The 72,089-nt window shown below is 38.4% G+C and overlaps 1 long non-coding RNA gene across 3 annotated transcripts; it reads right to left on the reverse strand.

The window, feature by feature from the left end:
• Positions 1-7,695: 7,695 nt before the first annotated feature.
• Positions 7,696-30,788, reverse strand: LOC127486614 (uncharacterized). Of its 3 annotated transcripts, none has more exons than XR_011386792.1 (3): positions 30,581-30,788; positions 29,929-30,015; positions 7,696-7,887 (listed from the first exon to the last, which is right to left on the reverse strand). It is a non-coding gene; the product is annotated as an uncharacterized lncRNA (long non-coding RNA). The 3 variants fall into 3 exon arrangements; XR_007913252.2 differs by lacking the exon at positions 7,696-7,887 and adding an exon at positions 26,007-27,257; XR_007913255.2 differs by lacking the exon at positions 7,696-7,887 and adding an exon at positions 27,273-29,276.
• Between the last annotated feature and the right edge of the window lie 41,301 nt (positions 30,789-72,089).

Consider the following 72,089-nt stretch of genomic DNA (forward strand, 5'->3'; position numbering starts at 1 on the left):
AAATATATTTGTCAGGATACTGTTTATTATAAAAATGAATAATTAAGGAAGTTAATATATGCACATATTTTATGAACTATGTAGAGCCTATGTAACTTGATCTTTAATGGGAAATAAAAACTTCCTCTTGGATTTCTGTGCTATGATTCTGTGGATTTTATTTAATTTAGAGATTTTTTTTTTAATTTCTGGAGTCATAGTTGACATCTGGAGATATATTTAGTGTGAATAATTCAATCAATTGTTAAAATTAATTTACTCTTCAGCTAGTAGTCAGAGACACTTGCTATGGGATATTTAATATCTTTACTTCTTAAAATATCACTAACCTTTGAGGACAAATTATCATGTACCTAACTTGCTTCCAGGAAGTAGTTTACTTACAGGAAAAAATTTGTCTCTCTGAGTTGTAATTTCAGCTCTCTATTTAGTGAAATAGGTTCACACAATTAAAAGTATGTGAAAATACATGTTTTCTTATCCAAAATATGAAATACAATATAAGTTAGAGCTGGAAAGGATTTTAGGGGTCAATGTGATATGATATCTTCATGTTGTATGTGCAAATATTCAAGTTCAGAGTGCTTACATAAATTTTTGATGTTGAGACACCTAATTAGTGATAAAGCAGGGGCACTATCCAAGTTTCCCAATACTCAGTCAATTTTCCCCAAGCACAGTAAAATTTCCCATAATCTGATATTTATAATATTGGTTGTAAACAGGATGATTCCAGATGGAAAGTATGCCTATTAAAATGTTATTACATATTCATTTAAAAATATACCAGGCATTTCTGGCTTCTGCTTAGGAAATGAAAACTGTAAAAAGATTGCTTACATGATACCAGTCAGAAAAACAAGATAATTTCCAAAACCATAAATTTTCTGTAATCTATCATACAAGTGAGGTCACGGATTCACCAACCAAGTAAAGTTGAAGAAAGACAGGTACTTTGAAGGAGAGAGCTATTAACCACACTCCAGGACTAACCTGAGAGCTGACAGATGGAAAATGGGGCTTTTGTTCAAGTTTGTAAAAATAATTCAGCCAAAAATTTTGAAGAAAAACTGTTCAAATTGGAATGTGGGCAAATGTAAGAATGTGGAACCTCCAGGAGCTGGAGACACAAGGGGAACTTGGACCACTTGTAGGCTATGTTTTTTTAGTATACGTGCTGCCGAATCGAGCATGGTAGGCTGTTCTTTACAGCTCGCCACAAGGACCTAGCTGGGAGATTAGGGGCAGGTGGAAAAGAGCTTTCCTCACGGTTCGGGTCTGGAGAAGGCTAGGGGTCGTTACTGGGAGAAAGACAGCAAGTCCATCTGGCCGCTTCTCTCTGTGAAAAAATGGCTGATGTCACAGGGGCAGCAAATCCTACCACACCCAGGTCACAGGTCAAGGCCCACTGGGGCTGGGCAGAAGAAAAAATCTCCTTTCTATCTATTTTGAAAGAAGCAAGAAATCTCCTGAGCCAGACCACAAGAGATCTACCAGTGCTGGAGAAGGGCCACTGAGAAAGCTCTGAGATACAGTGATACAGGGCTGGACTGGTGCAATGGCAACCCTACTAACCACCACCATTTGGCTGGTGAGAATCAAATAACCAAACAGCCATGGTCTTCTGCTGGGGAGGAGCAAATGCTTACAGAGAAAACCTCCCTAAGTGCAGGAGCACAGGCAACATCTAAAGCTGAGAGTAGAGCAGGAACATGACAAATAACCCTGCAGCAAATCAGTTCCCACCCTAACCACAATTAACACAGTAGGAAATTGAAACTGAAGCACTTAAGGTAGCATAGCAACAACTCTACTCCAATGCAACTTAACCTCTTGACTACAATGATCAACTCTCTCCCCTATCCTGGACAGACTAAAAGCCTGGCTGAAGAGCAGACATGCCCATTTCCAGGCAGACATACTTCTTACTTCAGTCTCCACTGTTCTACACACAATGTTAAACTTTCAACAGAATCATGAGATACACAAAGAAGTAAGCAAAACACAACACTTTGTTGATAGGCAAAGTATGAAAAAAGCAATACTCAGATATGATCCAGATATGGGAACTACCACACAGCATTTATGTGTGGTCATAATTAACATGCTAAAGGTTCTAGTGGAAGTTGAAGAATATGGATATAATTAGTGGAATGTAAGCACTCTGGACATGAATCTTAGCAGATGCAACATGACTGTATCATAGCATGTTGACCTCTGAGATCTTCTCCAGCTCAAGTTTCCATTCTATTTCATATTTGGGGTATGAATATGAAATGTATCCACCATTCCAGTAGAGATACGGAAACTATAGAACCAACACAAATGGAAATGCTCAAAATAAAAGTACAGTGACAGATATGAAGAGTATCTTCCATGGGCTCATAGTGGACTTGACACATTGGAGAGAAAATCAGTGAACTTGAAGACAGAAGCACAAAGATAAAAAAAAAATGAGTGAAATGTATTAAAAATACAAGTAGCCCCTCAAAACTATGATCTGAACTCTATTACTTAGATGAGCCTGTATAAATTGTAAAGTTAACATTGATACAGATAAGAACACTTAGTGATGTGTAATACTAATACCCTATGATGAGAACATACTCTGCTCTTATTTGCAAAACCTATAACCCCAGCATAATCATAAGAAAGCCATCAATCAAATCTCAGTTAAGAGATACTTTACAAAATTACTGATCTCTGCTCCTCCAAACAGTCTAGGTCTTCACAACTAAGGTCTGAGAAATGGGGAACCTAGGGAGACATGATGAATAGATGTAATGTGTGTTCTGAATGGGGCTGTGGAACGTGGAAAGAACAGTAAGAGGAAAATAAGGAATTGTAAATAAACTAGAAGCATTAGTTTATAATAACATACCTTTTCTTGGATCATTAATAGCAACAAATGCACCCAACAATGTGATATGCTGCTAATCAAGGAAATCTCATGTGTGGTATGTTGAAACTCTTGGTAGTATTTTCACAATTTTTCTTGTAAATCTAAAACTACTCCAAAATCAAAACTTCATTTAAACAGTTGATTTTAAATCTCATTTAAGTAATAAGTTAGTATGCAGAAATAGTAAATTAAAAAATCCTGTGAAAGCTGTTTGAGAATAATTGAAACTTCAAGAAAATCGTTCAAATTGTTATTATGCAGTGACATGATGTTTTCCAATTTATCTTTCTTAAACAAAGTCCCAATTCTCTGACCTTTTATGCAATCCCCTAACTCAGTAAAACTCTCTGTTTGGGAGCATCACAAGAGCACAGTCTATGCCTACTTATTTTTCTTGGCATCCTGTATAATAATGTTCAAAATGGAATGGATTCAAAATTTACCAAATCAGTGAGTATGAAGATGAAGGCTTCCGAGTGCATTTCTTTGATTTTATGTCACCCATTGCTCACAGGTGGTGAGAAGCCCAGATGGTCATCTTTTCCTTTAGAGTCATTCTAACATTTTGATTGTTGATAGTCACAAAATTGTCACAGGGATTTTGTGTGTGTGTGTGTGTGTGGTTACTTGCATTTCCTTGTATCGAGGTAAAGATCGGTGAACCTCTTCTCAGTGAACCTCTTCCTGCTTAAAACCAGGCCAGTTCCAATCCCGCTGTGGTGGCCGCCTGGAAACCTGTCCCGAGGATTCTGCGGCTGTGAGTGCTGTCATCAGTGTAAGAGTGAAGGGAAGGGGCCAGCACTGTGGGGTATGGGTAAAGCCACTACCTGTGGTGCCGGTATCCCATAGGGGCGCTGGTTCGAGTCTCGGCTGCTCTACTTCTGGCCCAGCTCTCTGCTATGGCCTGGGAAAGCAGTAGAAGATGGCCCAAGTCTTTGGGCCCCTGCACCCAGATGGGAGACCAGGAAGAAGCTCCTGGTTCCTGGCTTCGGATTGGCTCAGCTCTGGCTGTTGCAGCAATCTGGGGAGTGAACCAGCGGATGGAAGATCTCTCTGCCTCTGCCTCTCTGTAAATCTGCCTTGAAGATAAATAACTAAATATTTAAAAAAAAAAAAAAAAGAGTGAAGGAAAGGCTAAGATGATGCCGGAATGACTCATGAGTCACTTACAAGACAACCTCAACTTGAAGACTGCTTGACACTGATAAGTGTTGTCAGTCTCATGAGAGAACTCTGAAATCTTGAAACGTTGGATATTAAATGTATTTTTCATTTTTTCTTAAACATTATCTTAACGTGAGACCGAGACAAATAGAAAAATAAACCCTCCACTTGCTGATTTGCTCCCTAAATGCCCACAAGAGCCAAAGCCCCGAACAAGAGCTGAATCCAGGTCTCTCACAAAGGTGGCAGGAACTTGAACCTTCACCTGCTGCCTCCTGGGTGCATTTCAGCAGGAAGGAGGAGTCAAAAGCAGAGCTGGGGGGCCAGCATTGTGCTGGAGAAGGTTCAGCCTCTGCCTAAAGTGCCAGTATCCCAGTTCAGAGCGCTGCTCCTGGTCCCAGATGCTGCACTTCTGATCCAGCTCCCTGCTAATGTGCTTGGGAAAGCAATAGAAAATGCCCCAGCCAGGCTCAGACTGGCACGATATGAGGAGTGAACTAATGGATGGAAGATTCTCTCTCTCTCTCTCTCTCTCTCCTCCTCCTCCTCCTCCTCCTCCTCCTCCTCCCCCTTATCTTTGTATCTCTGCCTTTCAAATAAATACATCTTTAAAAAAAAGCAAAGCTTGGACTTGAACCTAGGCATTCTGAAAGGGCATAAAGGCATCCAAAGTATTGTCTTATTTGCTGTGCCAAGTGCCCGCCCACAAATGTATAGATTTCTATGTGTAAAATGAGACATTTTGGCAGGTGGCTCATGAAGGGCTGGGTAAGGGACCTTCCTGGCCTCTCTCAGTTCTAGCCACAGTGGAGGTTACCAAGTTTGCCTATTTGTGAGGCTGCTTTGGGGGGGCAGTTATTTTTTAATATATTTCCACCAAAATCTTTATGAAACCATGTAAAAATCAGTTTTTAGATAAACATTGCAAGTAAAAGATTTATCGCAGCATCACTACTGACAGGCAAGGAAAATAAATTTAAGTAAACATAGAGGGTGAAACATTCCGTTTTGTAGCTTAAGATATTTTTTATTAGATGGAAAGAGGCCAATAGCAATCTTTCACATTTGAAAAGCGCTTGCCAGTTAGCCTGGCAATGATCCCAGGACTGATTTCTGGGAAAGCTCTAAATTACCTTTGACTTATCACAGATGCAGATTTAAATCATCCCAACTGAGTTCATCTCAGCTGAGACCGAGTGAGAGAATCAATGCCCTCCCCACTTGCCTCATCTGCCACCCACTCACAGCTGACTGAGAAAGGGGTTGCTGTGATCACCAGCCAGGTGAAGCTTCCCAAGGGGTCAGCAGCATTTCTATTTATAGAAACTTCTAGAATGCTGTTGAGTGGGAAAACTTCACACTGCATCATTTATCAGATAGATTGTAAACTCCTAAGGACAGGAGAGTTCTTTTACATATCTCTGCATTTTGGGGGCCTAGGGAAAGCAACTGAGATTGCATTTACTGTCAGTTTTCTTACTGATGGTTACTTGTCTGTGGTATATGCAGCTCGAAGCCAGTTGTCCATCTCTCCCTCCATCCTCCATCCATCATACCAGTCAACAAACATTTGGCTAGGCATCTACTATTATTAAGCATGAAGCAATGAATAAGTCAGTCTTGGGCCTTCAGAAGATCCTTGTTGGTGTGAGAGAATTAGAATTCTCCAAATGTTAAGTGCTAAGATAGAGATAGACATAAGGTATGATAGGGTAGAAATAAAAGGAGTGTTTGCACCAAGTAGATCACATATAGGGAACAAACATGAATCAAGAACAATGAGTTTGCCAAGAAGACAAGGTGTGCCAGAGCCTCCCTTCTGCACTGATGATCTGATACAAAGGCACGGAGGCATGGGCAGCATGACATTGCAGCAGGATGTCACAGTTCCCCAATCTTCAAAAGGTGACTAGGGGGAGCATAGCTCTTCTACCTTGGTTTTCTGAGGATGGATCAGAAGTACAATTGTTGTGGGCTAGGTTGGGCCTAAATTTCTACTCCAGCCTCTTGCCTCTTACTTACAGAAGCATTGTAAGTACAGACACAAACATGACGTGCATAGTGATAATGTTGATTAACAAAGTGAGGAAAACACACACACACACACACACACACACACACATGTAGGCTTTGTTTAGGGAGAGTAGGCCAGGAAAGGTAAAGAGTCTCACATACCCTGCTCACTCCAGTCCATGTGCACATGTGCAGAGGTAGAGCATGCATACCTTTGCTTTACTTGGATTTTTTTTTTTTTTTACAGGCTGAGTTAGACAGTGAGAGAGAGAGAGAGAGGTCTTCCTTCCGTTAGTTCACCCCCCCCCCTCAAATGGCCATGTACCAGGTACTTCCTCCTGGTCTCCCATGGGGTGCAGGGCCCAAGCACTTGGGCCATCCTCCACTGCCCTCCCGGGCCACAGCAGAGAGCTGGACTGGAAGAGGAGCAGCCGGGACTAGAACCCGGGGTGCTGGCACCACAGGTGGAGGATTAGCCAGTTGAGCCCCTTGGCTCTTTATGAGCTTAGAAACAGAATTGTACTGGCCCCAGGTCAGAGGTAATGGGAAGTACTTCCTTGGGATGGATCATCTGATTGACAGGAGAGCAGATAAGATTACAGGGACTCTGTTTGGCGGGAGGGGAGGGTGGATTTCAGCTTGTGAACTTAATCTAGCTACCTGATTATCCCACATCACCGTTAGTGTCTGTGCATTTGTTCAGAGAAAAAAAATGAAGAATAAAAATAATGTATTTAAATACTTTAAAGGAAATATTATTTTTCCTACAAATTAGGAGTTAAACTACAGGAATTTATGACTGACTATAAAGGACATTGCAACTGAATGATGACTTCTTTTCAAAGGGACGCACCTGGATCAACGCTGAAACCAGTAAGTCAGAACAGGTGAGCAGCCTCTCCTGCAGCTCTGGCAGAAGTGTGACTGTTGAATTGTAGTTCTTGCATTGGAGAAGGACATCCACTCCATCATTTTTTTTTCTTTGAGTTGAAATATCTGTTTTGTTCATTAATCTGACAGTTGAACACAGAGAAGTGTTTGAAAATACGTCCGGCTCTCCCTGAGCTCTGCAGGTACTCCCCTTGGCAGCTGAGAAGTCAGGAGCCTAGCTGCGAGGAGCAGCAGTAACAGGTGCAGATCCTAACCTGCAAGGCACTGTTGCAAGCACCAGTGGGAACGCATGTTCTCATTCATTACTTTGAAGTAGTCTGCTCACTAGGCAAACTGCAAATGTGTTCATTTGGGTCTATTAGCAATAAAGAGTTAGCAGATAGATTGGAATTTTGGATAGCTGTTCAATTAGAGTGAACATCAGAGGAACATATAAGATTGTATCTATCCTTTGGAAAATTGTATATTTTTTCAGTGGAGATAATTTCTTTCATTCATTCAATTTAAAATTGTTACATCATTTAACTAATTATTGGATAACATCCAGTTTCTAGTCAGTTTTTATGCTCGTATGACTTCAATGACTTGAAAAGTTCCTTCTCCTTAAGAAGCATTCTTTGATTATTGATTTTTATTCATCATATATTATTTGAATGTGTATTATGTACCATACATTGGCTAGTTTCTGAGAATATACAAAGTAAACAAAACCAGACACAACCAGGTTGCTGCCTTTATTGTTTTGACATTTTCTTTTTAATTCTTTACTGAGAATCTACTGGATTTTCTGTGGTTGGTGGTTGGGAAAGCAAACTACATGTTCCCAGTAGGGTTCTTTTACAACCATAGAATCAGGGAGAGAAAGAAGCATAAGAAGATGCTTTTCTTCTCTTCAGGGAAGGAGTCACAGCCTTTGCCTAAATAATAGAAATTGTTAAATAAATTGACTACTCTGACACATGTGTATATACTATATACAATGCTGAAACAGGCATTATAGAGTCAATGTAAAATGAATTCCAGAAAGTATAGATACTAAAAAACTTGGAGAAATAATAAGAAATATCCAACCTTGGTTTTAAAATATTCAGTAGGGTTTTTTTTTATCATTGCTTCAAGGACATTTTGCTTTTCACATTGATAAGACATAAACCAGTACAAGAGCCTAAAAGGAGATAGAACAATAGCACAGTTGGGGTTTTGATGTGGCCCCTCCCTCTACCAGAATGTTCTCTGACATTTGGCATCCCTAAAAATCTAGCCAGGATGTTAGAATTTTGGTTTCCTTTATTATTTACCAATTTGTAAGGAATAGAGGCATTTTTTAAAAGTAAGAAAATAGGTAAGTTTTAAGTAGAGGCCACACCAAGAAAGTGATGTAAAGAAAAATGAAAAAATAATCTACACACGAATACATCTGGCTTTTGTGGCTTTTTCTGACTCTTTTCACAAGAAAAACTGGAAATTTCACATGAGATGGCTGAAGAAATTCTAAATAATGGGAGAGAAGGGACGGATTGCTGTGTTCACTGTACCACAGACAGCATCACAGACAAGAACAGTGCTAGCCTGTTGCACCTGCTAATTACCTCTACCCAGAACATACTCTTCCCTTCAGTCCTTTAGCCAGTTGATAAACTCGCTGAATATTCTTCTTTATTGGGGGGTTTTTCAGCTCACAGTGATCTCTGACTTGTCTTTGTCTCCCTTTTCCTGTTTAGACATATGCTTCTTGGCGATTTTTTAGATTCCTTTGTTATTGCTTAGCTCTTACAGGCATACATATCTCATTCACTCCCACCTCACCTACTTCAGTCACAAACCTTTTTAGATCAGGGGTGAGTCCTTAGGTATTTCTATATCTTTTACATGGGCAAGTCAGAAAATCAGTACCTGAAGCACGTCATGATTTTAGGTAACTCAGGAACTACTTTCTACATTTGGAACAAGTAGATTTAGGAGCCTGCTGGAGCAGCAAGCAAACTTTCAGATCACATCTGAGCCACATGCATCTTTCATCTAATGTGGGCTTCTTTTAGGAACTTCCAGATTTTCACAAATGAAACAATTAAATAAAGAATGAATGAGTTGTATCTCATCTGGCAGTCTTACAGTGGTCACAAAAATATGGAATATTTTGGATTCTTATAAGAAAAATCTTTGAGGAACCTTTATTTGATCAGAGGTTTATGAGGGACATAGGATAGGGGCCTGGTGTTGTGGCATAGTGGATAAAGCTGCTGCCTGCATGGCAAGCTCCCCATATGGGCATCGGTTCAAGTCTCAGCTGCTCCACTTCTGATCCAGCTCTCTTCTATGGCCTGGGAAAGCAGTGGAAGATGACCCAAGTCCTTGGGCCCCTGCACCCACGTGGAGACCTGGAAGAAGCTCCTGGCTCCTGGTTCCAGTCTTCGCAACAGCCCAGCTCCAGCTGTTGTGGCCATTTGGGGAATGAACCAGTGGATGGAAGACCTCTCTCTCTTTCTACCTCTCTACCTCTGTTTCTCTGTAACTCTGCCTTTCAAATAAATAAATAAAATCTTTTATAAAAGAAGAGGGACACAGGATAATCTCTCCAATGCCTTGTGTCAAATACACAAGATGTTGTAACTTACGCTCTATTCAGGAAAATGCCAGAATTCTGTACAGCCTAGAAGAGCATTTGCCCTGGCTCTTTTCACCCCTCCCTAGTGTTTAATCAATGTCTTATTAAGAAGAATGTATGCATTACCAACAAACCTTATTTCTTGCTTCTGAGGCTACTCTGAATGTTCTACTTCAGTTCTATTGCACTATTGACATCTGGCTTGCCTAGAGTCCCCTTTGCTGACAGAGTAATGAATTACAGTTCAGAGAGACAAAAATAGTGGTGGTAAAGTGAAACTTATAAAAGTGCAGTGCAAGAGAGGATTGGGTCAGTTGACAGAGAGCATGGCAAACTTTCTTTCTGGTTTGGGACATTTATTCCTTAGGATGAGGGTCACTGACTGGTGATTTGGTGATGATGCTATGATTGGTGTTTATGATTGACATATGGGAGCTGCATACTATGGGGCTCTCTAGACATGCGGCTATAAACTAGACTTTGCTGGTTTGACTGAATCCCATTTTTTTTTTTCACTTTTGACAGGCAGAGTGGACAGTGAGAGAGAGAGAGACAGAGAGAAAGGTCTTCCTTTTGCCGTTGGTTCACCCCCCAATGGCTGCTGCGGCCGGTGTGCTGCAGCCGGCACACCGCGCTGATCTGAAGGCAGGAGCCAGGTGCTTCTCCTGGTCTCCCATGGGGTGCAGGGCCCAAGCACTTGGGCCACTCTCCACTGCACTCCCTGGCCACAGCAGAGAGCTGGCCTAGAAGAGGGGCAACCGGGACAGAATCCGGCGCCCCGGCCGGGACTAGAACCCGGTGTGCCGGCGCCGCTAGGTGGAGGATTAGCCTATTGAGCCACGGCGCCGGCCTGAACTCCATTTTTATCAGGATACCTGAACCACAAGTTAATCTGCCAAGTGGGTAGTCTTGAGTGGTTCCCTACAGAGAGCGGCAACCTTCGCTTCGCCTCCTAAGGAGGGTTTTGTGGTCCTTCCTCAGTTGCTCATGTCAATTACCATCCACTTTAAGGTTTTTTTTTTTATCATAACTACCTTAAAATGATGCTTACTGGCAAGTTTTAAAACCAGAATCTAAGAACTTAGCAAGTCAAAAGTAAAAGAAACACTAATAGGATCAAATTGACTGAATTTCCACCAGCTGCTGGATACATTCTAGAATAATAATTATGAACATCAGTTACACCTGCCCTAGGAAGAAAACAGATGCTTGTATCTTTCTAATTATTTGATCACCATATGAATGGAGATGCAGCATTTTAGTTGTATAAGGAATATTTGTTCTCCTAAGATCAAATGTAAAAATGTGTAAAAAGATGATACAAACTTAAAAAATAACAATTATATCAAGTAATTGCATTTTCTAGTATCACCTCTGTCCTCAATTCTTATAAACACTCATTGATGTAATACTACTTATATTGCCAATGGCACAAAGATTGAGATATGGGGAATTCAAGCTCTCACTCAAATTCACAGTACATTGCTGAGCAGAGATTCACATCTGTCATTCTTACTCTGGCACTCAGAATTCTGATAGTAGGAGCTGGTTCCTTCTGTTTCATAAAAGCTGATTGTTTAATTTTCAAGAATCTGTGAACCCAATAATGTCATATTAATAGCATACTGTTGTTTATTGGGGGTTTGTTAGCGAGAATAGTGTTCCTCAAGAACAAAGTGATCTATTCCCAAATGCCTGGAACTTGTGGATGTGTTACTTTACATGCAAAATGGACTTAGTAGATGTGATTAATGTTAAGGACTTTGAGATACGAGAAATGCCTAGTTTATCCAGGTGGATTCAGTCTAAACACACGAATCCTTAATGCAAGGAATGTTTGCCAACCGTGGTCAAATAAAGTGATGTGAAAACAGGATCAGAGAGAGTCAGCAGCAGAAGTAATAGAATGCCATGCATTTAATAGGATTATTTACACTACAGAATCCATCTAATGGCATAAATTGGCCCTTGCATTTCTTCCTACATAGTTGTCAAATATTTATTAACATATAAATACTATTTCTTCTTTAAAGTATTTATTTGTTTATTTGAAAGGCAGAGTTAAAGAGAGACAGAAGAAGAGACAGAGTGAGATCTTCCATCTGCTGGTTCTCTACCCAAATGGCTATAAAGGCCAGGTCTGGGCCAGGCCAAAGCCAGGAGCCAGGAGCTTCTTCTGGGTCTCCCACATGGGTGCAGGACCCAAGCACTCGAACCATTCCCTGCTGCTTTCTTAGGCTGTTTGCAGGGAGCTGGATTGGAAATGGAGCGTCCAGGACTCAAATCAGCACCTGTATGGGATGCGGGCATTGCGGGCATCACAGGTATCCAACCTGCTGCGCCATAGTGTCCGCCTCTACATCACTACTTCTAACCATCGTATTATGCTTTATCCTATTAGTCAGTGACTATTGACCCCTTACTTTGTACATTCAAACAATGATCTAGTGACTTCTTAATTTTAACAAATCCTTATTAAGGAACTTAGTTGTAGGTACTTTGTCATTGGTGGACAAAAGAGGCAAATGTAGTAACAGACAAACAAATACTACCATGCTTTTACAAAGCTTAGATTCCAATGAAGCAATACACAAAAATCATCAGGTATTCATTTGGGAGGTAGAGACTTTCACATAACTAAGTGTATCATTTGCGGAAAGTCCTTGAGCAAGTAAGACTGCATGAGGTTCACACTAGGAGCTTCCTGACCTCTCAGTGTTCTTCCTACTTAGACTACCCATTCTCTTCCTTTGATTCTTCCCCTTTACATAAATTGGATCTCATCTAGAAAGATATCATGAAAGGTCCTGTAAAATTAAGAGGTGGTTCAAATAAAGAATTCATGATGTGAAAGAGGCATGGATAAAGCTATGAAAACAAACAATGGTGGGTCATTTAGAAACTGACAGTAGAAGAAAAGAAGGAAGCAAGGAGGGAGGGAGGAAGGAAGGAGGAATGGAGGGAGAGAGGAAGGGAGGAAAGAAGGAAGGAAATGATGAAGAAAGAAAAAAGAAACTAACAATAGCAAGGAAGAGCTCCTGGACAGGATCTGTGCTTGGGGAAAATGCAGCCCCTGTGAAGGCACACATGAGCACGCAGAGGAGTGAGGAAAACCACGAGGCTGTCTCACTCCTCCTGCACAGCATTTCCTGCTGCTGCCTCCCATGCCCCCATCAAGCAGTCAGTCAGTAACGGACCTGGTGATTCCAGCTGCTGTGATCAACATCTGGGACACAGATGGATCTGGGTAGGAGGCAAATAAGGATTATCAGTACAAAATTAATTCTCCTTTGCTGCAAGTGGGTAATGCCATTATTTTAATGTTAATGATGGGATATATACATGCAACTAAAGATAAAATCTTCTAATAGTGAAATTTAATGTAATGTTAAGATATATTTTTGTCCAACTTCCCTCCATTCCTTTCCCCTAAACCTTCTCAGCCTCTAGTAATCAGTATTCTCCATTCACATGGACTTTATTTTTTACCTTCAATATATGAAAAACAATATTACGTATCAGTCTTTCTGAGCCTGACTTATTTTACTTAGATAATGTTCTCCAATTCCATTCTTTTAGATAAGAAGACCAGATATTCTTTTTTTCTGGCTGAATACTCTCATATATTATATACATATATCAAATTAACATGCTGTACTCCATAAATATATATGGTTAAAATAATAATTTAAACAGCTTTTAAGAAGAAAAAATTTTAGTTGATGAAGGCTTTTTCTTGACCCTCATGCCACTACTGATGTATTACAAAGCAGCCCCCAACCCACCCCACAGACCTTTTGTCTCCCTAGAACTTGCTGCTGCTTCTGGATAGTCACAATTTCAAAGGCAGTTCCATTTGATGGTTAACTAAGTAAATGTATTTTGGATAGGAAAACCTTATCAGATATGGGAGATATGGCTGTTCATATATTCTAACCAAACTATCCTTTATTCTCTAATTTATTAATGTTTATATAAAATGAAATCTTGGAAGCTAAATAATGAGACACTGGGTGAAAGGAAGACTTCCAGCCCTGTGGGTGTTGCCCTCACACCTGCTAGGTAGTTTTGAGGGAAGTTATTGAGTGATACACTGGAGAAATAAAAAAAATGAGCTTTTGCATCATTTTCACACTGAACCAGCAGATGTCATGCAAAGTCCTATGCATGTGTTTCTCTGTCTTTTGTCAGTAACAGAACACTGTATGAAAGGAAATTCTCACAGGATTCTATCACAAGTACTATCTCCTCTGTTTGTCTTAGAGAATAAATAGCAAGTTTAATGAAAAAATTAGTTTATATTTTAATACAATTGTGGGAAGAGGAACCAAGTAAACATATACGGCCACAGCTGCATATATGGCCACAGCTGTGTCCTAATCTTACACATAGATCACTCTCATTATTCTATGTGGATTCTAGTGCTGCATTGTTTTTTAACTGTGCTGGGCCCCAATGTATGGAAGAGAGGGTAAATATAGAGTACCTTTCACTGACAATGATTGTGTGCCTTTGATAAATTATCTGGGGTATTTTAAAAACTATAGCACAAAGATTTATAATACAGTGTGCCAGAATGAAGAAGTGATATTATTCACTAACACATCTGCTTACTAAACACAAAAACAGCTACCTCCCCACTTACAGAGAAATAGGATATCACCCCCTGGTTTAATGCTGCTCACATCTTACTGGATTTTTATTGATATGGGAAATCTTCCAAACTGAATACTGTTTGTTCTTCCTGGATAAATAAAAATCCTTGCAAATATATGAGGATTTACTTTGCTGTCAGTTCTGTTATTGAAAATTGTTACATCACTCATACATATTATCAGTTCGCTTTTATACCTCTTTTTTAATTTGTTAGCCATCATTGGGCTTAGTGCTTTTTTATTTTAAGATTTATTTTATTTATTTGAAAGGCAGGGTTATAGAGAGAGAAGCGGGGGATAGAGAGAGAGAGAGAGATCGTCTATCCACTGGTTTGCTACCCAAAAGGCCACAACAACCAGGGCTACACTAGACCAAAGCCAGGAGCCAGGAGCTTCTTCTGGGTCTCCCACGTAAGTACAGGGTCCCAGGCACTTGGGTCATCTTCTGCTGTTTTCCCAGGTGCATTACCAGGGAGCTGGATTGAAAGTGGAGCAGCCAGAACTCAAACCTGTACCCAAATATGATGCCCACTTCTCAGATGGCAGGTTTACCTGCTAAGGTAAGCTATAACATCAGCCCCTAATGGTGGGTTTTGTGGCGCTCTCTGAGTATTTCCTACTTATTTAGAAAAATATACTCTGCATCATTAGAATCTAATATACTCATCTAATATACTTGTATGGGATTATATTTTCATTCAAGCTAATGCAACCCACATAGTTTCTACCTACTGGGTAAGTAAATTAATTATGTTAGAATAAATGATCCATGCAGTGATTGATCCATGCATCGACAACAGCATACTTCACAGCTCTTTGCTCAGTGCAGATCGTCAGTTTCTAAACTCTGATGAACTTTATTATCATCTGGACACTTTAAAAACAAATTTGTGGTGTTCACTTTAATTTAGTGAGTCATATTTTCTCTCTATGAAAGAGCCAGGGATCACATGATTGTGAGATTGAGAGAGAGAAAGAGGAAGATCTTTCATCCTCTGGTTCACTCCTCAAATGCTGGCAAAAGGTGGAGCTGGGCCAGGCTAAAGTCAGGAGCCAGGAAATCCATCTAGATCTACCATGTGGGTTGCAGGGACTCAAGTACTAGGGTCATCAACTGCGGCTCCCCAGGCACATTAGTAGGGAGCTGGCTCAGAAGCAGAGTGGCTGGGACCCAAACTAGCACTTGGATGTGGGATGCTGTCATTCCTAGCAGCAGTTTAATTTGCTTCACCAAAATGCTAACAAAAGGTGAAAATTTTGTTCAAGCAGTTTCTTAAAAAAATTCTTTATTTTCATTTTATTTAAATTAGTAGAGAGAAAGAGAGAGAGAGAGAGATGGAGAGAGATCTTCCATCTGCTGGCTTACTACCCAAGGGCCTGGAATAACCAGGCCTGGGCCAGGCTGAAACCAGGTCCCTGGTTTAGGGGAGTCAAGCAATGCAGGCGTCACTCGCTGCTTCCCGTGGTGCACATTAGCAAGAATGTGGAACAGAAGCAGGGGAGCCAGCACTGGAACCAGACCTTTGATACGGGGTGCATATATCCCATATATGAATATCTTAGGCAGCATCTTAAACTGCTGCACTACACCCCACCCTGGATCAGTTGCATTCTGACTTCCCAATCAGAACTGTCTTCATCTCAGAGTCCCAAGTCTACTTCTCCAGGACCTTCATTTGATCCCATGAAGCTTCAGCATGGATGAGTTGTGGTCCATGTTAGTTGCTGTAATTTCCATGACAAAATATCATATGCTGGGTGGCTAGAATAGAAATTTTTTTTTCCTCACAGTTAAAGAGGCTGGAAGTCTAAGATTAAGGTTGCTCTGAGGCCTCTTTCCTTGGCTTTCAGGAAGCTTTTGTGTCCTTACATCGTTTTTTCCTCTGTTTGCACACACAGTGGTATCTCTTCTGTTTTTATAAGGACATTAGTCATGTTGTGTTACAGCCCTACCCATATGATATTATTTAAACTTAACTACCTTTGTTGAAAACCCTATATCCAAATAGTCACATTGAGGATTAAGGTTTTAACGTAGACATTGGGGGAGGGGGCTGACACAATTCAGGGCTTATTATGAGAGTAAACTCCACGGGGCCCCTCATGGAGTCCCTGTGTCCCAGCACCAGGTGTCTTGATCACAACTCCATGAACTTGAGCTGCAAGGTTCTGATAACCCGCAGTCTTTCCCTTTGCTCCTCTCAGTAGTGGAGCTGGTAGCTGCTTCCTGCTTCACTAGATCATGGTTGCCTTTAGTGAGTCCTGTGTTTCAAAACCAGCCTAACCAATTCCACACCAAGTCTTGGTTGTTGAAACACCTGCTGTGGTTTTTGCCACAGCAAAAAAAGAGAGATGGGCACAGGTTGAGCTGCCACTTAGGATGACCACATGCCTGACTAGAGTCCTGGTTCCTCTGCCTTGGATCCAAAGCTAATGCTTCCTGCTAATGCATCCAAAGAGGCAGAAGATGATGACTCATGTGTCTAGGCCCCTATTGTGCACGTGGGAGAGCTGGATGGAGTTCTAGGCTCCTGGCTTTGGCCTGACACAGCCCTGGCTGTTGCAGGTATTTGGTGAGTGAACACAGAAGGAAATCCTTTTTCTTGTACTCTCTCTCTTGCTCTGCCTTTCAAGGAGAAGAAAACAAATGAACAAACAACAACCTCTCCCCCACCCAAAAAAACCTGTAGCAAACTAGTGAACTACCCATGTGAATGTTTAGGTGGAGAACAATCCACACAGTAAAAACAGCAAGCACAGAGTAGAAACATGTCTAGAACATTCTAGAAACAGCAAATAAGGGCCATGTGATTGAAGTGAATAAGAAACAAGTATTTGGAGATGATGTGAAAAAGGCAGTAAGGCCAGAAAACTTACAGAAAAAACATCTTTAGCTTTTAATTCACCTACAAAAGGAAGCCATTGAAAAGTTTAAGGAGAAGGGTTTTTGTCTTTTTTTTTTTTTTTTTTTTGCCTTTTATTGTTGTTTTAATGTCATTGTGGCTGTTTGATTTGTAAGGTATCTGGAGGGAAGGCAAAAGCAAAAACAGAGATATCAATTAGGAGCCAAATGCACTCCATCCAAGTCAGAGGTTATGGTTGTTTTTCCAGAGTAATAGTAGTGTTGATGATAATAAGGATTCCAATTATGAATGTATTTTAATAGTAAAACCCACCAAGCTTTCCAATAAATTGGATGTAGGATAAATGAAGAGGACTAGAGGTAAAATGGCCTGAAGATTTTGGTGTGCAATGTAAATTATGAGCTGCCACTAACAGAAATGGATTTTTTTTTTTTTGCAGAAGGTGTTTTTAGCAAATTAACTTTAAATGTCTATTAGACATCCAAGATGTCATTATACAGCTGAATATGTGGATCTCAAATTCATGGTAGAGGTCCAAAATAGAGATATAAATTTGAGAGGTATTGTTAATATTGATATTTAAATATTTTTATTTATTTATTTTCATTTTATTTGAGATATTCAGTCATATCATCTGCTGGTTCACTTTATGAATACCCTCAAATAACCAAAGCTGGGTTAGGATGGAACCAAGAGCCTGGAACTCCATCCAGGTCTCCTATGTGTGTGTCAGGAACCCAGATACTTGGGTCACCACCTGCTGCCCCCCAGGTACATTAACAGCTGGATTAGAAGCAGAAGAGCTGGCACTGAACCAGGCATTCTGAAACGGGATACAGGGATCTCCTGGAGCATCTTAGCTGCTGTACCCGACGTCTGTCTCTATAGATCAGGGGTGGGGAATGTCTAGCCCCCAGGCTATATAAGGCATTGAAATCATTTGATCTGGCCCTGCCAAGGCAACAGAAGGCATTTCAAAATTCAATAAATCTATAGCAGGCTAATTGTTAAGTTGATAACTCTGGGCCACAGATGATGTGGTCCATCTCCAAGGATCCAAATAGCCCTTGGAGAAAATAGTTTCCCAACGTTTGAAGTCATGGTACTAGATAAAATAATCCTGAGAGTACAGTTAGAATACAGGCAAGATCTAGTATGTACTACAACTATGAGATCGAGGCAATGGGGGAGAACCATTAAGAGGCAGAGGTGCACACAGAAACACAGGAGAGAGACTAGCAGAATGTAGAAACAGAAACCAACGATGAAAAAGTTCCCAGAAGGAAAAAGAATGATACACAGTGACAAAAGTTGCTGATAGGTCAACTGTGAGAAAGACTGGTCACAGACCAAGTGACATAGTAAGTCAAAAGTCATTGTGATCATAATATTCATAGTGAAAGTCTATTCATAGTGAGATTAAGAGAAAATAGAAGCAGACAAATTGCAGCTGGAGAGTTTAAGACAACTTTTTAAAGTGATTCCTTTACATTCTTTGTTACTTATGGTTTTTAAAAAATATTAAGGATAAGAGAGAAATGGGGGATAATTAACGTGGGAAAACAGGTTGTGAGAAGCTTTAAAAGATGGCAGAAAACAAGAAGCAGATTTGTGAGTTGTTGGGAAAACTCTCCTAGAGAGGGAAATTGGGAGAACTGCTTGAGTCAGGCCTTGAGTGAGCAAGGAAGGCGAGGTTGAGGGCATGGGCAGAGAAACTGCCTTCAGAAACGTGGACAATCCATCTTCAGTGTTTTGCAGACATTTTTGAATTAGGAAATATATTATTTCACTTCCTCATTTAATAATTATGGGCACCTATTCTTTGTTTTAGAGAAAATATCTACAGTCCTTCTCTTTGCCTCATGCCAGGTTGAGCATGACCTGAAGTCTGCCCATCTTACTTTATCAACTCTGTAAATCTCTCCACTTCAGTGAACTTACCATTGTGGGTCTCCTTCGTGTGACTTGAACACATTCAACTATTTTTTTCTTGTCTCAAGACCTTTGAATTTCCTATTTCTTCTTCCTGGTGAACTGTTCTTTTGATTTTTTTTTTACCCACTTCCTCTTCCTTATATTTTAGTTTTCAACCTAAATATTTCAGAAAATCTTTTCTGACATCTTTGAATAAAGTCTATGTTCAGAAATTGTTCTCATTTTAATAGTACCTATCACATTTTTTATTATTGTGTACATGTACTTGTAATTATCTTTCTTCCAACTACAATGTTAGTTCCAGTCATATCCCCAATACCTGGCACTCAGAAATGGCTTAGATGTAAATAAATTTTTATCAAAATACAATACTAACCTCCGTGTTCAAGGCTCTCTAGAATTCTAGGTTGTTGGTTACTTTTACCATACATGCAACTATCATCTGAACTCCCACAGCAGAGATAATTAACAAAAGAGTAGTTCTTTCTCCAAGCATTTGAGATTACTTTTTGTATTTCCTGGAGCTCCATCCTGTTTTCCCGGTCATCACTTTTTCTCCCTTACAGGTTATCTTCAGCTGTCTCATGATCACTTTCTGATTCTTCATTCTTATCCCAAACCATGGCCATTGGTCCCAATACTCAGATTCTTCAATGCTCTCATGTTTAAGATTTTACTAATCTTTGGGGATACAAATATAATTGATAATAACCATGATGTGTAAATTACCTGCTGTGATTTAGACATTTTCTAACATTATTTGTAATGTATATAAATACTCAATCATTCCACCAATCTTATAATGTAGGTATTATTCTACCCATTTATAGTTAAGACTGAAATATTGAGAGAGTATTTAAATTTCCCAGGGACATGTAACTAATATGTAATTAACCCAGAATTTAAGCCTAGGGAAGTTTGACTGAGTCCATTCTCTTAAAGAGAAGGGAATGATAATGTAGGAAATGAGAGATTGATATGGGAATATCTGGTAACTTCCTTTCTCTAATTGTTAGCCATTGTCTGTGATTTGAGTTTTCTGGATATTAGATGTGTCTATCTCACCAGCTGGCTCATTTCTGTATTATTTGGGTTTGATTCTCTTTCTTTGGGTAGATTTATCCTGTCTCAATTCTTCATTCACTAGCATAACATGCCCTAAGCCAGAGGAAACCAATATATTATAATAACATAATATTCTCTGCAGATCTAACTCAGTATATGAAACCATTTACATGACTTAATAATTAGAATTCACAACATCTTGATATGAAGCAAGTGCATTTTCATTTTCCCATGGCCTCGTTATATCTGCATGGCTAGAAGTGTCACCAAACAGTGCCCTATTGAAACAAAAGGGGGATGTCGACATTCACCCTAGAATTTAGAAATGACAGTAACCTTTTAAATGGCACTGTTTTGTCATTTTAAGTGCAAGATGCTGCAAAGGTTACATGAAACAACGGTGGCATTTGCTACTCCTAGGAGCTAAGAGGAAAAAAAAATCGAGAGAGAGAGAGAGAGAGTGAATGGCACATGAGCTAAATTGTAGTAAAATCATTTTGGGAAATAACAGCATTTTGTTCAGTAAAGGTATGCCACAGTGCCTGAGGCCAAAAGAGAAAATCAGAAGTGATCACCACAAGCCTCTGAGAGCATCCATATGAAGAGTTTTATTTTATTTTTTGTACAATGTGCATATCAGAAAAGTTAAATTTAGAATGCCAAGACCTCTAGAACCAAAAAGCTTCAAAAAGTTCATAGAAAATGGAATTAAAGGATAAATTTGAGGTGGGTGTTGACCTAGTATTTAAGAAAGACAAAACCATGTCAGAGTACCTGGGTTCAGTTTTTGTCTCTGTCTCCCCATTCCAGCTTCCTGTTAATGCATGGTGCTGGCTCAGGTGGAAGACCTGGATTGAATTCCAAACTTGGCCCAGCCCTTGCTGTTGCAGGCATTCGAGGGGTTAAGCAGCAGAAGGGAGCTCTGCCTGTCCTTTATCAGTTAGGTGGCTTGCTTCTAAACATGATCTGTGCTGTTTCCTACTAGATTCACTTCTATTCTGTGAATTCCTTAGCCCTCTACCACTAACTGCAGCCTACCAGCCATTTCTTCCCTATCCACAGGTATCTCTGTTCTGTAGACTTGGTCTCTCTATTTAATATGTATACTGATTCTACTCAAACATAAATATAATCATAGACGTGTTACTCTTATTTTCTTTCTTACAATTCCAATGTGAGCATTTGTCAAATAGCATCATTGTGAAGCCCCAATAACTGGGATCTTCACTAAAATATTGTTATTTGGGTATGTTCAACTATATAATAAAGGGTATACTCTAGTACCCAACTGGGCAACACAATGTTCTAACAAAATGGTGCATATTTGTTAGTTAAGATTTCAAGTACAGACACATTTTATAGCTTTACCTGAGTTTTACAAGGACAAGGTACACGTTTTACAAGAACTGAGGTTAAATTGGTTACAGTGGGGCCTCTATTTCCCTGGATGGTTCCAAATTAGTGAAAACTCAAAGAACTGTGTGAACTTGGACAACAGAAATAAAGCAGTGCCCATTTCTCTCTGAAGGCCTTTCACCATCGTATGTGGTGACAGACAGCCACAGAAGTGCTTCTCTGTGTTCAGATTTTCCTCCAACACCTGCACGGGCTCACCAGCTGAGGAGGTAACTACTCAGAAACACCGCTTCTCCATAAACTCCCCATTTGTCCCATTTATGAAGCTTGAAGGACATGGGTTTTCTGATAGATAGCCTAGCAACTAATCTCTGGTTTAGCTCCTCTTTGGGGCCGGTGTTTCTCACAATTGTGTAAAGTCTCTTCCCATATTTCAGAACGTTCAGTCCAACACTTCTCCACTGACTGAACCTGGGTTGATTCACCAGCATAAAAGGAATACTTACCTCTAGGGAAATAAGAAGCCAAATGGCAATTGATTGATTATTTCCAGATAAGATTTATAGAATTCACAGTAAAAATATTTCCAAGAAGCATCCTGTTCGGAAATGAAATATTCCACACATGCCTTGGAATGTTAATGTCTCAGAGCTTTACTAAAATGGTCTACCCTGTTTTCTGCTGACTTTAAAAAGCAGTGGCCTGAAAGAAGGAAAGAGAACAAGTCTACCCACATCCCCAGACAAATTTGATTGGGCATATGACATAGAAGATAAAAAAAAAACTACTAATAAATCCTTGGCTCTGTTTCTTTATTTTTCTTTTAAGTCATTACTGTAGAGCATAAAAAATTGTTCTGCTGAAATTAAATGAATCACAAGTTGTTTATGTAACTCTCTAAGAATAATATGTCAAAGATTATTATGTTTTCTGCCAACTTGACAGGAGAAAACGATTTATTAGCTATATTTTTGTAAAGATAAAAAAGTTTTAGGAATCATGTTTGAGAAATACATCCTGTCTCACTGAACAGCATAATTTGTGTAAATAATTTATGATCATAGTTTTTCTTATTCAAAGTGCACATTAAATTTTATGAGCATGTGGGGATTACTACAAGCTACATTTCATATAAAACGTACCTCTATTTCACAGTACTTTATCTTTGCATTTTAAATATATTATTAAACGTGAAGCTAATCCAATGTTTTCCATGTAAAGAAAATTTAAAATATTATGTTGAAACAGTTTTAGATTTACGTAAAACTTATGAAAATATTTTGGAAATTTCCTATATACTTCTTATACAGTTTCCCAATTATTAACATTTTATGCTAATATAATACATATGCTGTTAGCTAACCAATATGGATAAATTATGCTTAACTGAAGTCCATAATTGCTCCGCATTTCCTTACTTTCAACAGCATTGCTTTATTGCTTTTTTTTTTTTTTTTTGACAGGCAGAGTGGACAGTGAGAGAGAGAGACAAAGAGAAAGGTCTTCCTTTTTCCATTGGTTCACCCCTCAACCGCCGCTGCGAAGCCAGGAGCCAGGTGCCTCTCCTGGTCTCCCATGCAGGTGCAGGGCCCAAGGACTGCCTTCCCGGGCCACAGCAGAGAGCTAGACTGGAAGAGGAGCAACCGGGACAGAATCCGGGGTGCCAGTGCTGCAGACGGAGGATTAGCCTATTGAGCCGCGGCACTGGCCAGCATTGCTTTTCTATTACTGAATTCTATCCAGAATCACATTACATTTAGTTATCATGTCTCCTAAGTTTCCTTCAGACTTTTCTTGATTTTGATGACATTGACTGTTTTGGGTGGTACTGGTCTCTTTGCCAAACCTTTTTGTCTTACATGCTACGACAATAGGTTTAGAGTTATAATTAAATAAGGCCCCCACATTAGAAGGCATACTCAAACAACCAATGATTAGCCATATTCATCTGTCCACATTCAGAGATTCCCTAAGAGGGCTGTCCAGAGTCCATATAATACTGTAAAGGTCTATTTCAGGTTAACATGTGTCACCTGACCTGTTCCCAGCTTACAACTGCTCTCAGAGTCATTTCTGATTCTTCTGGAGACAGTGACATAACCGACTCTCATTAAACTAGCAGAGGTAACATGACAGTAAACCTTAACTATATGTTTTAAATTTCTATACTTCATCCACCACTACCATCCCTCCACTTCCTCAAAGTTTAATTATATGAGAGGTATGGAATGCCACATACTATTTGGATAGAAAAATGAGTCTTAAATACTAACAAAAAAGAAATTCATAAAATGAAATTGAGCTTTCTGAATAGTTGCATTCATTACTTTCAGTTTCTTTATCCTTACCACTTCTGCTCATAATATCCTTCAACTAGGGGTTTTCTGATACTTTTCTTATAACTAGATAGGGGTGGTGTGATTTTTTAAGGGAAGATTACAGAGATAACTTACCTTTATCATCACATCATATCAAGGGTATATACTATCAATTTGACCTACATTACCCTGGTAACCTGGCTGAGATAATTTTTATCCAGTATCTCCACTGTACATTTTTTCTGTTTTCTACCTTTCTAGACCATTCTTTTTGGAATGAAGTCACTGTATTAGTTTGTTAGGACTGACATAACCAAATGTCATAAACTGAGTGGCAAATACAACAGGAATTTGTCTTATAGTTCTGAAAACTGGAAATCTAAGAGCAGGATATTAACAAGATCCGTTCCTTCCATGGGCGGTGAAGCAGTATGCCATTCTCCCACCTCGGTAGTGTCCTGGCACTCTGTGTAATTCTTTCATTGGTGGGTACAGCCTCTTGGATTTGCTTTCAGGCTCACAGAGTGTTCTCCCTGTGTTTGTGTCTATGTGCAAATTTCTCTGATTTGTAAAGATACCAATCCTATTGATCAGAGGCCCACCTGACTTCATTAGCACCACATCTTAATGACATGTCTCTATTTCCATTCTGAGATACCAGGAGCTAAGATTGTAGGTGACAGAATTCTACCCATAACTGTTGCTTATGTGCCCTCCACACTTAAAGAGTGGAGAGTTATGAAATACCCCCATGAGTACAGCAGAGCACCATAATATTATTTAGAATTCGTCCATAGGGAGATTAGGCTATTCTCTCATACTCATTTATTTAGTCAATCATTTGATTATATCTCTATGGACTCACATGAAGTTACTTCAAAAAATGTGTGAAGAAACAAAATGAAAGATTAGTTTATTAGTGCAAAAACCCATGAATAGTTTCTTCACAATACACATTTTCCATGAAATTTGTGAGGTTACTTTTATTTTATATTTAGAGCTGCAATCTAGTACTGCTTCATTTGTTGGTTAAATTATCTCAGCTCTGGACATTTGGAATGCTTACAGTTGGCTTCCACATCCCTTCAACAAACTCCCATCAGCATAGTTGTGGGGATTTTTGCCCATTATTTTTTTTCTATAATAGAGCCTTACTTTCTGATACTAAGGATGCCCCAAACTCATCTTGTATATTTCTTGACGAAGTATGTATTAGAATTAATCATTTCTCCAAGAATCCAAGGAGCTCTGGTTCCTTCCATTGGAGAGTACCTTAGCAGCCAACATTTGCATAGTAGGTGTGCTCACTGCCCCTCTGCTGTTGTTGCTCCTAGGCCTTCTCAGAAGGTAGAAAGATATCTCAGAAGATAAAGCAAGGAGACAGATGTATACAGAGATACATATGTGTATGGTATCCTGGGTTCATACACAGATATGGTACGTATTTCTTTATATAGATTCAAACAATTTGACTCCATATTAAACTAAATATGAGCTTACAGTGAAGTCTCCACCTGCAATCCATCGTGAGAATCATTCTAGCCTCCTCCCCTCCTATCCACAATTTCCCACAACAGTGAGAGACCTGTCTCCTACCACCTGCCATCCATTTACTTAATTGTTCATTCAATCCCAGAACACATTCATAGTTGCTTTAATTTACCTTTAATCTGTGAAATCATCAAAGCATAAATATTTATAAGTCAATAATAAATATTTAAATACGCAGAAATTCCACATAGTAATAATTTCTTAGGAATAATTGCAGACTAAATTGATGAAATCAACTCTAGATCATTATTAATGAAGATAATGCCACTAGGGAAGTGAAACTGACATTTATTTAATATAATATGTTGAGATACATGCATAGCAATTAGAATAAATGATACAAACATCAGTTTCATGTTTTTGTCACAATAGCAAATTATAATTTATGTAATATTTTTCTTTCTCTTCCACTCATATGTTAAGTGTATACATAAGTTATACGTAAACTACATTTTCTTGTGCACATATAATGAAAATTTTATCTTGAGCACTTCAGAAATAATAAAATAATTAGTGATTTGTAATTACCTAAAATAGAAATGTGTTAAAGATGAAAGCTAAAATATATTTTAATATAGTAAAATATTTTTGATTATGAAAGTGGAAGGAATCTCTTGATGCAAGGAGTGTTGTATTGGTAGAATTCTTACTATATTAAAATTAGAAAAATGTAAAAAATTATCTTCATTTTTCAAATGTCACATTGAACTTTGCCTTCTTTTTATATCCTCTATACAGTGTATAATTTTCAACGATGTTTTTCTTTTTTTATTATCAATTTAGATAGAACTGCAGGATCCTACTTTTTCAAGGCAAAGAAAAAATGTACATTCTGGTAATAGTTACCAAACAAAGCAAAAAGAAATGGAGTGAAGGGGCCAGCATGGAGGTGTAGCGGGTAAAGCTGCTGCCTGCAGTGCAGGCAACACATGTGGGCTCCAGTTTGGATCCCAGCTGCTCCATTTCTGGTCCAGCTCTACTGTGGCCTGGGAAAGCAGTAAAGGATGGCCAGAGTACTTGGGCCCCTGCACCAGGGTGCAGCATGGAGGAAGCTCCTGGCTCCTGGCTTCAGATTGGTCCAGCTCTGGCCGTTGCTGCTATCTGGGGAGTGAACCAGTGGATGGAAGACCTCTCTCTCTGCCTCTACCTCTGTAACTATGCCTTTCTAATAAGTAAATAAATCTTTAAAAAAATGGAGTGAATACATGAATTGCCTTGTGTAAATTCCCTGCACTGCTCAGTGGTTGTCTGCAAACTTGCATCTAAGTGTTCTGTAAGTCCCTGTGCTAACGTGAACCACCTGATCTGCACCACTTTGACAGTCTCTCTGCCTCACTTTCTCTTGTCAAAGCTGCCACTGTGGGGAGCAGCTCCGCATGGGTTTGGACTGACTTCACAGAGGTGCAGCATGATAGGCCTGGGCTCTGGGGCTGAGCTGTATACCCTCACCTCTGATCCTGTAACTTCTCTGTGAGGTTGCCTTGTGACCTTACTCTGTAATCTTATCACTGTCATCACAAAGCAACATAATTTTTTCCTTTGAAAATGACTCTGTATAGCCATTTTCCTTCCTACTGCTCTTTTCTTTGCAAATCCTTATGCATCACATTGTTTATTTTGTTAGGAGGAAAGCATTGGTCTTCAATTGGCAGCCTGCACTTTGTGTGCCTCTAGATCTATCAGGGAGAGCATATGAAAATTGCATAGTAACATTAGTAGATTTGGTCATCCCATATTCCCGCCTTTTGTATTTGTTGTCTTAGTCTGTGTGGGCTGCTATGGCAACATATCTTGGACTGGACGGCTGATGAGCAATAGACATTTACTTCTTTCAGTCCTAGACACTGTGAAGTCCAAGATCAATTTGTCAGCAGAGTGGTATTGGATGAGAGCCGGCTCTCTGGTTCATGGAAGGCCATCTTCTCACGGTAGCATCTTCTGGTTGAAAAGGCAAAAGATTTTCCCGGAGTCTCTTTTGTAAAACCCTGAATCCCAATCATGAGAGCTCCACCCTTGCACCTTAATGGCCTCCCAAAGGCCTCACCTCCTAACATGAATTTGGGGGTGAGGGGCACAGACATTCAAGCCATATCATTTGTCTTTTAATTATTTTGATTATTTCTATTTATTTGAAAGGAAGAGATAGAGAGAGAGAGAATATTATTTGTCTTAAGAGTTCAATAAAATCATGAAGAGCTGCATGTTCACCAGGAGGAAAAGCTTATTATCCTTGGCTGGCCAAGAGACAAGCAACGTGATTTTTAGTCTAGGCTTAGTGAAATGTCATGCAGGGGGAAAATTGCATATTGTATTTAAATACAAACTCAAGTTCAGGTCATTCTTGAGGGAACTGTCTTTAACAAGGCATTTACTTTTAATCCCAGGTCACATGGAGCCCATTCACTTTGTCCATCTATGACTAACTCATTCCTTTTAAAATAAAGCTTAAGGCCCACTAGTCCTTCTGACAACATTCTGACACAGCAGGAGAGATTCTTAATGCAAACCAAAATAAACCAAGGAACAAATAAGAACATTAAGACTTTGTCCCAAGCCATTTGACATGAAATTTAAGCTGTGACACAAAGCTGCTTCCTGTTCAGAGGGTACTTTTATAACCTTTTCTTCACAGGAAATTCAATTAAAATGTGCATCTCTCCTGTTTCCTGAAAAATTTAATTTGCATTTTAACTGGCCACTGCTGTGCCCAAGATTTTCAAGTCAAATATTAAAAATGAACTTGTCAATTTTAGCAGCTTTATGCTAGGAACTAAACACTTTATAAATTTTCCTTTATATTGTAGTCTGTTAAGACACACTTAAAAATAAGTGTGTAGCATCTTAAATCATTCATAGATAAGTTTTATAATGAATTTTAATGTGAACTCGCTTTGTCATTTTCTTCATTTTTTATGTACATTCTAGACTCATGGCCTCAGTATCCAACACAGGCCAAACATTGTGTTGTTTGCATAATCCCAGGAATCCAGTATTCTTTACTATGTATTTCCTTTTCCTTTTGATGTTTCTGAACTTTTAAATCTGCTTAACCAGCAGCACATTCAAAAAACCACCAATAGTTGGTATATACCAACAGTGCTGTCCTCTGTATAAATCAGAATTATTTCCATTTGCAAGTAGGTGTCTTATGGCATAGCTGATGCCAGCCATGGCTTGGTCCTGGAGTTCCCTCAGATTTTGTCTCTTTCACAGTCTTTCATGCTTAAATGACTTACAAAGTGGCTTACGAAAAGCCCTATACTCATCTCTCACACTTCAGAACCTCAGTGAAAAGATGGGGCCATGATTTGGATATGGTTTGAGTGTTTTCCCCAAAGGTTCATATGCTGGAAGCTTGAGCCCCATTGAGCCCATGTTGAGAGGTGATAGAATCTTTAAGAGGCAGGGTCTAGTGGAAGGTAACTAAGTCACGGGGAATACTGCCTTCAGAAGGGATTAAGACATTTCTCTTGGGAACTAGACCAGCTAGTTTAGTTTTGAGTGAGCCTGGTCCCTGACTCCCTGGCTTTCTGTCTCGGCATGTGGCGACCCTCTCCCTCTGGTACCCACTTCCACCATGATACAAATCTGTCACATTGTGATGCAGCCAAGGGGATCTTCACCACAGGCTGAACAGATGCAGCAGCATACCCTTGGGCCTTCAGTCTCCAGAACGGTGAGCTAAATAAACCTCTTTTCTTTCTAAAGTATGCAGCCTCAAGTATTTTGTTATGCTAACAAGAAATGGGCTAACTTGGTGAACCTTTCCAAATAGCCCTTGAAGAAAAGTCTAAGTGATGACAAATTAGTCCAATCATCATGATCTGAGCCTTGTGAATTTCTTTTGGTTTGTCTTGGGGTACAAAGACATTCAAGTGGCTTCATCGAATCACATGAGATAGTTTCTGCTTCTGAAGAGTGGAATTTGTTCACCAGAGAATGGAAGAAGAAGAAATGCTAAATAGACAAAAATAATGGTTGTTACTAAAACTTATAGACTATTCTCCAGACATCTGAGTTTGGATTATACTTTCCTGGATTACTGGACTTATCATGTTGCTTTATAATATTTACATATCAAATCCAGAACATTCTGTGGCAAGACGCTAATATTATTACTTTTAAGAAAATTTTCATTTTATGTTCATTATTTAGTCCAGTGTTTGGAACTTGGATGTTCCATAGATGATTATCAATTTCTAATCGATTATATGTACTGCTCTCCTGTTCTCTCCACTTTTTTCCCTGTTTTCTCTATTTTTGCATTGTTTTACTTTATTTCTTTTTAATTTTTCTTTTCACTTAAAGGCAATGAGAGAGAGAGAGAGAGAAAATAAGAATGAGAGATTCTATCCACTGATTCACTCCCCAAATGCCCTTAATGCCTTGGCTGGCTGGGCTAGTTGGAAGCCAGGAGCCAGAAACTCCCTCTGGGTCTTCCATGTGGTTGACAGGGCCTCAGGTACTTGAGCCATCACCTGCTGTCTCTCAGGGTGTGCATTGACAGGTAAATGTTTCAGAAGTAGATGGGCCGGGACTGGAACCATGTGATGTGGGCCATCTCGAGAGGTAGCCTAACTACTGTGTCCAATGCCTACCCTGTTTTTACCTTCTTATCCAGCTCTCTGAAGAACTTTCTTCTTAAAAGAATAATTTAATTTTGCCTTTGATTCCATCCAGTTCTCAAGTCATTTGCCTAGAAAGTTAAATAAGAAAAAAGTATGTGAGCTTAACAAGGCCTTTTATTTAGGACAGAGACTTCTCTTCTTAGGAAGGGGGTGATTTCTTGGTTCTATTGTAAAGAAAAAGCAAAAATATGACAAATTTATTTTTTTTATTATTTTTTTATTTTTATTTATTTATTTGAGACACAGAATGACAGACAGAGAGGTCTTCTGTCCACGGATTCACCACCCAAATGGCTGCAATGGCTGGCCAATCTGAAGCCAGGAGCCAAGAGTTCTTCTGGGTCTTCCATGTGGGTGCATGGGCCCAAGGATTTGGGCCATCCTCCACTGCTCTCTCAGGCCATTTGCAGGGAGCTGGATTAGAATTGGAGCAGCCAGGACCCGGACTGGCACCCATATGGGATGCTGGTGCTGTAGGCTGAGGTTAAACCTGCTAAGCCACAGTGCAGGATCCAACTTTTGAGATTCTTAGTTTCACTTCTTAAAATGGAGCTAATTTGAATTTTCTAGCATATCCTACTCTGGATTTTTTGAATTTTTTAAAATTTTAGTTAACTGTTTATAGTCACTTACATCATTATTTAACCTGTTAGAGCTTCAAAGCTGTTAGAGCTTCAAAGTCTTGTTCCAATTAGACCCTATGAGATTTACTGTTTTGTCAATGATACTCCATGTCCTGTCCCAAACTCCTATGGTTCCACATTGGTGTTGGGGCTTTTGTAGGCTGCAGTTACACTGGGTCAGGCGCCAGATTAGCAGGCATATCCTAATGACCACAAAGGAAAATTAGCATAGCCTCTTATGCAGCTGCTCTTCTGACCAAATTCTCTTTGTGACTTAATAGTGCTTCCCTCATTCCATGATCATTCCAGGTTCAGTTAGTTTCTTTTCAGCTACTTTTCTCTAGAATGTCTTCCTGGAAATCCTTTCAAGGTTGTTTGTATTCATCAGTTTGTCCTTGTGTAGTGGAGAGCTTGTCTTCTCCTTCCTCGGGGAAGCTTGCCCTCAATTCTAAAATGTAATCGAGTCACCTGATTCTGTATTGTGTCCACACTTTTATTCACCACCCATCACTTTTGGGCATTTTAAAATGAAGTTTTCTTTCTTGCTATATTGTGAATTCCATGAGAGTAAAGACCACTTTGTCTTGTTCATTGTTTAATACCCAGGAAAAATATGATACATATATTATACAGGCTTTTAATGAATGCTCATTGACTAAGACTTTTTAAATGAATACTCATTGAAGAGACTTCAGAACTAACCTAGTTTTCCACAGTGGAAATAATCGAACCAAGTTCAGACCCTGAAGGTTAGCAGGAGGTAAGCTGTTTCCGACCATCACTTTGAACAAGCTGAACAAGCCCAAGCAGAGATACCTTTTTCCTCTTATTTACTCCCAGTATCTATAGAATATTGATTGATACATGGGATGTGGTTAGTAAATACTTTTGGGATAAGTCGAGGAATTTTAAACATGCATCAGGTAATAAAATGCCCTCGTATCAGAGAACAAACTTTTGAGCAAGTGGTGCCCTCTGGTGAAATAATGTCATCATTGAAGATTTTACTAAGCAGCTGGACTTTGAGCTTCCCTTTGTTTTAAAAAAAACATTTTAACAGATTTGAAAGAGTTCTGCATGTTTATGGGGAAATATGTGACATTTTAATATAGGCATACATTTTTCAATGTCCAACAAAAAATTCAAAATTCTATTTTCTATTTTTTAAATAGAAAGACATACAGTACTTTACCATTACTGTGCAGTAGAATCCCAGAAATTCTTAGTCTTGTGCAACTATAGCTTATTTCCTTTTGGCCAACCTTTTTCATCCCCCCCTCTGCCCTAGCCTTCCTGGTCTATGGTAAGCATGATTATGCTTTTAAGTCCTATTAGATCACTTTTTTTCAGACTACACATATGAATGATAGCATGTCTTTCAGTGCTTCAAGTGACATACTGATCTCCAGTTCTATCCATATTGTTGCAAATGACAATACACTTGTTCTTATGTCTGAGTAGTGGGATAATGCACATGGGGGTATGGTGTTTCAAAGATACCTTCATAAAAAATTCTAGCAGTATAAGAATAATCTCTCTATGTTTACATAAAACTTTGCAATTTCCTAACATTTGGGGGTTTAAAGTTGAATAATCTGTAGACCTTATCCTCCAAAGACAAATACAATTTAGGGAAACAGGTTCTAATGTGGACATCTATATGATATAGTACAAAAAAGAAAGCAAAATAGTTCTACATGATAGATGGGTTAAGAATAAAGGCTCAAACAAATTTGCTAGAAGAGATAATTGAATGTTTCTTGTAGGTTTGAAGGAAAGAGGAGAGGTTTCTCATCTAGACCAGAGCTTGGGAGAGTACCAAGTTGAAAGGGTTGAAAAAAGAGTGGCCTTATATTTCATTAATTTTTTGAAGATTTATTTATTTATTTGAAAGGCAGAGTTACAGGGAGAGAATGAGAGAGAGAAAGGGGAGGGGAGAGAGAGAGAGAGAGAGAGACTCTTCCATCCTCTTGTTCATTCCCCAAATGGCTGCAACAGCCAGGGCTAGACCAAGTCAAAACCAGGAACCAGGACTTTGATCTGGGTCTCCCATGTGGGTGCAAAGGCTCAAGCCCTCAGGCCTTCCTCTATTGCTTTTCCAGGTGCATTAGCAAGGAACTGGACTGGAAGTGGAGTAGCTAGGTCTCCAACCAGTGCCTATATAGGATGCCAGTGTTGCACGTGGTGGCTTAACCCTCTACACTACAACACTGGCTCCTACGTTATTATTTTCAAATAGCATTATACCCCTGTTTACTCTATAATAATGAAATATTCCTACTTTCTTATTCCTTGTGTCATTGCTTTCATTTATTCCGCCTATATGTAAGCTCTATTCATGGAATACATTGTTGCTACTATTATTTTATACAAATGGCTTGCTATCTGTTAGATCAATTAAAAATAAGAAAAATTTTGGGGCAGGAGTTTGGTGCAGTTGTGAAGTTGCTGCTTGAAACACCTGCAGTTTGGTTCAAATCCCAGATACTCTGTTTCAGATAGTTTCCTGCTCACACACACACACACACACACCCGCCAGCCTGCACATTATGATTCAATGCCTGATCCCTGCCACTCAGTAGAGAACCAGATCGAATCCTAGGCTCCTGGGTTTGGCCGGGCCCAGGCTTGGCTATTGCAGGCATTTGTGGAGCAAGCCAGAGGATGGAAAACCTGTATGTCTGTTTGTTTCCCTGTGCCTGATTCCTCCCCCCGACCCCCAAATTAAGTAAATTGAAAGTTTTTCTTACCTTCACTTATACATCCTTACTTTTTAAATTTTTTAAAATGTAAATCTAAGGGGCTGGAGCTGTGGCACAGTTGGCTAAGCCTCTGCCTGTGGTTCTGGCATCCTGTATGCGCACCAGTTCATGTCCCAGCTGCTCTTCTTCCAATCCAGCTTTCTGCTAATGGCCAGGGAAAGCAGTATAAGGTGGCCCAAATGCTTGGACCCCTGCACCCACATGGGAGACCTGGAAGAAGCTCCTGGCTCAAAGCTTCCTATCGGCCCAGCTCTAGCAGTTGTGGCCATTTGGGGAGTGAGTCAGGAGATAGAAGACCTTTCTTTCTGTCTCTCCCTCTTTCTGTAACTCTACCTCTCAAATAAATAAATAAAATTTTAAATGTAAATCTGTTTCTGTTCCAATCATTTTGGTGTTTATTGTAAGAATCTAGTTGATCTTCTAGAAGTAAAACCATGAGAGAATGGGTCTCCTACGTCTGAGTCATCCTGGAGTTAATTCTCAGACTTGCCCACTCATCTCCCAGCAACTTATCAGCTACAGCTCAGGTTTTTTGCTATGGTTTTTTTTTTTTTTTTTAGTTTTATTTTTTTTTCAGTTTCTACTCTGGCTTCTGCTCTAGTATGTTATTTTCTGTATTTACCTTTCTGTCTTTCCAATTTCAGGGGAGCTGTTTGCCCCGTGATCTCGCCCTTACGGCTTTAGGAAGTGTTGGTGATTTTTCAGGTAATTCAGCTTTGTACTTGATGTTAGGATGGGGTGGTGACTTCTAAGCTCTTTACATCTCATATCAGAAGCTGGACGTCCTAATCCATCATCATTTAGTGAAACATATGACATCGGAGATTGGCAGAATGCAGGATCCAAGAGCTCATTATTCCTTCTTGCAGAAGGAAGAAGCAGAACAACTTGCCACAGCTAGTCATTTCTAATATCCATTATATTAATTAGCATAACCTGTGGTGCTGATAAATCTAAGGCCAGCTGAAACTTTGGACTTGATCTCTTATCTGGAGTGTGCACTTGTGGTTTGAATTTCTGAATAAAAAATTGTATTTTTGAATGTCTGAATGTTGTTTGGACTTAACGCAATACCTTTCAAGTAGGACTAGAATATTACTTTGAGTACAACCTAATGTTGGTCTGAAATGACAAGGACACAGACCACAGACAAACTACATAGGTGACTGTGCCATGTAGCAAAAGAAGGGGGTCCAGATAGGATCTGCAAACAAGACCAAATGCATTTATTTTCACCCAAAATTGGTTAAGGGTCTTAAAAACAGTTTTGTGAAGACTCTTTATTTTAGAATAATAATTATATAAATATTTTAGTTTTAACTATGAAATATTTCAAATATGCAGAGTGTTAATAAAATGATCAATATAACCTCCAACATTTATCAAATGAAAGAATTTTGTCATATTTATTCAATTCCCTCTCTCCATTTTGATAAATTTAGGAGCAATACGTTAAAGAATTATTTATTTATTTGGACAGGCAGAGTGGACAGTGAGAGAGAGAGACAGAGAGAAAGGTCTTCCTTTTGCCGTTGGTTCACCCTCCAATGGCCGCCGCGGCCGGCGCACCGCGCTGATCCGATGGTAGGAGCCAGGAGCCAGGTGCTTTTCCTGGTCTCCCATGGGGTGCAGGGCCCAAGCACCTGGGCCATCCTCCACTGCACTCCCTGGCCACAGCAGAGAGCTGGTCTGGAAGAGGGGCAACCGGGACAGAATCCGGCGCCCCGACCAGGACTAGAACCCGGTGTGCCGGCGCCGCTAGGCGGAGGATTAGCCTAGTGAGCTGCGGCGCCGGCCTATTTATTTATTCTTCTGAGAGGCAGAGAGAAAGAGAGACAGAGTTTTAGAGCTCAAAGAGGCAGGGAGAGAGAAAAAAAGAGAGCGTCCATCTGCTGGTTCACTCCCCTATGCCTGCAGTGGCCAGGGGTGGGCCAGATTGAAGCTGAGAGCTCGCAATGCAATCCAGGTCTCCCTCATTGGTGGTAGAAACCCAAATGCCTTAACTATCAATGTGTCTCTCAGAGTCCACATTAGCAGGAAGCTGGAGTCAGGATTTGGAGTCTAGAATCAAATACTATAGAATGCAGACAACTTAACTGGTATCTTAACCACTAGGCTAAGTGCTGTCCACAATACCCCCTCCTTTAACCTTTACAATGCATTTATTTTTCATTGTATTTGAAAGTGAAAGAGACAGAAGGGGAGACATAGACAGACAGAGATCTTCCATTTGCTGCTTAACTCCCCAGATGCCCTCCACTGAAGAGGCAAAAGTGAGGAACTGAGAACTCGGCCTTCTCCCACATGGGTGGCTGGCACCCATCAACTTGAGCCAGCACCTGCTGCCTCTGAGGGTGCACATAAGTATGAAGCTAGAGTTGGACATGGGAGCAGAGCCAGAACTGAAACCTGGGCAATCTGATGGTCTGCAGGCTTCTCACATGGTGTCTTAGCTACCAGAAAAATGCACACCCCTCTTCCTCTTTTAAAGAAAATAAACAGATTTGTATTAAATATGATCAGTCTTCTATCCCCTCCCTCCTTAACAATAGATACTTTTAAACAATCCTGCTACTCCTGTGTGCCTCTCCCATGTTTTTTATATTTTATAACTTCTACCTGTGCCCACAAACCATATGGATGCTGTATAGCTTTTTAAGAAGTAAAATGCTATTTGTTCTAAAATTTGCATAAACGTTATCATTGTGTACTTATTTGCAAGTTGATTTTTTTTCTGATGATTATGCTTCTGAGGCACTTTGCTATGTATAACTCTTATGATTTCCTATTATGGACTAGTTGATTGCGTGCCTGTGATTTTATTAATTCATAGGTCATAAAATCAAATCCCCTTGAGCATGCACTAAACATAGACCTGGAAATGACTGAGAACACAGGGGAGGAATTGGCCCATTCTCAAGGTCTGCTGCTCAGACTAATCTGTTGCTATTTGGGAAAGTGGCCCTGGGGGGATCATATCTTGAAGTTGTGTTCAAAGAAGACTGGAGATACATATTTTATGGGCTACTTTGAAATGTTTGTAACTGATTTAACTTAAGAACCAAAATAAAACACTCTGTATATCCAACAAAATACTTATGTTATCTGAATATAGCCACTTGGGACTTCTGCCTGAAGTACTTTTTTGGTCAAATCTATGAATTCATTTTACATTGTTTATTCATTACCAATTCTTTCCTTCTGTTGGTATAAGGAAAAGGTTATAGTCTAAAATAAACATGATAGAGAAAGCAAGTATTACCAGTGTGAATTGAGCAGATTTCTCTTATACATGGACATCTAGGAAAATTATCCAGGAAGCAGGAATCTCTTTTAGTTTCCCCATGTAGGCTATATATTGAAATGTGCTACCTACAGACAAATTAATGGTGCTCACCTAAGGAATTCTGGTTAAGTAGCTCAGGGTCCCCACCTAGCCTCCACAGTTTCCAGAGACTGATGGTTCCACAGTGACTGCAAAGTTAAAATAAATGTGACCTCATCAGTATTGCCTTCTTTTATAAAGTCTGCAAATATTGATGAGCATTGTGATAGCTATTCAGTGTCAGCAGGCTTTAAAAATTTTTAATATAAAAAGAAGGGATTTCATGTCTTTCATAGGTACAATTCTAAGATAACCATACTTTCCTCCTTCCCCAACCCTCCCTCAATTCCTTCCTCCCTTTCTTTTTTTCGTAATTTTTTGCAAAGAAATAATTTCAATCTGCTCTGTAATACCAGGGTTAATTTGCCACTAACCATAATATCCAACAAGTAAAAAGTATGAAGACCACAGTTCCACAGGAGTATCAACAAGGGCTAGAAACAGCAATCATATCATGCCTGTTTCATTTCTATACATTTTATTTTGTTCTATATTAACTGCCATATATCAGAGAAAACATACGATATTTTTGGACTGGCTTGTTTCATTTAAAATAATGGTCTCCATTTACAACCATTTTGTTGCATAAGAGAGTAGTTTTCCAAACTGTATTTATATCACATTTTCTTTATCCAGTCATCAGTCAGCAAGTTTTTCATTACCAGTGATATTTTCTCCATGGATTGCTTCATAGTTTAGACTCCTATGTAAATTTTTATGAGAATCATAATAAAAGAATATTGTATGATTTAAAAAATTGAAAATAACATGAAACACATTTTGATAGATTTTTGCATATCCTGAGATTTAGGCTGTACGAATGTCTGAAGATGATTTTTGAGGAGGAAAGGGAAAGCAAAAGAAAAAATCAGAAAGCAACCAATAGCAAAAGAGCAAGCAACATATTTAGTTTTATCAATCAGAGCATGTGTGTTTTCACCCAAGAAGGCTGTTTTATTTGTGGCGCGTCATTTACTTTAAGATAATTCATTATAAACATTCACTATAAACATGATATACATGCTAGTTCTTTTTGGGGGGAATATGATTAATTACCCTAACAAGTAACATGCTCTCCAAGAACATTAGATGCCATTTGAAAGACCTGGTTCATGCCATAGAACTGGCTACTAAAGAGTTTCAGCTTTATTGTTCTCTATTCAACACTAGAAAATATTTAACTAGGATAGCATAGCATACCAGCTGTTGCAAAAGGGACTTTGCTGATGAAATGAGTAATAATAAGGATTTGTGAATTGACTAGAAATACTGCCAAGACCCTGGCTTTAAATGAACATTGAGCCCTACAGTCCATATGTTTCTGGGGCTGCCTATATTTCTATGCTCACAGAGTCTGATATTCAGTCACTAATTTGAAAGATTTTGATTGTCTGTAGCTTACAGTTTGAGAAGACTCCTGATTCTACTATATTGTCACATTAATGTCTAGAGAATGATCAAAGTATTCAAAGGACAGAGAACTGGGATTTCATTGAGCTTAGGGAACAGGCTGCATGACTCTCTTAGCCATCTGGGAAATATCTGTACATGTACAACATTCAGTCTAATGATTACTTTGATACCTGGCAGTAGCCCTCTGCTCTGATTCCTGTACATATTGAATGCTACTATACAAAAATGAAGCCAGCAATAGCAAGAGGCCTTACTGATTTGGGTTGATTTATAACTTGGATCAATGTCAATGCTTTCATTGGAATTCTCATCCAAATGTAATTTGTATCATAATGGAACTGTTTTGAACAATAACATCATAAGGCATGGATTATTTAATTGTTAGAGCACTGATGTGAACATCAGAAGTCCCAACTCTAAAATAGTTTGGTTGTTTATATTAATATGTGAATTTATCTCTCTGGGAATTGCTTTCTCTGTAAAATATCTATGAATATATGTAAAATATCTGTGAATATCTAGACTCCATATAAAACACATAAGTTCTTAACTATCTGGCAGGAGACAGCATACACCCTCTGAGATGAAAGGTTATTCTAATAGAAAAGATCTATAGAATTTAAAGTCATAAATGTAGCTAAACATTGCATAAAGCTGGCAAGGGATTCAATATCCCAAAGGTTCAAATTATTTTCAAAATCAAAAGCAACATGGGCTAATTCATTGGATTATTATGTAGATTAGATGATTAAAAGCAATGATTTTGGGAAACAATTTTTGTAAAGAATCATGTAAGCATCCTGGATCACTCCAGCCAGCCTGGGCATCTTCTGTTTCACAGGGAAAGACAACCATACTCCCTTGCACTGGCTCAGATCTCATCAGGAAGTAGTTACTGAGCAGGAAGTACCACCCAGGTCTTTCAAATAGACAAAACACATATTTAACTATAAACAATTCTGTCCATAACAGTTTTGAGGTCAAGTACATTAAAAGTATTTCTCTTTAATGATTCTCAGGAACCCATTCTATATGAAACAATTTTCACATCTAGTTTCAATGAATACAATAAAATATAAAAGTAGAGGAAAAATCTTAACATTTGGGATAAGGAAAAAATGTCACCTGTTTAATAATTCACAAATAACAAATGGATCCTCTGTGTTATTTTCTGTGCAGCATCGTCCCCTGTTTTTAAATTACTTATTATTTTAAATGTGGTTTGGTTCTTATCATATTTTTAAAAGGTTTCTATACAGTGTGATTCAATTATGAGGCTGGCATTTTTTTTAAATTAATTGAGATAAATACATTTTCAGAACATGGATGACTTTTCCTGGGGTCTTTATTGAAAACAAATCACCCCATTTTGTTGCCAAGGACACTAAAAATTACTGGTTGACTGGTTAGTCATTTGTTTTGTAATGAAAAGAGACGGCTTAGAGATTTCTTGGAAAATGAATCAGTGTGAATGGTGATAGTGTTTAGCAATCTTTCTGCTGAACCATTTAGAACACGACAGAGACCAAACAAGATTACAGAGCAAAATATAGTGATATCAAATATGTTAAAAGGAACTCATATTTTGCCTTTTCCATAATTGAATCTGCCATGGAAATAGCCCATGCCAAACCAGAAAATGAACATCAGACTGCAATATTGGGTTCTCGACATGCTGTTGCAGACACTAGGACAAAGTAATTTATTTCCTTAAATTAATGTATCTTTTTTCATTGATCAATAATCATTGTGCATTTTTCACTCACCCACCATTTAAGATTCAGGCTAAAATAATCAGCAGTTTTGATATTATAGAAGGTGATGGAGCTCTTGTGACTTAAAAGCAAAATTCTGTCAGGCTCTAATATTTTAAGGAAAAGAAAACTGTCTTTGGAAGCTGTATTAATTGAAATCACCATCCAAGAACTGCTATTTGTGCTATGCCATCAATCTTGGATAATTCAAATGTAAGGAAAATTGTCCAAAAAAGAACAAAGAATAAAGAGGAAAGGAAAATGTTTCCAAATTATTACATTATTGCCCAAATAAAGCAAAAAGAAAGCAAGTAATTAGCATTTCCATTTTGTTTTCCTCTCTTTATGTTTGGAGCCTATGAGCTCAATATATAAAGTGCTATGGTGAGCTGTAATCACCCTATTGTGAACTATGCTAATTACCTGCTTTGAGCAGTTTATGCTGTATACATGTGCTGAAATATTATACCGTGTGCCAAAAAAAGTGCAAGTATTAGATGTTAATTAGAAATTTTAAGGTGTTGAAAGAGAAAAAAAAACCTGCAAGACACATTTTTCCTATTTAAGTATAAGAAATTTCAGTTGTATATTTATAATTTTTAATTAAAAATTAGCACATACTCTGTATTAAAGAAAAATAGGGAAGCATGTAGTGGTCTTTTGGTATGTCAACTTGACTAGATTATATATTTTTATTCATCAAATAGTAATGTAGTATTATTTTGCAAGCATTTTGTAGATGCAATTAAAGTCATGATCTGTTTACTTTAAATTAGGGAGATTATTCTAGATAATATATAGGTTCCCAATTCAATCTGTTGGAAGGTCTAAAAATGCAGAACTGAAGCTTCTATGAAGAAGAAATTATACTTGTAGCACATGTCCAAGAGTTCCAGTCTGCTCTCTGATGATCCATTAAAGAGTTTGGAGTTGCTAAGCCAGCCCTGACACTTGTATAAGCCATTTTCTTGCACAAATCTCTTTTTATATAATTTATATTGGACCTATTTATTTTATAGAACCCTAATACAAATTTTTGGTTGGGTTAGAAGAACAGAATCTGAAAAATGAGTTTAATAAATTGAATATGATTTTCTGGAATTGGTTATACTAGATCAGATTAGCATTAAGGCCATTTCTGATTCTATTGCTACTACTAAAGAGAGCACTGATAATTAACAGCATAAGGCAAAGGAAATTTGAAAAGTATTGTTATAAAGAAATCCTAACCAATATCTATGAAAGGTGAAGTTAGATGTTAAATGAACACATACCAAAAGGCAACTATAGTGTGGAAGATGGCAGAGTAGGGAGGGAGCTTGCTGCTATAGTCTAGAAGATTGTCTTAAAAAAGTGAAAAAAAATGCAGTCTCAGGGAAGAGTTATGGAGAAAACCACAGAGGAAACTCTACACAAATTGGAGGGACACAGTGCACCTATGTGGAGGGTGAGAATATGCACAACTAAGGACCCCGGCAGCCAAGAGCCTCCATACTAGTGGTGGAGAATGAGATGAGAGCAGACTGCAGCAGCCCAAGTCACTGGCAAAAAAGCTACAAGAAGAGCCTACAGGAAATCCAGCTTGGAGCCCTGTGGGGATAGCACACCTGCCAAACTAGAGGAGAAAAAAATGAAGTGGGGTGCACACTTTCTCTCTCCCTGATCAGGTTTCAACAGCATCCTGTAACAAGTTAATAGAAAGCAGGTATCATTTTGGACATACAAAACAGCTGTGCCAACTGATGTCCATGCCCAGCAACCAGCCAAGTGAATACTCTTGAGTTGTTGGGGAGAACAGATGGGACTAGGTGCTCCTGACTGTGGGGTTGGTGTGCTGGGACTTTGAAAACACTGAGGCTGCATGGGAAGACTCAGAGTGTGGCTGGGACTTTGGGTAGTCACTGTAGGAAGTGCCACATGATCAGGGTACCCTGGTTACCTGGCCAGGGACATTGCTGTGGAATCTGAGCTTACACTGAGGCCTGCACAGATCCTTTGTGTGGTCCTTGCGGCAGAACAGATGAATAATACAACCACTGGGGCTAGCACCCAGGCACTGATATCCTTTGAGGAGAGGAGCTCAGCTGAGTCTACACCAACAGACAAGAACAAACCTCCCCTCTGATAAAAAAAAAATGGAGATTTACCATAGCAAGCCTAGGTGTGTCACCTCAGTCATGCCCATCACCCTGGAGAACTGAACAGAGCTCCTTGGCCACACCCACCACATGCTTCTAGGTATTCCCTAAAAGCAGAAACTTCACTGAGCCTTTCAGACATAGTCCAAAGATAAAGGCCACTACAGCAAACAAACAAACAAACCAAAAAACCAATGAATATCTCCACAACAAACACACCAATTCAAGAAACAAGAATAAGGAAGACAACATGACACCCCTAAAAGAACACAACACCTCAATACTAGATTGTGAAGATGAGGAGATTGAAGAAATGCTGGAAACAAATTCAAAAAGTTGATCATAGGGTTACTTAGAAGTAATCAGAAGCAAATGCATGAACTAATAAAATCCATATATGACATGAAATAAAATTTCTTTCACAAAACTCAGATCTAAAAGAGAAACCAAAATGAAATCTTGGAAATGAAGTATTCAATAGAACAAATAAAAATGAAGTGGAAAGCCTCAAGAATTGAATTGGTGAAGCAGGTGAATGAATATGACTTAGAAGACAAAGCATAGGAAATTATAGTCAGATCAAACACAAGAAAAAGAAATTAGAAAACTGAAAAACACTGTTGATAATCTACAGGATACTATCAAATGACCCAACATACAGGTAACAGGAGTTACTGAAGGTGTGGAAAGAGAGAAAGGATTAGAAGGCCATTTTAGTGTAATTGTAACAAAATTTCCCTAATTTGGAGAAAGAAAGGGGCATCCAAGCACAGGAAGCACATAGAACTATTAATTGACATGGACAGAAAAGAATTTCAACATGACAGTTTATAATCAAACTCTCCACAGTAAAATATAAAGAAAAGATTCAAAAATGTGCATGAGAGAAATGTCCGATTAATTTCAGAGGATCTCCAATTAGACACACAGCAGACTTCTCATCAGAAACCCTACAGGCTAGGAGAGAATGGCAAGTTATATTCCAAGTTTTAAGAGAAAAGAACTGTCAACCCTGCAAGGTTCTTATTTATGAACAAAGGTGAAAGAAAGACCTTCCATGACAAATAGAAATTGAAAGAATTTGTCACCAAATGTCTCCAGCCCTATAGAAGATGCTTAAGGATGTGCTGTACAGAGAAACACAGAAAAATGGCCATCACTTCGAAAGAAGTTAAAGAAAGGAAATCTCCCAGTAAAAGTGCAAAGGAAATCCAAAGTAAAAAATAGGAAAATTTATGGAAAAATTGAATAGTCATCTTGAATGTAAATGGCCTCATGACCTTGTCTAAACAAGATAAGAGTCGGAGAACTCAAGGGGCTTCCATAGCCTTGGAAACTCATGACTGGTGCATAGGGAGATTACTGATGCCATAAACAGGAGTGTCAATTTGTAAAGTCAACAACAGGATCACTGTGCACTTACTCCTCATGTAGGATCTCTCCTTAATGTGCTGTACATTGAGGCTTAATGTTATAACGAGTACTCAAACAGTATATTTCACTTTGTGTTTCTATGGGGGTGCAAACTGTTGAAATCTTTACTTAATGTATACTAAACTGATCTTCTGTTAAAAAAAAAAGAAGAAATTAGCAATTCCCGACTTGACTCTCACTGGGATTAAACATGACAATAGGTCTGATCTGATTTCATCATCATTTAAAAAATCATCTATTATTTTTCACTTTATGTTTCTGTGTGGGAGCAAACTGTTGAAATCTTTACTTAATGTATGCTAAACTGATCTTCTGTATATAAAGAGAATTGAAAATGAATCCTCATGTGAATGGAAGGGGAGAGGGAGTGGGAAAGGGGAGGGTTGCGGGTGGGAGGGATGTTATGGGGGGGAAGCCATTGTAATCCATAAGCCGTACTTTGGAAATTTATATTCATTAAATAAAAGTTAAAAAAAAAGAAATTTAACCAAAAAAAAAGAAAGAAATTTAACTAAAAAAAAAAAAAGACAGTCTGGTTGAATGGATTAAAAAACAAAAGCCATCTATTTGCTGCCTACAAGAAATGCATCTCACCAAAACAGATGCAAGCAGACTGAAAGTGATAGTATGGAAAAAAATATTCCATGATAACAGAAACCAAAAAAGAGGTGGTGTAACCATCCTAATATTAGACAAAATAGACTTTAACACAAAAACTGTTAAAAGAGACAAAGAAGGGCACTGTGTAATGATTAAGAGATCAATTCAACAGGAAGATGTAACTATTATAAATGTATATGCACCTCATTACAAGACACCTGGCTATTTAAAAGCAATGTTAAAGGATCTAAAGGGAGACATAGACCCCAATACAATATTAATAGGGGATTAAAATAACCCACTTTCAGCAATGGACAGATCAACCAGACAAAAAATCAGCAAGAAAATAGCAGAGTTAATCAACAATATAGACCAAATGGACCTAAGATTCCATCCTAAAGTTGCAGAATAAACATTCTTCTCAGCAGTGCATGGAACTTTCCCTAGGATTGGTCATAAAGCAAGTCTCAGCAAATTAAAAAAAAAAATTGAAATCATTCCATGCATCTTCTTGGACCACAATGGACTGAAGCTAGAAATCAGCAACCCAGTAATCTCTAGAACATTTGCAAACACATGGAGATTGAACAACATGCTCCTGGGTGAACACTGGGTCATAGGAAATAAAAAGAGAAATCAAAAAATTTCTGAAAACAATTGAAGATGACAATACAACATATCAAAACTTATGGGATACAGCAAAAGCAGTGTTAAGAGGAAAGTGTTTAGCAATTAGTGCCTACACCAAGAAACTCAAAGGCATCAAATAAATGAGCAATCAATTCATCTCAAGGATCTAGAAAAACAACAGCAAACCAAACCCAAACCTAGTAGGAGAAAAGAAATAATTAATATTAGGGAATGTATTAATAGAATTGAAACAAAAATACAAATATCAGCAAAATGAAGAGCTGGCTTTTTGAAAAAATAAACATGATTTACACATCCAACCCAATAAAAAATGGAAAGAGAAGACTCAAATCAATAAAATTAGAGATGAGAAAGGAAATGTAACAACAGACACCCACAGAAATAAAAAAGAATCATCAGAAATTACTACAAAGAGCTGTATGCCAACAAACTGGGAAAACAAGAAGAAATGGATCGATTCCAGGACACATACAACCTACCTAAATTGAGCCATGAAGACACAGAAAACCTAAACAGACCCATTGCCAAGATTGAAATTGAATCAGTAATAAAGACCTTTCCAAAAAAGAAAAGCCCAGGACTGGATGGCTTCATTGCTGAATTCTACCATACATTTGAAGAAGAACTAACTCCAATTCTTCTCAAGTTACTCAAAACAATTGAAATAGAAGAAATCTTCCAAATTCTTTCTATGAAGCCAGCATCACCTTAATTCCTAAATTTGAAAAAGATGCAACAGAGAAAGAGAACTACAGACCAATTCCCTTGATGAACACAGATGCAAAAATCCTCAACAAAATTCCAGCCAATCGAATCCAACAGCACATTGGAAAGATCATTCACCCGGTCCAAGTGGGATTTATCCCTGGTATGCAGGGATGGTTCAACATTCAGAAATCAATCAATGTGATACATCACATTGCCAAACTGCTGAACAAATAACATACAATTATCTCGATAGATGCAGTAAAAGCATTTGATAAAATACAACACCCTTTCAAGATGAAAACTCTAAGCAAATTGGCTATAGAAGGAACAGTCCTCAACAGAATCAAGGCAATTTATGAGAAACCCATGGTCAGCATCCTGTTGAATGGAGAAAAGTTGGAAGCATTCTCACTCATATCTGAAACTAGACAAGGATGCTCACTGTCACCATTGCTATTTGATATATTCTTGGAAGTTTTAGCCAGAGCCATTAGGAAAGAAAAGGAAACCAAAGGGATACAAATTGGGAAAGTTGAAGCCAAACTCCCTGTTTGCAAATGACATGATTCTACATATAGGGGATCCAAAAGATTCCACCAATAGACTATTGGAACTCATAGGAAAGTTTGGTAAACTAGCAGGATATAAAATCAATACACAAAAATCAATAGCCTTTGTATACACAGACAATGCCAAGGCTGGATTGAGCTTCTAAGATCAATCCCATTCACAATAGCTAAAAAAAGATCAAATACCTTGGAATAAAATTGACCAAGGATATTGAAGATGCCTACAATGAGAATTATAAAACATTAAAGAATGAAATGGATTAAGACACAAAAAATGAAAAAAATCTTCCATGTTTATGAATTGAAAGAATCAATGTCATCAAAATGTCTATTCTACTGAAAAAAAAATTACAGATTCAATGTGATACCAATCATAATATCAAAGACATTCTTCTCAGATCTAGAATATGCCATGCTGAAATTTTATGGAAACACAGAAGACCTCAAATAGCTAAAGCAATCTTATACAAGAAAAACAAAGCCAGAGGTATCATGATACTATATTTCAAGACATACTACAAGGCAGTTATAATCAAAACAGTTGGTCCTGATACAAAAACAGATGGATAGACCAATGGAAAGAGTAGAAATGCCAAAAATCCATCCAAGCTTCTACAACCAACTTATATTTGATCAAATAGCTAAAACCAATCCCTGGAGCAAGGACAGTCTCTTCAACAAATGGTGCTGAGGAAACTGGATTTCCATGTGCAGAAGTATGAAGCATGACCCCTACCTTACACCTTAAACAAAAATCCATTCAAAATGGTTTAAAGACCTAAATCTGTGACCCGATACCATCAAATTATTAGAGAACATTGGGGAAACCCTGCAAGACATTGGCACAGGCAAAGAGTTCTTGGAAAAGACCTCAGAGGCACAGGTCATCAAAGCCAAAATTAGCAAATGAGATTATATCAACTTGAGAAGCTTCTGTATTGCAAAACAAAGACTCGGGAAAGTGAAGAGCAACAATAGAATGGGAGAAATTATTGGCAAACTATGCAACTGATTAATAACTAGAATGTACAAAGAGATCAAGAGAATCCACAACAACAAAGCAAACAACCCAGTGAAGAAATGGGCAAAGGACTTAAAGAGACATTTGTCAAAGGAGGAAATCCAAATGGCCAACAGACACATGAAAAAATGCTCAGGATCACTAGCCATCAGGGAAATACAATCAAAAATACAATGAGGCCCGGTTGCCCCTCTTCCAGGCCAGCTCTCTGCTGTGGCCAGGGAGTGCAGTGGAGGATGGCCCAAGTCCTTGAGCCCTGCACCCCATGGGAGACCAGGATAAGTACCTGGCTCCTGCCATCGGATCAGCGTGGTGCGCCGGCCGCAGCGGCCATTGGAGGGTGAACCAACGGCAAAAGGAAGACCTTTCTCTCTGTCTCTCTCTCTCTCACTGTCCACTCTGCCTGTCAAAAAAAAAAAATACAATGAGGTTTCATTTCACACCAGTTAGAATGGCTTTTATACAGAATTCAACAAACAACAAATGCTGGTGACGATGTGGGGAAAAAGGTACCCTAATCCACTGTTAATGGGAATGTAAATGGTAAAACCACTACAGAAGACAGTTTGGAAATACCTCAGAAATCTTAATATAGACCTACCATATGACCCAGCCATCCCACTTCTGAGAATTAACCCAAGGGAAATGAAAATAGCAAATAATAAAGTTATTATTTGTTTATTGCAGCTCAATTCACAATAGCTAAAACATGGAAGACTACTGCAGACTGGATAATGAAATTATTGGATAAGTACTCTATGGAATACTACGCAGCAGTAAAAACAAAAAACAAAAACATGAAATTCAGTCATTTTCACCAAAATGGATGAATCTGGAAAACATCTTACTTAGTGAAATAAGCCAGTCCCAAAGGGACAAATACCATATGTTCTCTCTGATATGTGATAACTAATATAACACCTAAAAGGACAAGAGTATAAAGTCAATTGAAAATACATCTCAGTAAAAGTTAGAGAGGGAATAAGAGAGAGAGGAGGAAGTTTGCAACAGTAAAGCTGTATAGTTCTGCGTACATTCCTAGGGACTTGCTTCTAAGGGTCCAGTTTAAAAGCTTGCCATGGGACCTCAGCTCCCATTAAGCTGGGTACAAAAAATCCATTTTAAGTGTTAAAGTAACTATATTAAGTGTTAAAGTGATCATATAGATAGGATTAAGTGTTAAAGGGATCATATAAATAAGACCAAATGTCTGGTAATAATAATATATAGAATTCAAAAGGAGAGAATGTTCCAACACGGGAAGCAGTCCACACAGCTGACTCAGAATGATGATCTCAATAACCTCAGAATCAGCCCTTGAGGCATTCTGGTCTGGCTGAAAAGCCCATGAGAGCATTTCAGGCATGGAAAGCCAAGATATTGAGGTAAAAAATGTCCTACATGAAGGATCTCTGGGTGAGTCCCCAGTGGATTGAAGTGGTCGTCATAGAAGGAGGTACTTTTCTATAAAGGGAGGAGAGAACTTCCACTTTGCTTATGGCCTTGTCTAAATACTGACCAGGTTTGCAGATTCAGAAGGCTTTAATAGCCTTGGCAGCTCATGTAAAGAGCCTCAGGTCATCACTGAGGTCATACATAGGAGTGTTAATTGTTGAATTAACAAAAGGAGTCACTGTACACTTACTTCTCATGCAGGACTTCTATCCTCAATGATTATAGTATGAGAATTAATTGTAAAACTTGTTCTTAACTGTAAATCTGTAAAACTTGTTCTTAAACAGTTTGTGTGTGTGTGTGTGTGTGTGTGTGTGAAAATTGTTGAAATCTTTACTTGGTATACAGTTGGTCTTCTGTGTATAAAGTTAATTGAAAATGAATCTTAATGGAGAATGGGACTGGGAGTGGGAAAGACAGCAGGAGGTGGAGTGGGAGTGTGGGTATGGTGGGAACAATTACTATATTCCTTATGTTGTACTTATATTTGTACTCATTAAAGAAAAGATTTCTTTGGGAAAAAAAGCCACTATAACTGTAGCACAATTTTCCCCCTTTAATAACGTGTATAGGGACCAGTGCTGTGACGTAGCGGGTAAAACCACCGTCTGTAGCGCCGGCATCCCATGAGAGCACCAGTTTGAATCTTGGATGCTCCACTTCCATTCCAGCTCTCTGCTGTGGCCTGGGAAAGCAGTGGAGGATGGCCAAAGTCTTTGGGACCCTGCACCCATGTGGGAGACCCAGAAGAATCTCCTGGCTCCTGATTGGCACATTTCCGGCTGTTGCAGCCATCTGGGGAGTGAACCAGTAGATGGAAGACCTCTCTCTCTGTACCACTGCCTCTCTGTAACTCTGCCTTTCAAATAAATAAATATTCTTTTTAAAAAATGCAGCCAGTTCTCTTAAAAGAAGTGTATATTTGTGTTTCTATGGGGGTGCAAACTGTTGAAATCCTTACTTAATGCATACTAAACTGATCCTCTGTAAAAAAAAAAAAAAAAAGAAATTATCAACTCCCAACTTGACTCTCACTGGGATTAAACATGACAATAGGTCTGATCTGATTTCATCATCATTTAAAAAAAATCATCTATTATTTTTCACTTTATGTTTCTGTGTGAGAGCAAACTGTTGAAATCCTTACTTAATGTATACTAAGCTGATCTTCTGTATATTAAGATAATCGAAAATGAATCTTGATGTGAATGGAAGGGGAGAGGGAGTGGGAAAGGGGAGGGTTGTGGGTGGGAGGGACGGTATGGGGGGGAAGCCATTGTAATCCATAAATCGTACTTTGGAAATTTATATTCATTAAATAAAAGTTAAAAAAAAAGAAGTGTATATTTCAATCATTATGGTTATTTCTTTTCCTTTGTAATTTCTTCAGTTCTCATATCTTAAATTTATGTAAGCTCCTTTAAATCTCTTATAGGGATTAGCATAAAACTAGCATCAATGGGACCTTAGAAGCTGAGTAATTTTCTCCTTTTTTAACATCAGTTCTATCTGAATGAAATTTTCCAGAGTGAAACCATCATGAGACATTGTATAACTTGCTGACAATGTTGACCATTTTAAAACAGAACATTGTTTCCTTTTTATGCTAGTACTTTACTGAGCTGTAAAATTATGTTAGAATCAAAATATCTTCAATGCACCCATTGTAATTCTAGTTAATCTTTAGTGAAGGACTGTAAGCTAGCCAATTAGACACAGGAGTTAGTGTGATAAGGAGAGAAAAACAGAAAGTAAGAGTCTTTCCAGGCAGTGGTTGAGATTTAGATGTGGATAAACAAGTACAGACCAGGGAAGAAAGTGCCATGGTCAAAGACTTGTGCTTTAAAGCAAGAAGAGTGCGATCGGTTTCCTAGCGGCAGAGCTTTCAGATCATAAGGGCCTGCAGTTTTACTACCCTTCTTTTACTACTATTATTATTATTATTTTTTTTTTGCAAACCCTCAACTTCATTTTTTTATTCTTTTAAGCAGGCATGTATTTTGAAAAGTTCTGCCTGGTTCCTAAATATTTCAGAATAAGCACTTGGAGAAAAAGAAGCAGCTTTATGGCTGACACTCAACTCTGGTTTCCCCTGTTCTTCCAGATCTTGCCTTTCGATTTTCCCCTCCAATGCCTTGGAACAAACTTTTAAAAATATCTTGTTTAACTTTTCTTGTTCTCAGTGGGAAGATATTCCCTAATTATCTACTGTGTCATTAGCTAAAGCCAAAATCCTATTATAATTTGTATATTTGGAACAAATACGAAACTTCCTGCTTGTGATAAGAAAAGATAGTTTCCATTGAAACAAACTTATTGAGTAAAATCTGAGTTGATTTAAACGGAAATAATAAGCAAATATTAGATATACAAAATAGAACAAATATAACACAGGCATTAAAGGTTATGGTAATGACAGAAGTCTGGAAAGCACAAAACTGAAGTGATCTGTGTGGAATGACTAGTATGGTGCCTTCTGAGTCTGTGTAACTCTGTACTAGCTACCTCCCTCAACATTAAATCATCCTCATTTGTTCAATCTCTGACCATAGATCCACTTTCCATAAGGTTTGAGTTCCTCATAGTTGCTAGGCCCAAGCCTCTGCATTGTCCTCTGGCTCACTAGTTTTGCTCTTTTATTCATTTTTTGTTTTGTTTTGTTACATTTTGTTTCATACTTCTTGTGTATGTTGTTTTAAAATTATTTTTATTACTAATATAAAAGAAACAGATTTCATGTATTTCATAGATATTCTTTTTTTTTTTTTTTGACAGGCAGAGTGGACAGTGAGAGAGAGAGACAGAGAGAAAGGTCTTCCTTTGCCATTGGTTCACCCTCCAATGCGGCCGGCGCACCGCGCTGATCTGATGGCAGGAGCCAGGAGCCAGGTGCTTTTCCTGGTCTCCCATGGGGTGCAGGGCCCAAGCACCTGGGCCATCCTCCACTGCACTCCCTGGCCACAGCAGAGAGCTGGCCTGGAAGAGGGGCAACCGGTACAGAATCCGGCACCCTGACCGGGACTAGAACCCGGTGTGCCGGCGCCACAAGGCGGAGGATTAGCCTAGTGAGCCGTGGCGCCGGCCTCATAGATATTCTTCTAAGAACATAACTATACCCCATCCCTCCCTCCTCCTTCCTTCCCTTCTTTTTTTTCTTTTAATATTTGAGATGACATACTTAAATTTATTTTATAATCACAAACTTAATGCTCAACTAAATAGAGTGTTCAACAAGTAAAAGGTGGAAAGCCCACAGTTCCACAAGAATTCTTTAGAATCCACTGGGTGTCAGAATGCCTATGAAATGCTGATGTGATGAGGTGGTACCTGATGTCAGGATGCTCACAGGCTGCCAGACGAGATGCCCACATGGTCAAATTGCATTAATTACACCTACAACATTGGAATCAAGAACAAGCGATACAAATAGCACACTAGGCAATTAACTATTTCCTGGGATGCGAAGCTATGAAAAGTTTCTGGGGAGATCTGGGGGCTAATAAATTAATAATCATCTGCATGATATGTCAAAAAGAAAGTGAAGAGCTTCATTCTAATGAGAATTAAGGAGGAGATTCTACAGGGAAAAACAGTTTGTGCAATGCAGATACATGATACAGTAATGTGTGGTGGGTTAACTTGGAAGAATCTTACCTCAGTGACATACTATAGAGAGGAAGAAGTAGCAGTGTAATCTGTCTACAGAGATTGTGAAGATACAAAGGAGCTTTGAGTATTCTCCACAGTCAATAGAGAACCCTTGATGAAGTTTAACCACAACAGTAACATCAACACATTTGTACTTATCCAAGGACAAACTGGTGAAAAGAGAGAAAAATGATTCGGGGCATCAGGTTGAGGATAGGAGTCTACACAAAAGGGTTATTGCATAACAATGTGTCATGAGACTTAGAGAATTGTTTACACTAAACTCATATCTTTGGCAGGTATTGCAACAGTTAATAATTTCAGGATTTCAACATACCTGTTTCTTGTTTGTATCAATATATTGGGGGTGCATTATGGGACAAGAAGCTGTATTCTATATTGTTTGCTACAATTAGTAGTTCATATGATGTATCTTTTATTTATTTAGTTTTGTTCATTTGAGAAACAGACAGGAGCTCCTATCTGTTAGCTCACTCCCCAAGTGCCCCACAACAGCTAGGGCAGGTCCAGAGTCAGAACCACAAGACAGGATCACAGTCCAAGTGTTCCACAAGAGGGGCAGTCACTCAATTACTTGGGACCTCACCAGTGCCTTCCAAGGTCTACACTGACAGTAACCTGGAGTCAGCAGCCAGAGCTGACAATTCAAGCCCAGCACTCTGATGCTGAATTGTCTGTAAATCTGCACATGGTAACATTTCAAGGTCATGGGATTATTCTAAAATTGGATTGTGATGATGGCTGCCATACTCCATACATATTTTTTTCAAAATTATTGAATTTCATACTTAAGGTAAGTGCACAGTGTTATGAACATTATAAATTAACACACTAACTGGAATATCAAAAAAATTTAAATTTAGTACTAAAAGCTAAAAACTCAATACTAGCTTAAGTATTAAAAAAGGGATGTGTGTGCCTTAACAGCTAGGTTAAATGTCCACTCCCAGAAGGTATATTTTAAAAATCTATATTAAATATTTGCTTATAGCAAAAAGTTTTTAATTAACAACATATTTTTTCATAAGAAAATGCACATTAACTCAATTACTAGATGATTATTATTCTTATACTCAATGGATAGAGGGCATATTTACGGTCAAGCTAATTTTCGGATTTGTATCTTCTCAACAAAAAACTATCAGATAACAGTGACTTGCAATATGCATCATAGAAAAATTCAGCATATTAACATAAGAACAATCAAAACTCATTTTTGCTCTTATATTAATAACAGCATAGACTTTGGCCCTAATTTTCTGTATATTATTTTATTTCAATCTGTATAATAATCATAAATTAACTGAGGAGCAACAAGTAGAAAAGAGATAAGTAAAATGGTAAGAACTTATTTGTTTAATGAGGGTATCTCAAAGTTCAAGCAAAAATGGAATTAAAGATAATGTATATTTTCCATGAACTTTTTGAAGATTTCTCATATGACTGAAACAGAAAACTTTACTTAGTTCTCAATTTTTACCATATTTGAAACTAATTATTTGTACTTTTTATAAAATTAGATGTTTAAAACAGAGTCTCTCCGACTGAATTCCCCATGGTAAGCACCTACAGTTCTTCATCAGTAAAATCTGCACAGATTTAATTACTACTGACAAAATTCCAGCTCAAATTTTTCATTGCTTCTGTCTATATTTCAGTGACAGTGGACTATGAAATGAACCATAAAATACTAACTTATTTTTAAAAACTAGCTTCAAAGTTAATTTATTAAAAATTATTTACTTATTTATTTCCAATTTTATTTGAAAATCAGAGACACAAAGACAGAAAGAGAGACACACAGAAAGAAGGAGAGATAGAGAGAGAGAGAGAAAGAGAGAGAGATAGGTAGAGAGAGATTTTTCATCCACTGGTTCACTCCTTAATTGCTATGTCAGTCAGTGCTGGGCCAGGTCAAAGCCAGAAGCCTGGAACTTGGTGCGTGTTTCCCACAGGAGTGACAGGGATCCATGAACTTGAGCCACCAACCTGCTGCCTCCAAGGGTCTGCATTAGCAGGAAAATGAAATTGGAAGCAGAGCTGGGACTTAAACCCAGGCACTCTGATATCATTTGTTGGCATTTAATGTACAACTGTCCTTTCAATTTTATCATTAGAAATAATTTTAGTCTACCACCAATTTCATTAATTTTTGAATTAATTCTTGCTAACCTGCATTTCAAAAATAAAAATATCACAGCAACTAAGTATATCTTTAAAAATTAATGTATCATATGATTAAAACATGGATAAGCACATAAAGATTAGTAAGCCTTTACAGAAATTGGAAAAAGGAAACAAATTTTTTATTCTATACTGCTCTTTTAATTATTTCAAAGAATGCTCAGCAAATTGATTTGTCTATATTAAGCATTGCCAGTCATTGAAAAGATATTATTTAAATTTATTGCCATTCACTGATTTTTTTAAAAAGATTTATTTATTTATTTGACAGGCACAGTGATACAGAGAGAGGAGAGAGATAGTGATCTCCCATCCACTGATTCACTCCCCAAATGGCCACAAAAAGTTGGAGCTGATCCGGGCTGAAGCTGGATCTGCAGGCTGGAACTCCATCAGGTCTTTCATGTGGATGGCAGGAGCCAAAGTACTTGGGGCATTTTCCACTGCCTTCCCAAGCATCTTAGCAGGGAGTTGGATTGGAAGCGGAGCAGCCAGGACTCAAACCGGTGCACTGAGATGAGATACTGGCATCAAACTCGGGGCTGATCCTGCTGTGCCATACCTGGGACAGAGATATCTAAAACCTTGAAATATATTTTTTTAACTTTTATTTAATGAATACAAATTTCCAAAGTACAGCTTATGGATTACAATGCCCCCTCCCCATAACGTCCCTCCCACCTGCAACCCTCCCCTTTCCCACTCCCTCTCCCCTTCCATTCACATCAAGATTCATTTTCGATTCTCTTTATATACAGAAGATCAGTTTAGCATACATTAAGTAAAGATTTCAACAGTTTGCTCCCACACAGAAACATAAAGTGAAAAATACTGTTTGAGTACTAGTTACAGCATTAAATCTGAATGTACAGCACACTAAGGACAGAGATCCTACATGAGGAGTAAGTGCACACTGACTCCTGTTGTTGACTTAACAAATTGACACTCTTGTTTATGGCCTCAGTAATCTCCCTAGGCTCTTGTCATGAGCTGCCAAGGTTATGGAAGCCTCCTGAGTTCACCGACTCTGATCATATTTAGACAAGGCCATGGTCAAAGTGGAAGTTCTCTCCTCCTTTCAGAGAAAGGTACTTCCTTCTTTGATGACCCGTTCTTTCGAAATATATTTTTAAAAATATTTGCCAAGTTCTACAGCTCTTCTCTGGGGAGATGTGCCTACTTTTTACTGCACCAAACTAGATGTCCTACTCTTTCCCATTGTTTTTTGAAGGGTAGGAAGATAATTTTTCTGTTTTCTGTTTTAGGATGACTTTGCCAGTCTTGAATGCTCAGTCACCCTGGACAGTTTGGGGACCTTTGTCAATGACTGGAGGAGAGATAATCTGGCCTAACCATGTGCAGCAATATGAATTGGGATGAAATTTCACAAGTACAATCAACGGAACTTGGTGACTGGATGTTGGGTACAAACAAGAATGAGCGTGACCTCTAGATTTGTAACTTATATGAATGCCAGGTCATAATTTATAATTTTAAAATATATTTTTCTATCTTTTTATCTGGTCCAGGAACTATGGTTGGCATTAAGGATATAATGATAAACAAAATTACGTTTATTCATATCTTTAGCTTGAATCTACAAATGGTGCTATCAAGTAAAAAGAGTAGCTAATAAATCACCATTATTTTCCTAGCGTGACTAACTAGGCAGCTTTCATCAGAAAGCTTCATAAATCTCAAGGTACCAGATGTGGTAGTAAGTAAAAGCAATGAAATTAGGAGAGGGCCATGACTGCTGATTTCCACACGGGGGCGCTTTTAAACTCAGAAACTGGTTCTCTGCACTTGTCAAAACCTCAATTCCATTTGATAATGGAATGATTGTGGATACCTGTGCTAATGTGAAGTATTTGTTAACATTTTCTTTTTTGAGATAGTCAAATAATAAGCACATATACCTCAAGTTCACTGGCAGAAAAAAAAGTGACTTCTAAAAATGTACAGTCATTCCTATTTCTCTCCCTGATTCTAGAAGTGTTACACAAAGACATTTGGCTTGTGTGTAGTTTTTCCCACTTCTTCTTGTTTTTCAGTTATTTAGAAAATTGAGAAGGCAATTAAAAACTAATGTTTATAAATGAACTTGAATTTCTTTCATGACCCAGAGTATTTTAATTAATAGACATCTTTTAAGGAAAATGTGTGAAAGTCAAGTGCTTTCTTGGCAAATCCAAGGAATTCTCTAGACCTACATTCTAACTTGGATAAATAGAATGCTATCCATAGACTGCCAAAACTGTGGGGTGTCACTGTGAAAAGTAAAATGTCACCCAGTAGTTGTTTTCATTAAATGTATTTACCTACTTATTGTATTCATACTGTGGAAACAAAAGTAAAATTATCACCTACCTCACTAATACATCGCACCTTATCAGCACTAGAGAAAGGCTGTGTCCTCATTATTATTTTGTAGTCTCTTTGATTTGGTAAATGTCAATGTACTGGATAATTGACGTATAATTACTTGCAGAAACACCAGCTGTGATTTCTACACTTTAGTAAGGTTTTCTGCCTGTACTCTTACATGTAGAGTATAAATGACTTATATTTTTAATAAGATTTAATTCCATCCTTGCTTCTGAATTTGGAGATAGAGCAGAAGATATAAAATCATTTTTGTCTTAAACAAGGCTCTTGTGTCTTCTTCAGAGTTTTGAATGAGTTATAACGGTTACAGACGGGCTGGAGCTGTGGCACAGTGGGTTAAAGCTGCAGCCTGCAGCACCGGCACCCCATACTGGCGCCAGTTCAGGTCCCAACTACTCTATTTCTGATCCAGCTCCCTGCTTACGTGCCTGAAAGTAGTGGAGGATGGCCCAAGAACTTGGACATCTGCACCTGTGGGAGACTCAAAGGAAGTTCCTGGCTCCTGGCTTCGGACTGACCCAGCCACGGTTGTGGCATTTTGTGGAGTAAACCAGCAGATGGAGGATCTCTGTCTCCTTTTCTCTCTGTAACTCTGCCTCTCAAAAAAACAAATAAGTCTTTAAAAAAAGTTTCAGAAAGTTATTGCATGGCAATCACCTTCAATAAAACAAGAAAATTAATTACTAAATTTGGCTCTAAATTCTGAGAATCTATTATTTTTATATTATTTTCTATAAACATGTGAGATAATTTCTTAAGCATACCTGTCCTAATATATACAGATTTTTTTTCTCCATTTGAGCTGTGTTCTACACATTTATTCTGTTTAAAAAGATTTATCTATTTATTTATTTAGGAAGACAGAAGGACACACACACACACAGAGAGAGAGAGAGAGAGAGAGAGAATCTTTTATCTGCTGTTTTTTTTTTTTTCTTCCTATGTCCACAGCTAGCAGTGGTGGGCCAAGGCTTAAGCCAGGAACCTGGAACCCCATCCTGGTCTTCCAAATGAGTGGCAGAAGACCAAGTACTTGGGCCATCTTCCACTACCTTCCCAGGCTCATTAGTAAGGAGCTAGATTTGAAGTAGAACAGCGTGAACTTGAACTGACACTCTAATATGGGAGGCTGGCATTGCAAACAGAGGCTTAACCAACTAAGCCAAAATGTCAACCCCTATATATTTATCCTCAAAGTACTAATATTGTCTGAATCATGTTTGGCACCTTTTGGAAGTTTTTCAAAGACTACAGCAAATTCTTTTGGAAATCATTACATAGACGATCTCTGAAAAGAAATAAAATTTGAAATTCATCCTGTTCTTTCAGAATCAAACATGGCAACTGGGATTTATGAATTCTTTTATTTCTTTGATGTTGTATCATTTTTTGTATCTATGAAGATATGAACTTTTTATTATTTGTTTCTTTTTTCATGCTCACATGTAAAACTCTATGTTAAAGTCATTTAACTTATTAAATATCGCTTTTCTACTTCCCTACTAGACTATAAATCTTTTATGTCAAGGGAGAGTATTCTGATTTATTAGTAATACTGTGTAGCTCACCAAAACATTTTTAATGCACTATTTTTTAAAGTTTATTTATTTATTTATTTGAGAGGTAGAATTACAGACAGTGAGAGAGAAAGAGAGAACAGTGAGAGAGGGACAAAGAGAAAGGTCTTCCTTCCATTGGTTCACTCCCCAGATGACTGCAATGGCTGGAGCTGCACTGATCCGAAGCCAGGAGCCAGGAGCTTCCTCCTCGTCTTCCACATGGGTGCAAAGGCCCAAGCACCTGGGTCATCTTCCACTGCCTTCCCAGGCCACAGCAGAGAGCTGGATTGGAAGAAAAGCATCAGGGACTAGAACTGGTGCCTGTATGGGATGCTGGCGCCGCAGGCGGATGATTAACCTACTGTGCCATGGCACTAGCCCCTTTAATGCATTCTTACACATAAGACATTCTTCAGGTTTTATGAAGCTTAGGAATCACTCTTGAAGGTTCTTTATTGACTTACAGTAGTCTGGTCTGGTGGCTTTCATTTTGTCAATATTGGCTCTCCATCCATCAGCACCCTAAGAATTTCCTTTGTTTCTCTGTTGTATCCCCTCTCTTCTCTTATTTGATTTCCTCCTTTATTTTGGTAGGGTTTCTTCAAGGAGCTTCCCAAGAAAGCATCAATGAGAAGTAAACTTCCAGGCTTGCAGTACTGAAAATGTCCTTATTTTGTTCAGAATGTTAAAGGTCTTTCTGTAGCTTCAGTTTGTCTTTCTTTGCATCTGTCTCACTCTGTCCTCCTCCTCAAACCTATATAATATTACATTAACACTTATTGTTGCATTTTTTACAGGTTCCTTGGGTAAAGTCTCATCTCTCTGGTCATTTTATAGGATCTTTCAAAATGAAATTTTATATTGTTCAGTTCTTAGATACAATTCTGAAACTTTTTTAAAAAAAAGATTTATCTATTTATTTGAAAGAGCCACAGGGGGAGAGAGAGAGAAAGGGAGGGAGATCTTCCATCTGCTGGTTCACTCTCCAAATGGCAGCAATAGCTGGGGCTGGGCCAGGCCTAAGTCAGTAACCAGGAGCTCCCTCCAGGTCTCCTATGTGGATAACAAGGGCCCAGACACTGGGGCCATCCTCTGCTGCTTTACACAGGCCTGTAGCTGGGAGTTCAATTGGAAGCAGAGAGGCCAGGACAAGAACTGGCTTCCATATAGGAGGCCAGCATTGCAGGCAGCAGCCTCTCCTGCTACGCCACAACACCAGCCCCCTGAACTTTTAAAAACAATTTCCTGTGGTCTGCATTTCTGCTCTTTGCTTCTGATATCCCTATGAAGGGCTTTCTCAATTTGCTATATAATTCTCCTCTTCACTTTTAATATTTATTTATTTATTTGAGAGGGAGAGAGAGACAGCACATTCCCATTTGCTGGTTCAATCCCTAAATGCCCATAATGCTGGAGCTGCGCCAGGGCCAAAGCTGGGAACTGGGAACTCAATCCCAGTCTCTTAGGTAAGCAGCAGGAACTCAACTACAAAAAGCACCCGCTGCGTCTCAGAGTCTGCATGAGGAAGGAACGGGATTATGTAATCTTCCACTTCATGGACTAGATATACGTGGGCCAGATGCAGAGGAAATCAAAACCAACTATCTTAACCTCTACATTCTCACTTCTCTACCAAGACCTGCCATATTCTAACAAGAATTTCTCCAGCCATTGTCTGCATGATGTTATCAACACACTGTGGCATTTCCATACATTTGTTTCAATTAAAGTAGAATAAGGAATCAAACATCATACTTTACCCTTTTTGCAATAGGATGGAGTACATGAATAAAGAAGATGAATGGTTTGAGGGGTTAAGAAACTCCTCCTACTTAAAAACATGATTTACAATTATTTGAGGCATTTTAAGGTAGTGAATAAGGCTTGGGACCAGGAATAGGATCAAGTCCAATTCTGTCACATATCAAGATACCTCCTGTTGAATAACTTACTTAACCTCTAGGATCCTTTCTCCTTAATTATTAAGTAAAAATTAAATGGTACCTAATTTATAAGATTACAGTGAGAACTAACTGAGGTAATGAATTTAAATTGCTTAGTATACTATCAAGTATTTATTTACTCAGTGAGTGTTAATTTTTGTGATTACAGATGAATAAATACACACTTCTTATGTAAAATGGGAAGAATACAAGATACTGTAAAAAGGAGAGGGACATTATGTGATTCAGAAGTAGTGTGCACCAGCGATCTAAACGTAATTAGATTTTCTCTTGTCAATCAGAGTCTTCAGAGGAAGAATCTGAAAGTTTGGGAAGAGAAGACATGGTAAGGTTCTGCCTTGGTTGGGCAGCGCAAGGGAGAGTGTGAGCCCATGGTAGCAGGTGTTTATCTCCATCTTTGTCTTTTTGGAACCACAGCTCAGCTTGCACCTGTGACTGGTGTCCCTCAGTTCAGAATATCACTGCTATTCCTTCTTTATGGAATAAATTCTTATAGAACTATATATATGCAGTTAACCTGCAGACAGTGGATTATTTCTGACTGGGAGACAAGTGTTTTTTAAACAGCTTTATTCAGAACTTCGACTGCAGTTCTAGGAGACACTGGAAAAGAGTTTAAGTATAGATTCCCAGCACTGTCCATTGTATCACATCTTTTTGCTCATATTTGTTTTTTGCACACCTCTGACTTTATGTGACCACAAATTTACCCAAGCATTATTTCTAAGTCATCCATATTTTTGTAAGTCACCCATATTTTCTCATCCTAGGCACATTCCCAAGAAATTCTTCATTATCCAGAAAACAAAATGAAATAAAAAAGCAACAACAAAGGCAAAATTCAAGTGAACAGACAAATATGTAGTTTATTTTATTTCAGGATCCTATTCTCAGCTTGATAATTCACGAGTTTAATATGCAGTTCACCTATCCATATGCCTGTTATTGCTAAGATACTGTGCATAACATGGAAGAGTTCAGGTACAAGAACACTGAACTTTAGTAACATTTGCCAAAAGAAACACAGCAGAAGCAAAAATTTCAGAAAAGGTAGTTTCCAGCCTCACTTAAGCTGAGTGAGTAGTCCAATAACGGGCAAGGGATGAGGCAAATTCCGGCAGAGTTCAGGTGGTGCAATTAGTGAGTGATGCAGAGTGTGGACACTCGCCTTGTTCATATGTCATGGGCAGAGAGAAGTCAAGACGCAGGTTGAGATACACCATGTGAGACAGATGTCATCACTGTGGATCCAGGCACTCTATCCACTTCCCAGGCAGTGGAACACAGCAGTCATGTGTAATTGGAGACCTGGAAGAAGCTCCTGGCTCCTGGCTTCAGTTTGCCTCACCTCCGGCCATTGCAGCCATTTGGGGAGTGAACCAGCAGATGGAAGACTTCTCCCTCTCCCTCTGCCTCTCTGTAGCTCTGCCTTTCAAATCTTTCAAATAAATAAATACATCTTTAAAAAAAAGAAAAGAAAGAACTTATTAACTGTTCAACTGTGTGCCAGGGCTTCCTCCACACAGATTCAGAGCAGGGCACAGTCTCCAATTCTGCCGAGTAGGGATTGAAAGGACAGAGGAAAATACAGACAATTTACTGACTCTGTGTTGCCTATGGGCATTTGCAACACTATAGGGAGTTAACTACAAGCTGACTTTTAAATATGATGGGATGTTTCTCAAAGTGTCCTCCTTGGAACCCTGGGCTTGGTGAATGTGCAGTGAAGACAGAGTCTCTGTCCTTTCTTGCTTCTGTGGACAGAACAGGTTCTCACGGTTCTGCTGAACAGTAGTGGGGACTCTGGGTCTGTGTGTTGTACAAGATGGGGGGTGTCAAATGAATTGGCTGAAACATCTGCAATTGGTATTTAAAGCTATATGATTATGCACATATTCTTTAAAACTATTGATGAATGTAACCTGATACTCAGATTCCAACATTTTTTCAGTGAGGGGATTATTTTTATAATGAGCAAAAATGTGTTGCCAAAGGATTAAGAAGAATCATCAGTAGTTTAAAACTCAAGCACATTGCTGTAATATTCTGATTTCTACTGAATTCACACATATTCTTACTTTATTCCCCCAAAAGTGACTTAGATAATGTTTCTTTCTAACTCTAAGCATGACAGGACAATGGCTTATACAAGCCTCAATTATGAGATTTGTTTTCTTTTTCATTAAAAACATAAAGCACCAGGGTCTGTGAACCAGAACACTACCTAATTTGTTTCACTCTAAATAACTTCATTTTAGAATCCATTGTCGAGTTAACAAAAATTCCTTTCAGCCTCAAACTTATGCCACAAGGTAATCTGGCACTTGAAAAAAGTTTCATTATTTTCAAATCACTTATTAACACTGAGTAATCATAAAATAAACATAAAAGCCACCAGCATATAAATAAAAAACTGAGTTCGGTGTTCTCATATTAATTTACATGCGTTATAAAATAATGTTAAAATGTTTAATATCTAGGGCTGCCATTGTGGCTTTCTGGGTTAAGCCACCACCTACTATGCTGACAGCCATTATAGGTGACAGTACAAGTCCTGGCTGCTCCACTTCTAATACATCTGCCTGGGAAAACAGTAGAACATGACCCAAGTGCTTTAGCTCCTGCACCCACGTGGGAGACCTGGATGCAGTTCCTGGCTCCTGGCTTTGATCTGGCCCAGACCTGGCCATTGCAGGCATTTGGAGAAGTAAACTGGCAGATGCAAGATTCTCCCTCACTTTGTCTCTCTCTCTCTCTCTCTCTCTCCCTCCCTCCCTCCCCAACTCTGCCTTTCAAATAATAAATAAATAAATCTTTTTAAAATATATCTACTATCTTATCCATTAATACACTATGAAAAACAGATTTTCAGCTGTCTTATTTCCCTTTATGCAGTTAACTGGAATTGATATGAATGCTACCTGAGGTAAGAATAATGTATTTTCTTTAAAAGTTTCTTTATTTATTTTCATTTTATTTAAAAGGCAGAGAGTGGAGAGAGAGAGATATCGAGAGATCGAGAGATCTTCCATCTGCTGGTTCATTTCACAAATGTCTTTTTTTTTTTTTTTTTTTGACAGGCAGAGTGGACAGTGAGAGAGAGACAGAGAGAAAGGTTTTCCTTTTCCATTGGTTCACCCTCCAATGGCTACTCCAGTGGTGCGCTGCGGCCGGCGCACCGCGCTGATGCGAAGCCAGGAGCCAGGTGCTTCTCCTGGTCTCCCATGCCGGTGCAGGGCCCAAGGACTTGGGCCATCCTCCACTGCACTCCCAGGCCACAGCAGAGGGCTAGACTGGAAGAGGAGCAACCGGGACAGAATCCAGCGCCCCAACCGGGACTAGAACCCTGTGTGCTGGCACCGCAAGGTGGAGGATTAGCCTAGTAAGCCATGGTGCCGGCTCACGAATGTCCTTAATAGCTGGGTCTGGGCTAGGCCAAACCAGGAGCCTAGAGCTCCACCAGGTTCCCCTCATGGGTGTGCATTAGCAGGAAGCTGAATGGGAAGGGGAAGAGCTGGGACTCAAACTAAGATACAGGATGCAGATGTTCCAAGTGGTGTCTTAACCACCATACCAGCTGCCCGCTTCCAAATAACTCATTTGGCAAATAGTTGAAAAGCTACATCTATAGCTACATAATGTCCTATAACAATGTGACAGCTAGAAAAATATGTAAGTGCTTACATGGAAATATACCTATATTTTGAATAAAGAATATATTATAAAAATTTATAAAGTTTTATTTTTGTAATATAATGCTATATTTATATATTTCAACAGAACCTGTATTTTGTCTGCACAAACCATCACTGGAGTGTTTATTATAGATAGTGTGGGTAATAGGATTTTAGGAAATTAAAATGTTATTTATATATTTTTATTTTTGATTTATGTGCTATTTTGAGTATCATAATAATGAGAGATTTTTTCCTAAAAATCAAAATTTACATAAAAATTCCCAAAGTATAATCAAAAAGTAAAAAAAAAAGGGGGTCGTTGCCTTTCAAGAGAGCTTATTCTTAGAGCGGCAGAATTGTCTTAACCCAAAATCCTATCTCTCACAGAGAAAAATACTTTGGACATTTCTACCCTTCTCACATCAGAATAAATGTTACCCCTAGGGTATTAAACTAAGTCCCAATTTGGGAGGTTCTTCTATGGAAAATTACTTAACAAGCACCTAGAAATGAGTATTAATAGGATTCTCTCAGTCCTCCGACCTGTGATAGAGTAAAGCTCATCATATAAATGAAATCAGCATAGTCCATATTTAGAAGACAGATATCTCTACTTTATGTTCATAGGCAAGACCTAGATGCATACATTGGCTCTACTTAATAGAGTTCTCTTTCCAAGTTAAAAATTCATTACTACAGTGCTTTACCTTCTTGAACAGTAATATCTTAAAACGAAATGAAAAAGTGAAATGAAAAAATTCAAATATTCCCTGGGGCAAGGGTCCTAATGGAGATCCATACACCATATGCGTAAAAATAAAAAGATATAAATCAAGCTGTCAAATAAAATATGTCCTAGCAGCCTTCCTTGAGATAGGCTCCCACATGAAAAACTGGAAGCTCATACCGGAATTGAGTTTTGGACTCTGAGCTGGAAGTCTGCCCCAGGCTCTTCCCATCACAGTTCAGCTCTGTGAGCAACCTTGAACAAAAGCCTGTGGAGACATTAGCCATACACGTGAGCCCCTCCAGCGTCTGTGGGCAGCTGTCTCTTGACTGCTCCTCAGGGCCACTGATGCACACAATGGTGATGCTGTCACTCTAGAGAAGAGCCCAGCACAGGCCCTACATGTGGTTTGAAAGTTGTTTGAGCGAGGAATTCCAAGTTCCTGAGCATCTGGACTATGGTCTAGAGATTAAGTGTAGGTGAAGGTTTTGGAGTGCCGCTGATACATCACATTTTGAACAAATGTTTCAGATGATTTTAATGTGATGATTACTCTGAAGGGAGGAGAGAACCTCCACTTTGACTATGACCTTGTCTAAACAAGATAAGAGTCGGAGAACTCAGAGGGCTTCCATAGCCTTGGAAACTCATGACTGGAGCATAGGGAGATTACTGATGCCATAGACAGGAGTGTCAATTTGTAAAGTCAACAACAGGAGTCACTGTGCACTTACTCCTCATGTAGGATCTCTATCCTTAATGTGCTGTACATTGAGATTTAATGCTATAACGAGTACTCAAACAATATATTTCACTTTGTGTTTCTATGGGGGTGCAAACTGTTGAAATCCTTACTTAATGCATACTAAACTGATCCTCTGTAAAAAAAAAAAAAAAAGAAATTATCAATTCCCAACTTGACTCTCACTGGGATTAAACATGACAATAGGTCTGATCTGATTTCATCATCATTAAAAAAAAATCATCTATCATTTTTCACTTTATGTTTCTGTGTGGGAGCAAACTGTTGAAATCCATACTTAATGTATACTAAGCTGATCTTCTGTATATTAAGATAATCGAAAATGAATCTTGATGTGAATGGAAGGGGAGAGGGAGTGGGAAAGGGGAGGGTTGTGGGTGGGAGGGACGGTATGGGGGGGAAGCCATTGTAATCCATAAGCTGTACTTTGGAAATTTATATTCATTAAATAAAAGTTTAAAAAAAAAAGTGATGATTAGACACAATTCAAGTGAATTTTCACTATAGTAAACACATTCTAAATATAAAATATTTCTTAAGTGCAATGCTACTCAGTGATAAAAGGAGCCAAGAGCCTTTCCCTCAGTTTTAAGAGGTACACTGCTTATTTCTCCATACGTGATAGCAGGTAATGTGGCCTGAAGTATGGGGACTAAACACCCAGCACAGCAATTAATAGTATCAAAACGTTGCCTGCGTCAGTAGTGGTTGGGGAAGTTCCCTTACCATCCTGTTAACACTTGCCATGCGTCCCACTGGCTTTACCTACCCGTGATTTTCTCTATACCACTCATCATTCTCTGTAAAGGGTGCATTTTGTTCATGTGATTGTTACTACATATCTACCACAGGCAGGTAAGCTTCATGAAGATAAGAGTTTCTGTTTGGTTTAACGATCTATTTTTAGTATTATTTAGCAAGATTACAAATGGTTTCTACTGGGATCTCACAGAGACCTTTCATTTAGGTCCTTTTTTTTTTTTTTTTTTTTTTTTTTTTTAAGGAGGTACCTTTCTCTGAAGAGAGGAGAGAACTTCTACTTTGACTATGACCTTGTCTAAATAAGATTGAAGTCAGCGAACTCAAGAGGCTTCCATAGCCTTGGAAACTCATGACTAGAGCCTAGGGAGATTTCTGACACCATAAACAAGAATGTCAAATTGTTAAGTCAACAACAGGAGTCACGGTGTACTTACTCCTCATGTAGGATCTCTGTCCTTAATGTGTTGTCCAATGCGAATTAATGCTATAACTAGTACTCAAACAGTATTTTACACTTTATGTTCTGTGTGGATGCAAACTGATGAAATCTTTACTTAATATATACTAAATCAATCTTCTGTATATAAAGATAATTGAAAATGAATCTTTTTTTTTTTTTTTGACAGGCAGAGTGGACAGTGAGAGAGAGAGACAGAGAGAAAGGTCTTCCTTTGCCGTTGGTTCACCCCCCAATGGCTGCTGCGGCCGGCACGCTGCAGCCAGTGCACTGTGCTGATCCGATGGCAGGGGCCAGATACTTCTCCTGGTCTCCCATGGGGTGCAGGGCCCAAGCACTTGGGCCATCCTCCACTGCACTCCCTGGCCACAGCAGAGAGCTGGCCTGGAAGAGGAGCAACCGGGACAGAATCCAGTGCCCCGACCAGGACTAGAACCCTGTGCAGGCGCCGCAAGGTGGAGGACTAGCCTAGTGAGCCACGGCACCGGCCTGAAAATGAATCTTGATGTGAATGGAATGGCAGAGGGAGTGGGAGATGGGAGGGCTGCAGGTGGGAGGGAAGTTATGGGGGGGAAAGAGCCATTGTAATCCATAAACTGTACTTTGGAAAATTATATTTACTAAATAAAGTTTTTTTTTTAAAAAAAAAAAAAAAGGAGAGAATGATCCAACATGGGAAGTGGGATACACAGCAGACTCATAGAAAGGCAGATGTCCTAAACAGCACTCTGGCCTCAGAATCAGCCCTTAAGGCATTCAGATCTGGCTAAAAAGCCCATGAGAGTTTCTCAGGCATGGAAAGTCAAGACACTGTGGCAAAAAAAAAAAAAAAAAAAAAAAAAAACAAAAAAAAAAAAAAAAAAACAAAACCTAAATGAAAGATCTCTGTGAGTGAGATCCCAGTGGAAAGAACGGGCCATCAAAGAAGGGGGTACCTTTCTCTGAAGGGAGGAGAGAACTTCCATTTTGACTATGGTCTTGTCTAAATAAGATCAGAGTTGGTGAACTCAAGAGGCTTCCATAGCCTTGGCAGCTCATGACAAGAGCCTTGGTTGATTACTGACATCATAAATAAGAGTGTCAATTGCTAGGTCAACAATAGGAGTCACTGTGCACTTAATCCCCATGCAGGAGCTCTGTCCTTAATGTGTTGTAGTATGTGAATTAACAGTAAAAATACTACTCAAACAGTACTCTATACTTTGTGTATCTGTGAGGGTGCAAACTGTTGAAATCTTTACTTAGTAAATACTAAGTAGATCTTCTGTATATAAAGATAATTGAAAGGAATATTGATGAAGAGTGGGAGATGGGATGGTTGCAAGTGGGAGGGAGGTTATGGGGGGAAAAACCCACTATAATCCAAAAGTTGTACTTTGGAAATTTATATTTATTAAATAAAAGTTCAAAAAGAAAAAAAGAAAAAGAAAAACAAAACAAATGGTTTCTAGTTTAATTTGTGCATTATTTTGCAGTCTGTTTAAAGTAGATTTCTACAAAAGTTAATGGTTTCCAAAATTGAATGTGGCTTATTCTCTAGTGTGATTTTAGATTATCTTCAATTAAATCGTTATAGTATTAAGAATATCTGGAATTAGTGGTGAGTTCACTTGTATCCAGGGTAGGTAGAATGCCAAATATGGCTTCCACTCTTTTGTATAACGCATTCACTAAGAGAGAGAGAGAGAGAGAGAGAGAGAGAGAGAGAGAAAGGACAATGGTGACATTATTAAACTTAATATTGTTGGTATTGAATACTTTTCAAAATTGCCGAGTAATGAATAATTTGACAGTCAATAAAGCTAAGGAAAGCATTGATCAGCAAATCATTATGAAAAATGCTATCATCTTTCATAAACTAATAATAGTAGGATATAAATGATTCTGCATAAGCATCAGAATTATTTGAGATTGCAGGTATTTTCTTTAAAATGAGTTAAATATTCATTTATAATAAATAGTTTCTAAGATGGTTAAATTTATAGAGGTTTTTCTTCATATCATTCACACTTTATTTAACTTTAAAATTATTTAAAAAATAAATACATAAAAGAAAAAACAAACCCAAAAAAGCTAACAAAAATTATAACAGTTTATCCTGGAGAGAATTATGTTCTTATTCATGTTTGACTTAGAAAATTCTTTACCAAATAAACAGTAGTCATTGCATATCAAGAAACACAGAAATAGAACCAAATTCTTAAAATGTTGCTGTTTTTTTACATTGGGCTGTAGCAATTCTATCTTCAACTAACGATATTCAATTATATAAGTAAAGATAACATTTTTTAGGTTACGATTTGATAAAAAAATACCTGATTATGCTTTCTATGAGCAGTTTTCTGAACAATGAAAAAACTTAAGTATCACTTGGCCTGATTAATTTCCTCCAGGTCAGTGAAGTACTAATCTTTTGAGATGGTTTTGATGATATTTGAAATTTAAAATTATAGGATCTTTAAGAGAGATTTTCCATTCAAAAATAATTTTAAAGTTTGTTTCCTAGGTGATCACACTTCAAGAAGAAGTTGAAAGCTTATTAAAGCAATGACAGTAGAGACACAGATTTATCACTACAGGGAAAAAAAACAGGTTACCTAATGTTCAACCAGACTACAACTTTCTTCTGAGATTTGTGGATATACTTACTCTTTAATATGTTATTTTTCAGTTGGAAAATCTTCCGTATTTGAAACATATAAGTTAATCACTTTGACATTTTTAGAATCATGAAGTCTATTTCTACAATCAAATGTATTTTGTGCAAAATATTTCAATTCCCTGTTTGAATTAATAGAGATGTGTGAAATAAAAGAGATTCCAGGAGGATGGGTAATCACATACAAAAAGCTTATAAACTAACAGAGGTCTCCTTCTTAAAAAGCAATATATAATGTAACAGGTGATCATGCCTATGATGCCTATAAGGGAGATTGGATATTAGTTCCTGTGGGATTTCTAGGTCCAAAAGGCTGCAAGAAAGTATCTCCTCATTTGGACTTTGCAGTGAAAAACCTGTTCCATTCAATAGACATTCACGTGTAATCACAATTGGAAATGAAATGAAGCTAAGACCACCAGAATTCTTTCTATATGACAGGTACTCTTTAAAAAAGTTTTCAAGAAGCAATTTTACATAAAATGAAGAAGTAGCCATTTTATCTAATTTGAAAGTGAAGACATTTGAGGGTCAGGGAAGTGGAAGAAAAGTATCCAAGGACAAATAACAGGTAAAGAATTAGAGCTGAGAATTTAGTCCAGGTTTGTTCTTCCCAAAGTCTTTCTTTGAACACTTCTTAAAGTTATAGACAGAACATTCAGAGAATTACAGTAGAGAACTCTGCTCTGGGTGCACAGTTAACTCTGAATGGTGACTGAAACAGCATCTTGACAAAGAGGACTGAGATGAATCAGTGGTAGTTTGGAAAAATTTGGATTTCATGTTTTATGCATCTGGTTAGGAACCATTGCACTATCTCAAAGTTTGCCTGAATTTAACCTTTCTTCAAGTAAGTACTTCTTTGAGCTAAACACTCTTCATTTGTTTACTATGTTAAGAAAAACACACAATTTCAGGAAGCGGCACTGTGGTGCAGTGGGTTAAAGCCCTGGCCTGAAGCACTGACATCCCATATGGGCACCAGTTCTAGTCCTGGCTGCTCCTCTTCCAATCCAGCTCTCTGCTATGGCCTGGGAAAGCAGTGGAAGATGGCCCAAGTCCTTGGGACCCTGCACCCGCATGGGAGACCAGGAAGAAGCTCCTGGTTCCAGATCCGTGCAGCTCTGGCCGTTGTGGCCATCTGGGGAGTGAACCAGCGGATGAAAGACGTCTCTCTCTGTCTCTACCTCTTTCTGTAACTCTTTCAAATAAATAAAATAAAATAAAGAGAAAAAACACTCAATCTACCTCCAAAACTCTCAAGCATACAGTACAGGCTTATTAACAACAAGCAGAACATTTTACAATGTACCTATTTTCTTTTTTTATTCATGATTTATAAAATACCAAATGTATTATTAAGTTATGGTGTATTATATACCAATTTATCTTTTTCAAGGGGAAGTGTTCAGATGAGGTATTTCAATGTTACTAATGACTTCTAGTCAAAACAAATGTTTTTAAAATATATTTACATAATTCCTTTTACAAAACGCTGCATCGCTTACAGATTCTGACAATAAATTTGCTCCTATCATGGATGCTTTTGGGTGCAAGCAAATGTATATCTTACAGACGCTTAAGTAGTTTGGAAATTCAGTCCAAATTTGATTTCAAGGCTGATGCTCAGTGCTTTGCAAGCTATGGTGAACTGATTGTCCTCCATTTAACTGTCCTGATCTCTTTTCTGAATGGTTGATGCCCTGTAGGATTTTCTTGTAAATAATTAGAAATATTAACACTCAATCTCATCAAACAACAGAATTATCCTTTCTTTCTCTTATACGGTCCATTTCATGCTGCGGTAAGATGATAAAAGAAACTCCAGAATCAGAATTACGGCCAAGGTGGGAAAAAGGGAAACATGTGTAACACAACAGAAAACAAAATTCCTCTCAGAAAATTCTCAGCAAACTCCCTCTTTTAGCTCACTGGACAGCACTTGGTCCCACAGCCTCTCATTACTGTAAGGCAGGCTGGGAAATATTTTTGTGATTTTTTTTCTATCCTTTGGAGAAAAGCATGAAAAAGGGGTTGAATATGGATATTGAGTTATTCAAGCAGCAATATATGTCAAAGGATTAGAGAAAATCACTTGAAAATTTTCAAATTAGTGTTGAAATGATAAACTTGTATTCTTTCTCAAGCCCTTAGAGTCAAAGAACAGGAAGAAAGTAGGACAGGGACATCTAGTGATCCACACTTTGGTGCAAAATGCAGAAAACTGTTCTTACAGCTTGACGGAGGCACTTCCAATCCCATCACACAACTTAATTTTGTTTAAATTGTTTTTATTTGTGATTTGAATTCCATAATCACAATTGAGAGTACTTAAGCAACTCTCTCAGAACATCTTTTTAATTAATTCTCTTCTCTTGAGGTGCTCTGGGAAATTTAATTTTACTTTATCTTTGTGAGGTGTGAGAGTATTCTCCCAAGAAAGAAAATGAAAAACCCATCTATTTTTCTAACTACCTATCCTCTAGCAGCAACCCCTGTTATACAAGTTATCTCGTTTAATCCTCACAAATCCTATTAAGAACAAGTACCATTGTTCCAATTTTACAAATGAAGAACTGAAGCTATGGCATACTAAATAACTGCCCAAGATCACACTAATAGTAGTGGCAGAGAAAGGGGTTCATCCTGTCTGTTGTTCTGAGGGAAGCCTTCTTGAGTTCACCCTCACTGTTGTGGCTGGCTACCAGAGAACACAGAAATGTTCATTCGCCGAATGGATTCAAGTCATGTCTGACTCAATAGCCCATGTTGTTTACACTACAACCTGTTCGTGTTTCCGCGAATGATTTTCACTAGTGA

Source organism: Oryctolagus cuniculus, chromosome 2 (genome assembly GCF_964237555.1).
Source record: "Oryctolagus cuniculus chromosome 2, mOryCun1.1, whole genome shotgun sequence".
Taxonomy (NCBI): domain Eukaryota; kingdom Metazoa; phylum Chordata; class Mammalia; order Lagomorpha; family Leporidae; genus Oryctolagus; species Oryctolagus cuniculus.